The sequence below is a fragment of the Rhipicephalus sanguineus genome, chromosome 2, assembly GCF_013339695.2.
Source record: "Rhipicephalus sanguineus isolate Rsan-2018 chromosome 2, BIME_Rsan_1.4, whole genome shotgun sequence".
Lineage (NCBI taxonomy): Eukaryota > Metazoa > Arthropoda > Arachnida > Ixodida > Ixodidae > Rhipicephalus > Rhipicephalus sanguineus.
In genome coordinates, this window is record NC_051177.1 from 104,802,882 (window position 1) to 104,874,970 (window position 72,089).

Below are 72,089 nucleotides of genomic sequence, written 5' to 3' on the forward strand. Positions count from 1 at the left end.
AAGCTAGCGAAACTGCCTCCAGCGCTCCATGAGCGTGGCACGTAAGTCATGCTGTACATGACATGCGTGTCATGTTTTTCATGTTAACTCGAGTTTTTATGTTCGTCATACAGTCACGTCGCAAGATACTAATTTTGGTGTATATCAAACTAGCGAAACGGCCGCCAGCGCACCATGAGCGTAGCATGTTAATCATGCTGTACATGACATGCGTGTCATTATTTTCATGTTGTGACTTGTCATTTATGTTCGTCATACAGTCATGTTACGCCATACCAATTTTGGTGCACATTCGACGAACCAAGCGACCAGGAGAGCACAAAGTCGTAGGCGGCTAGATAGATAGATAGATAGATAGATAGATAGATAGATAGATAGATAGATAGATAGATAGATAGATAGATAGATAGATAGATAGATAGATAGATAGATAGATAGATAGATAGATAGATAGATAGATAGATAGATAGATAGATAGATAGATAGATAGATGGATACGCTCAAAGTCGCAGAAGTTCGCTAAGAAATGCTTCGCATTTAAAAACGCAGCCTTCTCAGTGTAGCCGTGTGTCTGTCAACTGTGATATCGACAATGTTTCAGCTAAGAAGAACGTACAGCCATCAGCACGCTTAACATGAACGCTCCGCAGCGCGGCCTGACACGGTTTCATTGGCGCCAGCGCCCCGTATATTTGGGTTCTGTTGACGAGATATTACCTATACATGCCGAGATACTATGCAAGCATACCGAGATATTATCTCGGCAACAGCGCCAGACAGTTCGCGGCTTGCGCCAGTCAAACCAGTCCAGACCACGCTACCAAGTGTTCGTGCCAAGCGTGCTGACGGCTGTACATGATCGTACTACACATCGTTCTGATGTAACGTATTTCGGCGTTCAGAATTGTACACTTACCAAATCGTTTCAGATACATTAAGCTGTATACTCTATCTCTATAGATGGATCGACTTTCAAACATTTTGACGACTTGTTTCTTTAAACGAATTTTACACTCACCTACCCTAACATCTTCGGGAAAATGTGCAGCGCGGCACGGACGAAGGACAAGAAACGCACAACACGAGCGTTGTCCTTCGTCCGTGCCGCGCTGCACATTTTCCCGAAGATGTTAGTACACCAACTCGCCCAGATCGCCGTATTAGTTGACCTACCCTAATTTTTCTGCAATAATAGCGCCCTGCTTCTTCTGCTCAGATTAAGCTATCAAATTTCTATAAAACTTCAATATTAGTTGCCAAAAACAGCAGAATTACTTTATGCGCAAAGATCCGGTGCATCCTTTGTTGAAAGATCCGTGCCTAGTTGAAATCGACAGAAAAGTAAGTTTCTCTCCATCGTCGTTTTTCACCCAACACTCAAGTGCGAACGATGCCACGTGTCTTGCTGAGCTATTTCACTCACTTTCTGCAACAGAGCGCTGTCTAGAAGCATTCCTGACCGAACCTGTTACAAAGGCCTTCCTCAACTAGGGTAAATGTGCAAGTGAATCCTGGAGAAGAAGGAAGTCAATACAGACCGGAAATGGAAACCGGAAGTTTGCTTCACAGACCTGAAGTCGAAGCTGGGCGCTAACTTCCAACAGGAAGCCGAAGCCAGCAGTGAATGTAAGACCAGAAGTCTGCACCCGGGATTCAGTTGGTCAACAGAAACTGGCGTTACAAAAGTTAGGTAAGACCCGGAAGCCACGTCATGGAAGTGGCAAGAGATATTAAAGGCAGAGAGAGAGGTTGAACATAAACGCAATATTGTCATAGTTAAATCTCAATATACGAATGTATTGGTACTGACGAAACAGTTAAATGCGATCTCTTCGGGAAGACAACCTTCTTAGAAGTAACCACGGTCAGAGAAGCACGAAGATTCACAAATAAATTTATCTTTCAGTTAAAATTAGCTGCTGTATGCATCCATCTCCAAAAAGAGTAGTACATTGAACCCTCAATTGAGTGAACTTCAAGGGACCCAAAGAAATAGGTCACTTAACGGAAAGTTCACTAAAATGAATATTCACTAGAATACGGAACAGCAATGGGCACAGCAGTGTCAAGTGAAAAATGCGAAACGCAATTTACTTTTTTTAAAATTCTGTAATCTTCATTTGCACTGGCGTCCTTAAAGCTCAACAGGGGACAGAGCTATCCAGGTTGTATGTTTCTGTGCACTGCCTCTGGCACAGTTTGCTGCTGTGACACGAAGTCTCGCAGCTTTCTGGCATATCCTACAGCCTCGGCTATACAGGATTTGAACATGCCTCAGCCATTACAACTTCGTCGCACTCTCCTTCTTTCGGTTCCGGACGAACGCTGGAAAACAATTTCCAAATCTGATAGCTCTACGGAGGTACTGAAGCGCACGTGGCTCGTTTCCATTTGCCGCACGGCCGCTTTGCATCGGCGGCGCTGCATACACAAGCGATGTTGCACCGCCGCCGTGGATGAGCGATTTGGGGGCGGCTCGCAGAGATACGCCAGTGATGCAGAGCGCAGAACTTCATTCAATTGATCCCTCAAAAATGAACCCGAGTCCGCAGATAAAGTTCGTTCAACATAAATATTTACTATTCAGAAATTCATTTAACTGAAATATTCTTGCAGTTAATGCATAGGAAAACCGCTGGGGATTTTCTAAAAGTTACTTATGCTGAAATATTCGTTAAACCGACGTTCGTACAAGTGAGACATCACTGTAATAACAGCTCGCATCGATAATTCAAACCTTGCTTCCTGGAAAGATGACAATACACAGTAGTGATCTAAAGAAACGCAGGAAACCTGCGTTTACTTGGCATATAATGTCGTTCTCGTCTGTTCTTGCTTATACCACGCATTATTCTATGGAGCGAACTAAGGAGATTATTCTTAGCAGCTACTCAATTTCTTTTCATGAGATATTAGCGTCCAGCTAACAATATTTACTCATCTTGAACTTGCAAGAACCTGTTGAGACGCTAAAGCATTACTATTCGGTTTTAGCTAGAGTATCTTCCTTTATTTAGCCATGTAACTACTCCTGACACACACACACACACACACACACACACACACACACACACACACACACACACACACACACACACACACAAAAGCGCGTATATTTAATTAACGTATAACGCTGACTAGCAGTATGCATGCTTTACGAAACTGCACCGCTGTCCTCGGCGTCTATCCATTCTATACTGGATGGGAAGCACTGGCGCAGCTGGCATCAGCATGTCGGCACACGTTGCACTGAACGAGTTGTTCTCTTCAACCACGCCTGCTCAGATTGGGAGGTTAAGCATTTCTCTTGTATGCATGACGGAAGTTGTTGCACGCACAAAACAATGTGCAATAGCCCATGTTGGTTCAACAATTTTGTGCATTAAATTTCGCCAAAATTAACTTGCTTTCGATTGTCACGACGGACGTTTGACTACTGCTATGTTTATTTTGTCATTTAACTTGTTCCTGTATATTAGAAGGTTGATTAGCCTGTAGCATTATATAACTGTGCCTTCCTATTTAAATACCCTGCATAACCGGCCCCACGTGCATTAGAGTTGCCACAACTGCAGTTTTTCGTGCTTTTTAACTGAGCATCCTATCTCGAGCAGCTATTAGACATAACATTTGCGCAGTAGTAGAAACGTATTATGAAATCATAAGAAGCAATGTATGATGTTTGCCACGCCAAAAAAGCGTTACTTCCTTCGTATTCTTGCTCATTTATAAGATAGACTTCTTGCTTGCGCTTTTCATAGTAAGTGTGTTGAATTTTTCACTTTGAAGCTAGCAAATGAATCCAATAGACAATTTTTCGTCCGCTTTCAGTCATTTCAATTTAATTTCATAATTACCACACTTGGACTGATTGGCATTGTCCTAATTGTACGTTGCGTTCATTTTCTTGCGTATAACAGAGAAACTAGCCTCCAAAAAAAGTCCCCCTTCTTTCGTTCGTTTATAAGCTAGGTATTTCAAGTTACGCAGCGGAAAGGAACGTGTTAGCTGTATAATGAAACATTTTATAAACGAATAACATACGAACATAAATCCCTGTCTAACACTCGCCAACATTTCGTTCGGTTTCTTGGATTCTCAAAATTACACCATCGCATTGTGTGTTCACCCTGGGCTGGTTAACACGTGATGACAGACCTCAGAATTCATGAGGTGCTCAGCGGAACAATTACCGGCTATGCAGGCCGCTAACCCTGCCTGGTTCAACATTACAACCACCACCAACATCATATATTTACTCTCTTGCTAAAGAGATGGTAAAAAAGTAAATTAAAGCGTGATAAAGTGAAGCAAAACGGCAAACATTTGTTAATTGGCATGTTTCGAATTACACGCGAGTTCATACGGTACGTCACACAGGTAGCTTGCATTGCCGACGGCACGTTGCTTGCTTCGCGTGTCGCTTTGCGAGACAAATGTGGCTCTGCCGAAAGGTCAGCTGTCCAGGGATTTGCGCCAGTCTCCGGTCTGTGTGGGCTCGCATCCCTGGCGGGGTCATTTACAACTGGGTTTACTACTGATCACGACATCCGCTGCCAGACTCCTCCCCCCCCCCCCCCCGCTCCGAGCGCGTCAGCGGTAGATGATGCTGAGGCTCTACCGGCTTTACGATACGAAAGTCATGTTTCACTCGGCGCCCATTTGTAGAGTAGGCTGGACGTGAAGCAGCAACATTTTTGTTTTGTAAGAGAACGCAACTTGCATGGCTCCACAATTAAAGTACGCAATAAACGAAGCCATGCGAATTCACGCACGTGCGATCAATCCACGACTGCTGGAAAAATGTCGTGCTCTCCGTATGTGACAAGCTATAATATGTATACGTAACTCGGATAGAAAGCAACACTGTATCAAAGATAAAGCGTGGAAGTGACGCGGGCCGGACGTGATGCATGAAATTAAATGCGCGCTTTCTCAGTCTGTGCATCACTTCGGAGTCTATGTAGTTCCTGGCGTGCCTCGTCTCGGTACATATGTACTTTAGAACGCTGCTTGCTCGAGTGCTCACTTTACTACGCCTCCGCAGTATATGCGTGGGCAAACCGCGTACTTTTGAAGGAAGTAAGCGCAAGATCTACTACGGGGCCATTATCATTTGCCTGAATAATCCGAGTTTCCAAGTATATCTGTTTTATGGAGTGCGTCAGAAACGACGCAGTTCTTATAGCCTTACTCCGACAAAAAAACAAAAAAAAACAAGAAAGATTGTACGAGGCTATTACTGCGGCGCCCATACGCATAATGGTTCAATTAAACTTTCCAATTTAGCCGCACAGACTGTGTAGGTTGTTGGTATGCTTCGGCATTTTACCGCGCACTTTGCGCACCGTTCCCAATGAGCCCGCATAACTATGGTCCCTAACTACTCTGCACACGTAGCAAGTAAACGCACACTTCGCTTCCCAGCCTTCAACTATTACTGCGAGCTTCTAGCAAACATTACTTTAATGTCTGCCGTGTTGTTCTTTAAATGCCAGACATGCTTTTAAAGCGTCTGAGTACTCTCGCTTCGTGCATTCTTTTTGGTCTTCCCGGAGTAATATAATCAACGTACGTGAGTTTCCTTTATAATGTCTACATTAACAGAGTGCAATTCGCAGCAACCTTTCATGTCATTACAATAAAAATCTAAAAAGCAATCGATGCCATTTTAACTACGGTGCACTGTGTGCTTGATTTAGTCACATTTATTGTGACGTCTAGTGAACTACGTTAATAATGTAACTGTTTGCTTGTGTGCAAACATTGCTGACATCGTGAGCGGCGCACAAAAAAAGTTGTGGCACTTAAAAATAAGATGTAAACTTGGCCAACGTCAGTGGGCGAGAACTAACATATTCTAAAATTAGAAGTTACGCCGTATTATATACGAGACAGCATGCAGTGACCCTATAGTCACCGCATGCCTACAATCACTGTATGCAAACAAAGCATTGTGATCACAGAGAAGGGTTATATATAAAAGAAATAAACTTTTATTGAAATCAGCAATTTGGTTGGCTGGGCCTAGGCCTCCCACGTGGGGACGTCGAGGTCTTGCCTCTCCGTCGTCTCGCGAGCCTGCTGGGTCGCCCAAAGCTGCTCGTCGATGTGGGAGCTGCGCAGGGCAGCGTGCCATCTCGACGAGAGGGTCTCCGTGTTAATGGAAGGGTCTTGATGTTTACATTCCCACAGCATATGCAAGAGTGAGGCGACCTGGGTCTTGCAGATCTTACACGTGTGGCTAATAAAAATGTCTGGGTTTATCTTGTGGTAACGATGCAGTGACGGGTACATGTTTGTCTGTAACAGGCGGAGGGTGGTTGCCTGAGCTCTGTTTAGCTTGTGGTGAGTGGTGGGTTATATAAATAAAAAAAAAGATTAAAAAAGATACATCGGCTACTCGAAAGAACATTAACATTTTCGCTGAGAATGAACCGGTAGTTCTCGCAGTTCTGTCTAGCGCAAGTTTCTCTAAAAGTCGATGACGTCTTATTCGATCTACAAATGCATTCCCTTGATAGTGCGGCTCGAATCGTTACATCGCTTTCGTGTACATACATTCTAGCTTTGCGAAGTGTTTAGAAAACTGACGTCCAGCAATAAAATGCCCTCCTTCCTCCTGAGAAACTACCGATTTTGTTCATCATTATCCTGCTAGAGTTCTCATCTCCTGGCACATTCTTGAAAGTGATTGTGCTAAAACTAGTATGAATTCGAACGCATGCATCGCTGCCGGGATTCGAACCGGGACATTTACATTAAACGTTTAACGCGCTATCCTCACCAAAAATGCGACAGATTTGAGTTGCAACTCTATGACTGCCGCATAAAATCATTGAAGTGACAAATGGAATGCATTCTACTAGATGATTCGTAGTAACGTAATGTCATTGTTCTATGCGCCCTCACAACGGACAGAAAATAAACGATATAATTTTTACACAGCCGCTTACACCTTCGTCACATTTGGAATGTACTGCTAGTGAATCATTCAAGTTTTGTAGCTTAACCGAGAAGATGCCGTAGTAGCGTGTCCGCAAATACTTTCCACCGCATTTTTGCCCGCGAAGTCGTTGGGGGTCGGCGTGTCCCTGTGGCGCAGTGGATAGCGCGTTGGACTTCTAATCCAAAGGTCCCGGGTTCGAACCCCGGCAGGGATGCTTGCGTTCGTGGACGTAAGTTTTCACGACAACAATTTTTTATGAATGCTTAAAGCGGCATATTGCAGCTTAGTTGCGTCAGGGATATATATAAACGGAATTGTAAATATTTATGAAATTCTAAACCCACCTCATCCGCGAAATGTGCAACTGCTCTCTTTTTGAAAATAATTTTAGTTATTGATTTCATGATAAACTGTAATGGTTGATTAGAATTTGTAATTATTGTTTACTTTGAGAATTATTACGATCGAAAACGGCCTACACAAACTACCAGTGTGTTTCTCAGCATAATGTGTAAATGTTCGTGAAATATATGCGGGAGTTCTTATCAATTTTGAAGGAGGTATTAAAATTACGCGTAACGTAGCACGCAGTTATGGGTTCTGTCATGGCTGGTTTTATGAAACCGTTACTTAAAGTTGTAAGTCGTACATTTCATTCCTGGTGTATGCGCACTAGCAAGTGTAACATGCATATCAGCTTTTTTTTTTTTTATGGGGGGGGGGGGGGGGGTGACGCAGGCGCCGATATATCGAAGACAAAGCAAAAATCCGAAAAACAAAATAACGCACTCCTGAGCCCGTTCTCTGATAATAGGAGGTAACCAATCGCAAATTAATTACGTCGCAATGTTGAACAGGATCCAGAACAGGATCCGCGTTGGACTTCTAATCCAAAGGTCCCGGGCTCGAACCCCGGTAGGGATGCTGCGCACTTATTTTCTTATAAGTAGTGCATGCGATCAAATACAGCAGTAGCAATGCGCCAATGAACTTTCCTACGAATTTGAACCACTGGAGGCGAAGGACATCAGGTGTTTTATTTATGCCCCCATCAAGGGAACGTGTAAAGCTTCAGCACATCTAAAGTCAGAGTTATAAGAAACCTACCTGAATTCAAACTAGCTTGGATGATCATCAAATGAATTCATACCACCTACCGGATACAGATTTTTTGTAATATATGTAGCAACACGCCGCATTTTATTTTGTTAGAACAATTTCAGTAAACAATTGAACCCTCTAATTAGGAACTAATTATAGGCTGTGTCTATACGGTACTTGCAGTGTTCTTTTGTTATATGCAGTCTAAGCTATTCGAGTATCACTCAGCGCACTGCACATACATTGTTTGTGGCCACGTTGCACATCGCGCTGTGCTGCGTTACAATTGTTGACCACATTTTACCCAATTTATTTCACTACGCCATGAAACACAAACGCAATGTATTACCGAACCCCATACAGAGGAATACCTATCACAAATGTATAGATCACAAATGTATTCATTATTGGGAATGTTGGCATCTAAGCCAATGGTATTGTTATATTTTTACCTCTGTTTATTATGTCCTTGATATGTAATATACATTATAAAGTACTAAAAATAGGAACTGAAAACCATGTGCTACGAATACACTACCTCCTTTTTATGCAGTAAGTTCAGTCGGTTTGTATTGCCACCATAGCAAACTAATGCAATGGTGGGACTAAACTTCAAAAAATTTTTCTTGACTAAAAAAAAAACTACTTCGATCAAACTTTCTGTGGACAAAGTCGTTATGACGCTCAATCGTATGCATTTTTCTGCTTATTTTTTCTTGGACCACCTTAGGGTGCTACAGACGTCTGAACATAGGCCAATGTAGCGTTTTTTCCAAGTTCAGGATTTTATTTTAGGGCCTGTGCGCCGAGCAGAGGCAAAACAAAAACTTTAGGAGATAGTACGTTTTATGGAGAGTTCTATAAAAATTCTATAAAAGTTCTATAGTTGGAACACCATAACGTTGCTGGTGTTTCTGAGGCAATGTAAGTGACATTGCAGCTACCGAAAACCTGCAAGACATCTAAGCCACTGAACGGGACCCGCATTGGTTATACGTATTAGGCGTGTTTCCGATGGCTTCCGATGCCCTTACTAATACCAATACCTGTAAAATTTTATTACCTCACTCGTTATTGATGACTTTTTGGCCTCACTATGTATGATATAATCTCCAGAGTACTTCCTTTCATGAGATGTTCTGCGTTTCGCTATAGCCTTTAGGAAACTGACGCAAGCCAATATCCTGCATTATTCGCTTTTCTTCTGAATACTTATCGCTACTGCAACTCTTGTAAGCTTGCTAACGTGTTCATTTTCTGATGCATTCACAAAAATAATGGCGGCATTAAGAACTACAACCTGTAAAATACGACAGTTTTGGACTAGATTCGGCTGATAAACGGCAAGCGCACTGATATTCGAGTACACCGATTTCAAGTGCTGGAATTGTCAAAATTACTGATTTATTTGCGAACTTTTAACGTTGTACTCGGCTATATACAACCACACGCGTGAAATAATTTTAACGTATTTCCTGTGTTTCGGTGGCAGTGCATTTCATTACTCTACATGACCCTCTACATTATTCTACATGGATGCTATGTGTACATAAAAATAGAATTGGGAGGCAATAGATTAACTAACAGTCTAAGAAAAGTACATAACTGAATGGTCCTATATTATATCGTCAAAGAATCTGGGTATGCAGATTCTTTCACGATATAGTAACAGTGATTTAATTATAGAGGGGATAAATTCGAAAACGTATCCTACGAACTGAGTGCGGCCCTCGATTTAAATAGTTGACCGAGATAAGACACCCCTTGTCATTCCCTGCGTATCACAAGATGCCTTGACATAGGTTGCAGTGTAGGCACGTTCATTTCATTTATTGCACCGAAAGAGCACCGAAAGTAGAATGCACACATCTAACAAAGACGCATGGGAAGAAGGCAAACAAGTGCCGACTCGCAACTCAAATCACTACCAACTCCCCCAGTTTCCTGTACTTAAAAAAAGTGTGTTTAGCACGAGATTTCCTGCCGGTATTCAAACCCGGGACCTTTGAATTAGAAGTCCAACGCGCTATCCACTGCGCCACAGGGAGACGCTAACGCACCAATGCTTCCCAGGGAAAAATGCGACGGAAAGTAATTGCGGAGACGGGACCACGAGTTCTCGGTTACGCGACAAGAGCTGAATAATTCAGCAGTAGTACATCCAGCAGTGGTATAGCAGTAGTACATTCGAAACGTGACGAAGGTGTAGCAGTAAGCATACAATGTATGCCATCAAATTTTCTGTCGTTTGTGAGAGCGCTGACAACAATAACATTGCTACTACGAAGCATCCTGTAAAACAGATTCATCTGTGACCAATTATTTCCGGCGGCCGTCACGGAGTTACAACTTGAATGTGTCTCATATTTGGTGAGGATTCTCGCTGCGCCAGCGTATTCCTGTGGCGCAGTGGATAGCGCGTTGGACTTCTAATCCAAAGGTCCCGGGTTCGAACCCCGACGGGGATGTTTTTGTTTCATGCTATTCCTTTTTTAATATGCACAACCATTTAAATACACAAAAAGCGCAGTATGCAATTGCTCTAAAATATTGCTTGACTTTTTCACCGGAAGCACTGACTGACGCTAGGTATTTTCCTCATGTGTCCGGCAAAGCACCAGTAAATCAAGCAAGTGAGCAAGGGAACGCTAACCGAAACTGCGTGCTGTAAAGATTCATTATAACCAATGCTTGCCCGACACTTGCAAAATCCGAGATTAATCGTTTCTATAGAAAACACTTATAACATTTAGTTCTCCATCATATACGAAAACATAACCATTTACCTATTTCGGTTATAACGTAAATGTATAGGCAGTCGCACAAACAAGAGAAATGTTCAACAAAAAATAGAGATATCGATATAATCAGCCATCTTCAAACCATGCAGTTCCCTGAGCTAAAGAAGCATTTGTTCGACGGAGTTTACCGCTGCTTGCAGCCCTGTCACGGAGTGCCTCTGCAGCCTAGTTCTTGCTCTGCCTTTCGTTCAACTGCAGATGGCCACGCTGGGTTAGTGGCTAAGGCATATCGCTAATAAACACTAGGTCATGTACTGTCTCTGCGGTTGCCACGTTTTGATGGGGGCTAAATGCAATAACATTAGTGTAATTACGTTAAGGTGCAAGTTAATGAAATCGATGTGGTGGAAGTTAACCCGAACGCTACCAGTGCCATTTTCTGTGCGTTGCTTTGCGACGGTAAATCCTGAATATGACACCACTTTTATTTACCCCACATCTGCAAAACGGTCTACGCTACTCTTATTGTAACTGCGTAAAAAACACATAATTTGAACATCGGTACGCTGTACAATGTTGTTACTGTGTGTTATTAAGAAAAAATATTGAAGGTAAAATTGACGAGAAAATGTAAGGCTTTTCTGGCAGTTTTCCTTATTTGTGAAGTGCTGGTCCGACTACTTTTCGTTGCACTTTAGACAGGCAGTGCCGAGGCGTGAGCGTGTCCCTGTGGCGCAGTGGAAAGCGCGTTGGACTTCTAATCCAAAGGTCCCGGGTTCGAATCCCGGCAGGGATGGTTTTGTTTCATGCTATTCCTTTTTTTAATATGCACAACCATTTAAATACACAAAAAGCGCAGTATGCAATTACTCTAAAATATTTGCTTGACTTTTTCACCGGAAGCACTGACAAACGCTAGTTATTTTCCTCATGTGTCCGGCAAAGCACCAGTCAATCAAGCAAGTGAGCAAGGGAACGCTAACCGAAACTACGTGCTGTAAAGATTCACTATAACCAATGCTTTCCCGACACTTGCAAAATCCGAGATTAATCGTTTCTATAGAAAACACTTATAACATTTAGTTCTCCATCATATACGAAAACATAACCATTTACCTATTTCGGTTATAAGGTAAATGTATAGGCAGTCGCACAAACAAGAGAAATATTCAACAAAAAATAGAGATATTGCGATAATCAGCCATCTTCAAACCATGCAGTTCCCTGAGCTAAAGAAGCCTTTGTTCGACGGAGTTTACCGCTGCTTGCAGCCCTGTCACGGGGGTGCCTCTGCAGCCTAGTTCTTGCTCTGCCTTTCGTTCAACTGCAGGTGGCCACGCTGGGTTAGTGGCTAAGGCATCCCGCTAATAAACACTAGGTCATGTATTGTCTCTGCGGTTGCCACGTTTCGATGGGGGCTAAATGCAATAACATTAGTGTAATAACGTTAAGGTTCAAGTTAATGAAATCGAAGTGGTGGAAGTTAACCCCAACGCTACCAGTGCCATTTTCTGTGCGTTGGTATGCGACGTTAAATCCTGAATATGACACCACTTTTATTTACCCCACATCTGCGAAACGGTCTACGTTACTCTTATTGCAACAGCGTAAAAAACACATAATTTGAACATCAGTACGCTGTACAATGTTGTTACTGTGTGTTTTTAAGAAAAAATATTGAAGGTAAAATTGACGAGAATATGTAAGGCTTTTCTGGCAGTTCTCCTTATTTGTAAAGTGCTGGTCCGACTACTTTTCGTTGCACTTTGGACAGGCAGTGCCGAGGCGTGAGCGTGTCCCTGTGGCGCAGTGGAAAGCGCGTTGGACTTCTAATCCAAAGGTCCCGGGTTCGAATCCCGGCAGGGATGCTAGGCAGCTTTTTTTGTAAACTGCTCGCGCACAGTACAGTAGAAGTGCGCATGCGCTCGTACTCTCTCTCTGATATAATGGAAACACGAGGAATGAGCAAGAGCAGATATGTTTTGTTCGTGCCCACCATGTGGCATTTTTCGAGCTACAGGCCTACCAAAGCAAAAATTACCACATAGCCTAACTGAATACGAGAGGAAGGTAGCATACAAGCTCTGAATTCAATGATGCTCTAATTTATCGATAATAGTTGATGAACATTATAGATATGCGACTTAAACTTGTATAGCGAAGCGCAGACATCATTTTTTAATGAAACCGAACACATTGGCATTCAATTCAGCGGCTGATATTCCATAGTGCGTTTGTGGTAATTGATCTCTCTACGTGTTATATGCGCAATCCAAGAGCGATAAGACAAAACCAGAAAACCCTTCCTCTGATTTTCTGTAGCTCCATAATGGATCTTTTTTTATGCTAGAAGAATGAATAAAATGTTTGAAAACATCCATCTAACAATGTACCCCAATTAGTGTACATGTAGTGTTATTTCAACGAAGTTTAAAAGTTTTGTAATGTGTCAACACATTCAGTGTGGATATCTCCCATCAAAGACCGCGTATGTGTACTTTCTGAGAAACTTGACCCTTTGTAGGACAGTGGTGCAAATGTGTACCGCTTTTCTTACTGCGCTTTAAAGACGCATAACAAAATACACGGTCCAAATTGCTACCGCTCTTACTGGTGGTACCATCTACAGAGGTATTGAAGAATGCTATCTGGAGTTTTTACTTCGCTACGCCATGGGGCGCAGACAGCAAACTTGATTTTACGCGTGCATTGATTACTGCTCGCTGTCAGCTGCAGTGGCCCAAATTAGTGCCCTGAAAACATTGCTTAAATATGCCTGTGAAGTGTCATATTTTATCCGTTTACTAGACAAAACCTAGTGACCCACTTGCAACACAGACGGATGTTTTTGCTGCCCTTATTATTGAGTTTTCTTTTTCAACTAGTCATTCTTGGCCTTGATTTTGACTGGTTGTGTTACCTGTAAAAGGACAACTATCGCATCGGTACAGTTCTACATATGCAGTATATATTTTTTATTTTCATTGTAACGCATGATTTATTTGCAAAAGCGGCGTCAATCGCAGTCAAATCATTTAGTTACTGTATACATAAATTCGCAAAATCCCGTTGGCTGATGTACCTGTCACAGGCCACCTTCGCGTGTGCTAGGCATAAATGCACAGTAGCTATCTGAGCAGCAAATACCAAGTTGCGACATGCATTGAACGCTTAAAACAATTCTAAAAGTAAGCAGCCCCATTAAAGTTCTAAATAATGTTCCTGTTTTTTTTTGCATTTGATACCTCTTGAGGACAGCGGTGCACATGTGTACCACATTTCATGCCCTGCTATAAGGACATTGCCACTTTTTTCTCAGAATCTATTCTGCCGAGCTTTTTGAGCATAGTGTCAAGCATTTTCTTAAGTCATCTTAAATGTTGTTCTGCAGATTTTAAGAAACAATTTTTCAATTTGAAGGTAGTATCTCACAAATGATTAACCCACTGCTGAAAGATCGCGGTTGCGCGTGAAGTTCCTGTGCCGGAAATGCTCTCGGAGTAAGTGATGAGACATTTTTTTTTTTATGGGACAAAGTCTGAAGCAGTGCCGCCCCGTTGAGCTGTCGCTCACTGGCAAAATGGCGGAGGAAACATCAGCCGAATGAACATATAAACTCTGCTCCGTGCACACACAGGGGAACGCTCACAGACTTTCACAAGGTTTCTGGAAAGCGCAATGACATTCTTCAAGAGGCGCAGTGACGCACTACAGTTGCGTTCAGACATTCCAATCGGAACTAAATCAGCTCCCGTTAATATGACGTCCGCCCACAAGCGACGAAGCAAACGTTGGCTCACTGCGCAATCGTCCTTACCGCTGGCGAAGCACGCAAGTATTAGTCCCGTAGACCCATGTGGCATGTCGTGGGTCCTTGAGGCTTTTGTAAGACAAAGCTTGTGTCTTAGCGCACATCCGGTTGGTCTCTTCCTTGCTTCTTTTGAATGCGGCAATATTGATTACCTCGGGATTTCCCGTGTATCTTCGCGTGGTTCCTTGCGCAACAAGATTCAGTGGGACACACTTAAGATTGCCCAAGGGTAATCTTTCAGGGCGAGTGGAATGACTTCGCTGTCTAAGGTAAATACTTCCACGAACATTCAAATTAAAGATAAAAGAGAATAAAAGGAGCCTTCGAAACAGGGAACGCTGGCGTGGGCATCACTACAGCAAAATACGACATTGCGCCACCTAGTCACTCCCGAGAGGACTGAAGCCAACGCCAAAGCGACTTAGTGCCGTAGAGAAATCACCTGACGACGTGAGTGCACATATCGGCTCGTTAACTGTGAACGTGCAGCTAAACTGGTCAAAATGACGAAGAACATCTCGAGACGATAACATATACCACGGCGAATAAGCAGCGCTTGCTGATTTCTAGATTTTCAGTTCAGAAAAATTTGCGCACTTATAAAATGTTCTGTTTGATAATCTTCTTGTGATTTCATGAACTAGCTTTAGTGGGCCCCTAAACAACATCTGAAAATACAAAGCACGAGCGCGTTTTTCTCTTCTAGGCACAATTCATGACGCGAGCAGTCTTGTTCAGGTGACGTCATGAGGAACTAAGCTCTCGATTGGTCCTCATACGAAGGCGTATTTCCCCTGCTTTGTCATGCAGTCGTATACGTGCCCGTTCTGCCTTGTCTCGCATGACTGTCGTGCGCGATCACCGGATTTCATTCCGTTTTGTGCGTTTTCGACAGCGCAGGACGAAAAAAAAATCACGCCATCTGACGCTGCAGGGGACCATGATGCGATGCGAAGCAGCGTTTCGGCATGTCGAGCCCACGTTTCAGAGGGGGAGTGGAGAGGGGGAAGGGAGAAGGGTCTCTGGAGAGGGTGAAAGGGAGAGGGGGAGTGGAGAGGGGCGTAAGATGAGGTGTGTGGAGAGGGTTTGCGCATGCGCAGTAAGGGTGGTCACGCCGCACAACACCGGTTTGAACTCCGCCATAAGATGCTTCGCATTTAATAACGGCGTGTACTCGAAAAGCGCTAAATCCCGATAGGCTGAATGCTCTGTGCTGCCATTTTACACGTGTTTTGTGAAGAAATAAGTGGCGAGGAGGACATAGCGCCTGTAAAAAGGGTAGAGAAGGCGAGTAAGAAACCATCCTCTCGTTTTTGAACTCGGTGTTGTTTAGAGACCCTTTCACTCTCGCCCTTGCTCACGCTGTGTAAAATCATGCATTGATTTTAGAGATTTGGAGAGCACAAATACCAGTTGGGGTGCCCATATTTTAATTCATTCTTATTTCTTCCAGAGACACCAGGGCAAAAGACAGACGAACTTAGAATACATGTCTATATGAGAACGTCAGTAACGGGCCGTCGTCTCGACCTGAGTGTATGGATAGGTATAAAGTATTGTGAAGTAGTTTGTGTTCTTGTAAATCTTAAAGCAGTCGTTTTTCTAACACTAAGGTCGCGTAAATCCTTTGACAAGTCGTTGGCGATAAACTTTTTTGTTTTGTGCGTGCAGTACACCCTGAGTTTTCTTTGCGCGCTTTATATTTGGAGAACTTTCAGTTCAAAACAAAAATGTTCTAGCTGCGACGGCCAAGACTGACGCTAACTAGACGAGAGATTGTGCTCGGAATAAAGCGACAGCACTGAGAAGCAAGGTTGGGATTTAAAAACGCTTTCATAGGGTAATTAGGGTAATCTTGTCTACGTAAAAAGAAACGGCAGATAATCCTACAAGAAACTAAGCTGGTTTGTGACGATACACTTGGAACGGTAAAGCGAGTGCAGTGGCGACATAGTAAACGTTCTGGTTTAGGAGAGAGGGAAGACATTATGTTTTAGTGAAGTCAAACAACTAACAGGAACCATGATACAGTAACAACATACGAAGAGAAAAGAGGGCAGACGTTAGTGGTTGGGTAAGCACTGACCAAACAAGGATATCCTGAGAGCTTCGTTGCAGCAGAGGACGGTAAATGAGGGGCTCAAGAATGATTTCTATCCGGGACCAAAACCCCCCAAAAAAAACGTATTCGCACGCATTCAGTTCGGAGTTTGTAGAAGCTCCTAGTAATGGAAGCGTGCACTAAAGGAACCACCGAGGTAGAATGTACAACGAGCAAAAAGCTTCCCTCTTAACGAATGTGTTTACGTTTTTCTCGGGCTAGGTCATCGTGAAGATCTTTGGTCTGAGCCTGCTCATTCTGAGGGATTAACCGAGTAAAAACAGCCATTGATTGCTGTATGATCACCGTCTTCAAATAAATATGGCCTGTGCAGGATCAAATGAGTCGAATTGAGATAACACGGATTTTAGATGTTGTAGAGTAATCACTGTGTAGAACGATTTCGCCAAAAATGATTTGCCAGTAAGCATTCTTCCCCAACGTCAAATCCGGCACACAATCTAAGCAGAGTGTGCTTGTTGTCGATATATCTTTCGTTGGGCTGACTTATTGATTATTCATGCGTATAGTGAGCGACTAAAACTTAAATCTCTAAAAATCTTAATATTCTGACCGGACTGCGTTTTATACGCAAGTGCTTTGATATTTTGTAGCATGCATCGCAGTTCTCATCACTTGGAAACAATCTTAGAGTTTTCGAAGGTTGTGGTCGCAAATGGTGTGTAACGCCTACAAACTTGGTTGTTCAACAAATACTCGGTCTTGGTGTACCATATGACAGAATGGCAGACATGCCTGTACAGCCGATAGCGTTAAACTTGTTGAAAAGCGATTCTAAGGCTTTGTGCCAACTGTGCGCAGAAAAGCCTTTCTGGCTTCTTGGACATTGGGGACAGCACCCCCTCCCCTCCTCACTGCGGAGAACGTATTTCTCACCCACACCTTCCGTCCCCTTCTGGACCGGGCGCTTCGATGTCATGGTTTCATCATATCATGGTTTTGGCACGTTAAACCCCAGGTATTATTAATACCGAGACACATTAAAAATACAACAGAAAGAGAAGGGACGGAAGCTGAACCTAATGACATTCGGCGTTTTGCAAACTACAGCGTGTCGAAAGTGGTCTTCTAGCTTAAAAGCCGAATTGTTTGATCGACTAGCCTCGTAATTGTAAGCAATAAAACTTCAGCACTTCAAGCAAAATACCGAATTTTTTATCATCTAAATAAAACAAGTGGGGACACGGAAACCCGCACCTTCCGCCGTCCAATTCACCCCCTCCTTCGTCCCTTTTAACGCTTTAGGTTTCAACTTTAGGTTTAAACCTTACGTTTCAAGGGACCGGGCTCCGAGCTACTACTTGCGTCGCTCAGCTGCAGAGCAGGTCATGTGTAGCCCAACCGGGGTCCAGACCTACGATCGATTCCATGAGCTAAGCAAGCACTGCCACATCCCCACCGGTGGTTGGTCCGTACAGATACATCCTGTCAAGATGAGGTCGCAATGAGGTGCAACGTATACACGAGTGCATCAATAATATCGCTCCTCTCCTCAACCTGGACTAGAACCTGCCACCTACCAGAACAATGACCCGAGTATGTTGTCTGTACGACTGTCTCTCATCAGTGGTCATCGCTCTGGTGATCATAGAAGGTCTACCGAGGCATATGTACCTTAGATCTTGAAATGTTACTATTTCGGCAACGCCGCAAGCTCCCTTTCATGCCCCCCACTAGACTCAAGTTAATCTTTGCTCTTCTTTCCCTTTCTTATGTAACTATCGTTTACCTATTGTATAAGGTTTAACCAGGACCCGGAAAGTTTCAAGTTCTAGAAACCGCCGCAGAGAGCGAAAAAATCAACCGTGGCGCGTTCTGGCTTCAAACAACGGGAGTGGCTCGACTAACCTCTGCGTTAGGATCGCATGGGCACCGCCATTCGCTCTATTGCACTTCCATGTAGGGGCGCCCTCGTCAGGGCCAAATTTCAATTCAAAATATTCTTCAAATAATTGAATACTACTCCTTTGTACAATGCTACGCCTAAATATAACAAAGTGCTGTTTATACCAAGTGTTCTTGCCTTGCAATGTACCGCGTCATCAATCTTTTGTGATAGTTTTTGCTCCAACTGACTCGTTGTCGTCGTAGATGTCTGCAGCCTATCGACATCATTATCTTCATTTCAAAATATACGGCGGCTAACGGCAGTTAACAGTTCGCGCTGCATTCGGAAGGGTCTCTATCCGCTGCCGGCTGACACACTCACTTTCGTTTTGTTTGTTTTGACTCTGTAAAATGCTTTCGCGAAGCACATTCAGATGACTTCGGGGGAATGAAGGTACCGTTGAAGCTTTCACCAGATGAACACTCGTTTCAAACCCGAGACCGGTGAGTAAAAACCCACTGCTTCATTTTTTTTACCAATAACTTTGTGTGGGTGTCACACGGAGGCGACGCAATGCAATATTAATTTTTTTTAACGTGTCATACTCTGTCGCCGAGAAAACATGGGTTCCTGGCGGAGATCGTCTAGGGACCCCGGACTAGGGTTCCATTCCACATGCTTGGTTTATATATATATTTTTAATAACATGTTTCTCTCTCTGGCGGCGTGGCTTCACGTGGGAGCGAGTTGCTGAGTCAATAGAAGTGCACTCCGGAAGTTTATCGTTTGGCGATACAAACCAGGCCGCTGCAATAAAAGAAGGGAAACGCATCACTAACGCCTCGCATGTATCTTCGTAACTAGCCAGTATATCAGTGCAAAAAACATACGGCTTACACTTTGGCGCAGTCGCACTTTAGAAATAAGCAATTAGATTAGAGGTATTATTTCTCCACGTTGTCAGTGTAGGTTATTTTTCCTACACATTTAATGCAACAATAGTTTCACATAATTATGAGTGTACTTTCACTTTAATGTGATAAAGTACCGTCACTATAATGAGAAGTATTCTTTTTTTTATTTTTTTTTCTGCTATAGCCTCCTGGCCTGACAAGGAAACATCGATATGCAATGGGTGAAGCATATGAACATCTGCTACAACAGGTCATCTTAAACCGCTTGCAATGCTGTATTTGTGAATGGTTCACCAGGCGTCTCATGGACGGGTGCTTATAATCGTCCACAAGCACTTGCTGTCTACTGTGTCATGCAATCTGCACTGAAATAGCGTTGAAATTGAACACTAAAACAATATCTGGGGTTTGACGTCCCAAAACCACGACCTGATTATGAGGGATGCCGTAGCGGAGGGCTCAGGAAATTTCAACCCCCTGGGGTTCTTTAACGTGCACCTAAATCTAAGTACACGGGCCTGAAATATTTTAGCCTCAATCGAAAATGCAGCTGCCGCGGCAGGGATTCGATCTCGCGACCTGTGGGTGAGCCGTCGAGCGCCATAACGACTATACCACTCTGGCGGGGAAGATTGAACATTAGCTCCGTGTATTAGTCAACGACGCAGGTTTGCGGCTTAGCTCAACGAGACTGCTTAGCTCAACGACGCAGGTTTTATTCCCAGCCACGGTGGTCACATTTCAATGAAGGTGAAATGCAAGGACACTCGTGTCCTTAGATTTCCGTCTGAAGTTCAGGGAAAGACTGAAGCTTGAAGAGACGAATCATTTGTGAGGTGTCGCTGGAGCAAATGTTTCAACAAGCAGTATTGTCTTCTTCAAGGCTACAACTGCGTTTGGTTTAACCTCAGGCAGTTAGAATCGATCTAAAGTTGCGCACTACTGTATGACTCAAACTCACATCATGGTTTCGGAAATTATGCGAAATTATAAATTACACTACAGAACGAACATCACGGCCATGAGGGGAATTAACAGGCTTTCCGACATTTAGTTGTGCCTTGTGAGACAGTTTACAAACTTCGCTCAAAACTGTTTTGCCTTCAAGGGACACTAAAGGCAAATATTAAGCCGACGTTGATTGTTGAAATAGCGGTCTAGAAACCTCGTAGTGCTAATTTCGTGCCAAGGAAGTGCTCATTTTAAAATAATATCACGTTTAAGTAGTCCGCATCGCGTTAGCGCAATTCAAATCATCCGCCTGAAAGCGGTCTTTCTGACGTCACTGTTGCTGTGCCCAACGTTGCTCACCTTTACTGTGCGGCGGCGTGCACTGGCAGCGTGCACCATGCGGGCATCCGGCAACGCCACATGCATGCGACAGTTTGTCGAACTTTCTGTCAGAGCGTGTTTCACGTGCACGCAAAAAAACATACGGCAGTACGCGATACCGAAACAACCGCTGCTACGCAACCGTGTGAGCGAAGCCGGGAGCCGGGCGAAGTGCAGTTCGGCGAAAACGGAACCTTTGAACCACGCGTGCCCTTCCCCATGGCAACGCCAAAGATGTTCTTTTTTTCCATGAATCAAACAGAAACGAACAAGCAGCATCTTATTACACTTCTTGATGCACGGAAGGTTCTTTTTTTATTGCAGCTAGTTTGATTACTAGTCATTACTTGTAGACAGACGCTCTCACGTCATCGGGCTTATTTCCAAAATGTCCCACTCGCGGCGCACGTCGTGTTATACATTTAGCTCAATTTCTCGGTAAGTAGGGCACTGCGGTTGATAATATTGCCGTCTTAGACGTTGTCATATATTGAGCTTTCACTCTGACATAAACTGTTATTTTCCTTTAGTGCCCCTTTAACTGTGTTTAGATGATAGAAGTTTACATAAAAAAAGATGGCTGATCCCTCTGTCATAGGAATCGGTATACCACGAAAGTGAAACGTGTCGCCACAGAAGTAGTTGATTTTTTATGTTACGTTGGTATATGAGAGCTTGTATAATGTCTACTGTTATTTGGCAGATACAGCACCGCTTAATGGGGACGCACCCACGTTGACACCTATTGGCACAACTCCGTACCGACGACTAACGCCAATGATCGTGATTTAACCCCTGCGGTAGCTAAAGTTAATATATACGTGGACACCGCATGCATATGGCGAGTCCCACGCAAATATAGCATCAACAAGCACATAATAAACACAGATACTCGATATGCACTCCTTCACAGAGCCGCGAAACGTGAAGAGAAACGCTACGCGCGTCGTGTCTTCCCTCTAGATTGGCCGTTAATTCTCGCAGGGCGAGCGGGCAACGCGGCGCGACAGCCAGGCGAGTATCTGAGAGCTATTTTTCGATATAGATGGATGCTATGAGCGAGGCGTGGGGTGTGTTAAAGCAATGACGAAATTACATTTCTATTGGAAACGCCGAATGGGATGGTCGTAGCGACGGCTGATTTCTTTTTAAATGCGAATGTCGGGCTATGTAAGGCATCCGGCGTTGTCCGCGCGCCTCTCCGCTCTCACTCCCTCTCCCATAGCAACAGCTGCAGGCGCGCGCGCTTATCCTCGCCCCTAGCAACTGGAGTAGGTGGTGCGGGCGGAGTAGCGGAGAGTGAGTGGAGAGGAGGAGCGCGCTCTGGCGTGTGAGGGCGCCCACGGAAGCTCGGCCAGCGCAAATTTTTTTTCTAGGTGGCATTGGCTCGGCGGAGCTCCCGCGTGTGTGGAGAGGGTAGGTGCAGTGCTTCGCCGCTCCTTCTCTCGCCGCTCGCTCTCTCTCCTCCCTGCGCCACCGCCTCAATGCAGCGCGTTTGAAACGCGTTTGTAGCGTTTGTGCTGCCTTGGCACAGCCTAAAAACAGCGCGTTCTAAAAGCGTTTGTGCTGCATTGAAGGCGGTGGCAACATCCCTGAAGTGATTACGAACGCACGTAGGAAGCGTTCTTTGAAAGAGGCGCACAAAAGGGAGACACTTGAGCGCGTCGATGTGTCCAGCTTTACGCAATTAAAGTTACTACGCCGTGTACTCTCGGCGCAAGAAATGCATTCGCATTTCCTCACGATTCCCTTCGGGGAGGTGGGGCATTTTTTTAGGGGCGAAGCCCCTTAAGGCGGCACCCGTTCGTCCCTCGTAGTCGTAGTCGTAGTGCGTAACCAGTCTTACGCTTTGACCTCCAAGGTGGTGCCGGTGGGAGATTTTTCCTGTGCGTTGTTGAACAATGAAAAATTCGCAGCGGTAGCTAAATGCCGACTTCTTCTGTCTCTCATTCCCATTAGCAGCCATTCTTTACCTCCAAGGTAGTGCCTGGTGAGATTTCTCCTGTGCGTGATTAAACAATAAAAATTTTGTTCAAAACGCCGTTGATTGATGAAATAAACCAACGAAAGACGCCAGATGTTTTGTAAAAGCAAAACGGAAGAACGCCAGATGTTTCTAAAGCAAAACGAAAAGACGCCAGCTGCTTAACGAAAGACGCCAGATGTTTTCTAAAGCAATGGTTTTCTAAACAATGAAAATTCACAGCGTACATGTAAAATTAAAGTGAGCTGCAAGTCGTCATAACTCATCGAACCTTTAGTATAAACGCGCCCGATCTCACGTCGGTGATGATGTACTGGGCAGAATTCACGGAAGATTCGCGGTTTACCGATGAACCTCCGCAGCTTCGCCCACTCATCATCATTCACTCCGTGGATATGCTGTGATTTTTTGTTTGCTCAAATGGACATAACCGAAAACAAATTTGCATTCATTCCTAGCCTTAGATTTTATGCTACAAGGGATGTTCAAATGAAAACGTACGAAACGACACTGTGGGTATAAATGAAGACTTTTTTCAAGCCTGGTGGCACACATGTCACCGCCCCGTTATGAAGGGGACGCTCATATCATCCATCCATTCATCCAAGAGCACTGTGAGCGGAAAGTGTGAAATATAAAAGACGTGTTGATGTAACCGCCGTAATGTGTTTGGCGGTAGCTCAGTGGGCTAAGCGCCCGCGAGCCATCGCCGCGGACCGAGAGGTCATGGGTTCGACTCCTGTCAGGGCAACTACTTCTAATAGTTCTTTTTCTTTGCCATCTGATGGCGTACATTTTGCTGACGTACTTCCGTGAGGGAAATACGTCATGAAAGTCTTGGTGGACCCCGGTATAAAACACTTTCGTGTTAAAATACGCCAAAGCTTTACAAGGTTGTGCTCAATTACTTTAGCCTTTGCACATATGTTCAATGGGCTCCTTCAAGTTATTTACAGCTAATAAACGAATTGTAAATATTACGAGCACTTCTTGCAGCACAGCTTCACCAAGCATGTTTAAGTTGTCGTGATGACTGAGATTGTATTCACTGGATGTGGTTGTGTTTTATTTTTCATGTAACAAAGAAATGTCTCAAAATTGTTTCAGCACGCCTACTTCTGCTGCATGATTAAATTAACATGTCACAGTTATAGCGCCTACCACTACAAAGTGAAATTCTGTGCCCTACTGTCACGAAGGAGAAACCCAAGCAATCAAAGAGGTAGTTAAAACATACATGAACTTGACTTATCCACAGCCACTTTGCAAGATTTTACGTATATCAAGCTGGTATATATATATATATATATATATATATATATATATATATATATATATATATATATAGACATTACGTTTATTTATCCAGCATTGGCACAGGTTCACATCATGCCTCACCAGTTGATTTCATGAGCGCTTGCTTCCAATAGAGTGCTCAAGTTCTATCGACATGTCTATGTGATACAGAGATTGTGCTCATGGCTGAGAAGTTGTTTAGTGTTCTATGCGCGCACCAACAAATATGTACAATGCGTGCGAAAAGCTTAATTTCTCAGAATTGTGCTTCTTGAATGTCTAAGCACTCACGTTATATATCTCTTTCTTTAGCATTCGTCTTCGCTGCATACTCAGCAGTCCGATTACTACTTGCGCCAAGAAATTCTAGCAGTAGAAACTATATAACTGAACTATAACGAGGAACAAAACAAGCCTGAAATAATTTCTTTCACCTATCAACTAAATACATAATATCTATGGTCGAGAAAGATGCAAAACTGTACGCATCCGCGATTTTTTACGTAACAAGTTTAGCCAAACTACATTGCTGTCACTGCGCTAACTATCTGTTGGCGTGCGCACGTTTTGTTTCTATGCCACACCATGCGCTCACTTTAATATCAACTAAACCTGGCAATGCCGCATAACTAACGGCAGCATAATACCCTTCTCCTAAAGCTGCGCTGTTCAACTCGGACGCCGCAACACAAAGTGAGCAACGTTTGTTCTGCGCATATTCATCAGCTTTCAGACTCACTACACACGTACGGGTTGAAGGCTTTCGATGTGCACCACGAGTGAATTGTTTTGCTTGGACCTCACTGTATACATTGCTTGCAAGCTTGGGCAGTAATAATAAACGATGCAAACCTTATTTGATTGACGTTTTTGCCAGTCGAGGCCAATTAGGTTACCTTATGATAACTACTACACAAGCGAACCGCGATTTAGCAACGACAAGAAACAAGATACCACGACAGTGAGAAGCGCATTTGCGTGACCAGTGCGAGCCAGCCGCAAACATGCGTTTGTCTTATGATGATGATGATAGTACTTGCAGCGCCATCTCGCCTCGCTCTTTTGCAGTTCGGTGGGCCACCGCTACTCTTATTGCCGTACTACGTACAGCCAAAGGTACAGTTTCCGTTCCCTAAAGCGGTATAGATGTTCTCTGGTTTAACTAACCGCTGTCTTTCTATGGTATACTTCAGTTTTGTGTGTGTGTGTGTGTGTGTGTGTGTGTGTGTGTGTGTGTGTGTGTGTGTGTGTGTGTGTGTGTGTGTGTGTGTGTGTGTGTTTGTGTGCGTGCGTGCGTGCGTGCGTGCGTGCGTGCGTGCCTAAGCTGATTTCTGGTGAATAAATGAAAAAGTGTACTATAACGAGACAGGAGTGTGCTTGTTGCCGATATATTGTCCGTTGGGCTGACTTAGCGATTCTTCACGCGTATCCGCCTCGTGCGCTGCTGCTTTGAGTTGTACTGGTGGCGCCACCAACGGCGAACGGTGGCGAAAGGTGGATACGCGCAGCTCATAGAAGCCGTGGGCAAAGCGCCCGTTACTCGCCGTTTTTCTATTTATTTTTCATTCTGGTTTGATATTTGTACTGTCGACGCTGCTCCACTAGACAACCATGCCTTTTGTTACGTCGATTGTTCTATATTATTTGTTTTAAAATGACTGGCCCGTTTTCTTATGCGTGCGCGCGATGCACTGCGTACGTTTCTTACGTGCATGTGCCCAAGTTGTTTGCGTCATCTGTTAACACAGATGAAATAAAAACTGTTCCAGTACAAAACAGCATTCTTATTTTATTGAACACCCCAAACAGTACAACAACAATGACTATTACTGCTGTATGCCTGCTTAAGAAACGCACAAAAGAGACGTGTTTTTATCTTCGGCCAACACTTGTAGCACTCAACTAGGCCAAGAAAACCGAAATCTAACTTGCTGAACGTTTTAACAGCCGTCACACAGCTGCATAATGATGGGTGAAAGTACTTTAGCAAATGACCAACAAACATTCACACAGCGTTCTTTTTTGGTCACAGACCGTGCTAACATATGAGAAAGTTCTAACTGCATTGCAATCACATATTTCGGAATATCTAATCACTTTCACCAATGAAGCCACAATCCTCTGACACATGCGCTTTAAATTGAGCATGAAATTACTCAGACGTATATAGGAAATGCGCACGCGTGGCATTACTCAGATTTATATAGGAAATGCGCACGCGTGTAATGTATCTTGCATGCTAGATTCTCCTTTGGTACGTGCAACTCAACATAAAATGCGATTCTAGAAGTAATGTTCGTGGAGTAGCGAGCATATAGAAGGGCAACTACTTACAGCTTCACTTACCTTTTACGATAACAACACACTTGTGCACACAGGCGTACCAGGTTGACGTGCGAGGCCAAGCGCAGTATTTTAAGTGTAGCACAATCGCACGCGTACAGTACTCTAGAATATTCTGGCACAATGTCGTCAAGCTTGCGGTCACTTCAGCGGTTCCCACGATGTAGCACCAGTTGATGTCCTCGCGTCATGAAACTGCTACGACGCCGAGAACCACACACACAGCTGACTTGGAAAAATGCGGTCTTGCAGGAGGTTATCTTGTCCAGCAACCAACAGACAAAAGTCCACAACTGAGGCGTCTGAAACATTGCCGTTGATGAGATGGCAGCTGAACGAAATCAGGGCTCATGATCCGACGTGTGGCCACCGCCTTACACAATATTAACGTTGCAACGTCCAAGGAAGACGCGATGAAAGCGACGAGCCCAGCCGCCCTTGTCGGGTGCGCTGTCGACTACACAGTGCACAGCGCGCGCTCTCACGGCCACCGAAAGAAATAAAAGTAAGTGGAGAGAGGGGTAACCTTGGAGCATGGCATATCGGTGGAAGCAAGAGGAGATGTTGCGTCATCGGTGTGGCATATTGTCGAGAGATGGCGCAGCGTTTGTTTTGGCGCAACGGAATCGCAAACTTCATTAAATTGCATGGGATCCTATGGGGGGATGGGAGAGGGTGCAACCGCCTGAGCCGAGCGGTGGCGCCACCATACCGATGCACCAGGCAGATAGTGAGCGACTAAAACTTAAATCTCTAAAAGTCATAATATCCTGACCGGACTACGTTTTATACGCAAGTGCTTTCATATTGTGTAGCTCGCGTCGCAGTTATCATCACTTGGTAACGATCCTAGCGTATTCGAAGGTTGTTGTCGCAAAAAAATTACACCATCTCCCACTAAAGGGAACCATGTGTGGATGCGAAGCAGCGGGGAGATAGTTCGCTTGAGCTGGAGATGATGTAATTTATTTTTTAGGAGCTCGCACGCCAGGTCTTAAGCTGGGGCGAAGTCCCGCGCCGTAAGCTGCATCCATCCATTCAAAGCGTCGTGGAACGCGTAGAGGAACGCTACGCGTGTCGTGTCTTCCCTCTAGCCTGGCCGTTAATTCTCATAGAGCCAGCAGGGAACGCGCTTGACAGGCCCGCGAGAGGGGGGAGCGTAGGAGAGTAGAGAGAGGGGGAGGGGACGCGCATGCGCTGACGCTCATCGCGGCTTTGCGCAGTAGAGAATGATGCGCGCGAGAGGGGGGGGGGGGAGCGTAGGAGGGCGCTCATCGCGGTGTTGCACATGAGAGAATGAGGCGCGCGAGAGGAGGGAGCGTAGGAGAGGAGGAATGTGGAGAGGGTTTGTGTATGCGCAGTAAGGGTTGTCACGCCGCACATCACCACCACCACCGGATTGAACTCCGCCATAAGCTCGGTCTTGGTGTGCCATATGACAGAACTGCAGACATACTTGTACAACCGATAGCGGTTGTACAAGTATGTCTGGGGAACCCCCCCCCCCTTCCTCAATACGCAGAACGTATTTATGACTCACACCTGCCGTACCCTTCTTAACCGGGTGCTTCGACTTGCAGGTGCGGCGGCAGCGACGCAGTGATGCCCGCAAATGACTCTTCCTGATATTTCAAGTGTCTGAGAATGCGGTTTTGCGCGAGATTACGATCATCATTTCAGTGCTTCTACCGGGGTGTTTTTCGTGACACCTGTGAGTTGGGAATAGTGGTCGACTGGTGTGCACTCGTCAAAACTTGACAGCTTCGACAAGGGACAAGCCTCTCCTTTCCCTTCACTCGTGGCGGATATGGAGAGAGGGTTAAGTATTCGCCCTCGTGGAGGCGGTGACTGGGGGCGTTTGAGGCACGCAACCTTCAAACGGTCGTTTGTACAGTGATTGGACGCTTCTAATTAGGCATTTCCTCGACTATAGGGACACCAATTGTACGTAACGAGACGCCGAGCTCCCGCTGGACACACTTTTCTGTCGTCTTACAACATGTATATAAATTTCTGTTGAAGGGTCCTAAAACAATTTTTATGGGGCCTATTTTTTTAGCGCAACAGAAAGCTTACAGGTGAAAGTGCCTAATCAAGGAATAGTAAAGTGGAAAACGCCAAGAAACATATGCAATCAGAATTTTTCTATCTGCGGCGAATATGAAGTCGTAAACACTTGGGGACAACCCATGCTGCAAATAGTGAGCGCGAGAGCGGTTTGTGTACGAGCGCGGCGGTTCGCTGCGCATGCGTGCATTCCGCGCGCATGCGCCGCGGCTCGACATGTACCACTGGCTACCGCGAAGGCAGCGCCGCATGTCACCGTGCAATTCATTTTACCATGCAAGTGGCACGAAATAGAGCGGGGATAGATGATAATATACATACTCTAATTTTCAGGACTAATTATGGCGCGTATAACGGCGTCAGACTTCGTGGCTATTTCCAGCAAAGTGACTGACTCCATAATCCCGCCTCAAGGCAATTCCACTAGGCTGCGGGACATACCGGTTTTTGTTACTTTTAAACGCGATTTAAAAATATGAATCATGCTTACGACAAGTAAAGGATGCTGGAATTTCTTAGTTTATTTCACGGTGTTTTCATTTCTACGAGGATCTAATCACACTTTCTGACCCGTTGTCGGTCCCTTTAATTTTCTTCATCGCGAGTCGCTCTCTGCCTCGGCTCCCTGCTCAGGACGTCCATGGGCCTGCGGTTCGACATTTCCGCTCAGCACAACGGTACCCGCTGGTCGGCTCTTGCAGTAGGCCAGTCGCAATAGCTACAAGCAGTAGCAGTTCTAACTAAAAAGGGTAATGTTGAATCTTTATGGTGTCATGGTAGTCGAATATTACTCACAATAACGAGACGCATGGTCTGCCGCGGTGGTACAGTAGACATGGTGGTCGGCTTCAGACCTTCCGATCTGAAGGCGAGCACCGTCGCGAGTTCGATTCCTTTCATGGCAGTTGCATTTCACTGGAGGCAAAACGAAAGAGGCCACTGTACTGTTCGAAGTACACTGGCTTCTTGTGTTCCCGTTAGCGAACACCAGATGGTCTTAAATAAAACAGAAAGAGTAGGGACAAAAGCTTAACCTAATGACATTCAGCGGTTTGCAAACTACAGCGTGTCGAAAGTGGTTTTCTAGCTTAAAAGCGGAATTCTTTTATCGACTAGCCTGGCAATTTTAAGCAATAAAATTTAGGCGCTTCAGGGGAAATACCAAATTTTTCGTTATCATCTAAGTAAAACAAGTGAGGACACGGAAACCCGCACCTTCCGCCGTCCAAATTACCCCCTCCTTCGTCCCTTTTAACACTTTAGGTTTGAACCTTAGGTTTCAAGGGACCGGGCTCCGAGCTACAACTTACATCGCTCAGCTGCACAGCAGGTCATTGTGGCCCAGCCGGGGCCTAGACCTGCGATCGATTCCATGAGCTAAGCAAGCACTGCCACATCCCCACCGGCGGCTGGTCAGTAGTACCGCGGCCGCTCGGTGAAAAAGACACGGTGCGGCCTGCCGCGTCGCGGCGCAGGCAATGGGCGAGAGCGGGCAAGCGGAGTTGACAGTTGTCGCCGCATTTCGCTAGGAGGACGCCAGTAGTAGGGGAGGGCTCCACGCGACGCGCGGGCGGGAAGGAGCGCGCGTTCAGCGGGTAGGTCGAGGTAGTGGTTGTTCTTCTCCACATTAATCGCTCGCACTGAGTCTCACTCAAGACACTTTGCGCATGTGTGATATTTTATACGTTAGGCAAAATGCCGCGTAACTGTTGTGTCCCGTTGTGTTCCACGAATGCATCGAAGGACCCGCAAATACGCTACCACGAGTTTCCCAGTAACTCATGGCAGCATGGCTGCGAAACATTTCCCGTGAAGGACCCGGCGTTAAGGAAAAAGTATGGCAGCCTAATGACAGGTCCCTGGTGTGCGCCTTGCATTTTACGGAGCAGGACTACAAGAAGACCGAGAAGTTGCGGATACTTTTGCCAACGGCTGTGCCGACAGTGTTCCCCGGTTATACAAGCTACATGAGCACGCCTGCTCCGAGGAAGAAGCGGCCACGCTCCGAAATGGAAGCCGATAATGCGCAATCGCGTGCCGAGTGCTCGGGCAATGCAGCTTCAAAATAGCCGTTTTGTCACTAGCCAAAACGGCTCGTCAAGTGACAGCACTGAAGCCACAACACCCAACAACTTTGAACTAGGGAATGAAACGTGTGTGGAAATGGCATCATTTTCAGATGCATTATGTCGAACTATATTCGACCTTGTTAAATTGACAGAAGCAGCTAAAAAAACGCGCTGCTTCCAAGCGAAGATCGCTCGCATGAAAGGAGCACTGCAGGCCCTTCAAGAAAAAGTGGATGAGGCTGAGGAGCGCGCGCAGGTTTATGAAAATAACACGGACATTGCCTGTTTTATGAAGGTGCTCAATGGTGCTGCGCAAGGTTACAAGACTGCCGAGTTCGTTAGAAACCAAGTCCGAAGTTTCTCGACGAAGAAGCCCCACTACAATGACGTCATTCTAAGGGAATGTGTAATTTGGAAGGCATGCTTCAACAAAAGTTATGAGCATGCAAAGTCCAGAAATATCTTTCAGCTCCCTTGTTGCTCAACGCTCCACAAATATGTAGGCCATTTAACAGGTGGAATCGGCGTCACTTCGTTGATAAAGGAGCGGCTGTGCATCGAATGCAAGGGTCTCACTGTAGAGCAAGAAGCGTTCTGCGCCCTGATCATTGACGAGATGGCCATGCAGCAGAGGGTCATATACGACCGACAAGTCTACAAACGTTTTGGTTTCGTTGACCGTGGTGAAGAAGAGCACTCAACAGCGGTACCCCAAGTGGCAAACCGATTACTATGTTTTGTAATAAGAGGCTTGTCAACATCATATATTATTCCTGTCGGATATTTTTTCACGAGATGCCTAAAAGGTGACCAGCTGTTCTCTATGACCATGGAAGTGATGAAAGTGCACTTGCGGGGCGGACGACCACGCCATGGAAGTCTGCAAAGTTTTCATCAGAAAGCTCTTATGAATGCTTCTTGCCAACTGGACAGGAAATGTTAATATGTCTGTTGAGCGTTTCGTACGCTTGGCGCAAAAATATCTGGCCAGGAAAATGCTGCGCCTGAGATTTCAATAACACAGTGATCCTTTTTTCACGCACGTGCAATAAAGCAATTATGACTCCCCTGATGTTCACAATGCTTTTGTTTCTAAGGTGTCAGCAACAGTCATTACGGAAATACAACCGCACCTCTCAGTGAGCGACTCTCCTGTGGATAAAATAACTGTAGCACAAACATACAGTATCGAGGGTGTACAGCGCAACGGCAACAAAAGAGAGAAAACATGACGCGAAAAATCGCAACTCACACGAGCAACCACTTCAGATAAAACTAGCACTTGCTCTATTTAGGTTGAAGCATCGCCGGCGCACATTCGGTAGAACGATTACCAATATATTTAACGCTATAGCAAGTTTATTGTAACCCTTTAAAAACTAACAAGTGCATAGCAGCTGTGCTGTCAAGCCGCGATCCGCCGCAATAATTCCGGCGCTTTCGCTTTCGGTCTCCCCAGAGGCTCCCCCACTGGTGGCACCGCGGCGGCAGCCAGGAGCACTAGGCGCGCGGCGCAGTATCCGCTCCACGCGGCAGGCCGCACCGTGCGTTTTTCATCGAGCGGCCGTGGTAGTACATATATTGTACATGCTCGCAAGCTGCGGTCGCAATGAGATGCAACGTATACAAGAGTGCATCACCAATTTTCCTCCTCTCCACAACCTGTACTACAATATGCCACCTACCCGAACAATGAAATGGTCTCTCACCAGTGGTCGTACCTCTGGTGATCAAAGAAGGTCTATTGAGGCATATTTACCTTAGATCTTGAAATGCTTCTATTTCGGCAACGCCGCAAGTTCCCTTTCATGCCCCCCCCCCCCACTCGACTCAAGTTAATCATTGCTTTCTTTTTCCCTTTTCTTATGCAACTATCGCCTACCTATTGTATAAGGTTTAACTATCTATGGTAAACTTCAATTTCTGCTTAATAAATGAAAAAGTGTTACTGAAGAATCAGAAACGCTTTTGAGTCGTATGCAATCCAAGAACAAGATGCGAAAAATTCGATGAAGGCTCCACACTCGCGGCACCCTAACTTTCACCACGCACGGTGCATACGCTAAGCACGTTATTTACAGCAGGCTTTTTAAAAGTCGCTGAAAATTCATAGGCAGGGAATTTTTCAAGCAGGCAAAAAACCTTCAAGCGTTACTTTAAATGAAAACATGTACACGATAGATTAATGAGACCCCCGGCTGCCATCACAACAAGCTGTCTTTTTAATGGTCCAGAGGGTGGAGCACGTGATAATGAATGTTTAATTCATTCCGTTCAAGATTTTGGCTCTTGTACACCGTTAAAAAAAGTAAAGCTACACAAAATCTTGAGTTTCAGTGGCGAAGCTTTAACAGTTTTATCCTGAAAGCACCACTCAATCACCACGTTCCATCTGTTTTCTTGTCATGTCCCAGAACTTCCTCGTAAATACACTATAGAAATGTGTGCGCATAGTCTAGGATTATATGACATTTTCTGCATCTTTATTTATCTTCGAGTTGTCACTTATGTGGCCAAGAGCCGTGTTTGTCTGCGTGCGTATTTGTTTCTTGCTTTAACTGCACATATAAATATAAGCATGGCACACTTCTCCCCCCCCCCCCCCAAATCACCCTCGTAATAATGGCCTAAGAGCGTTTGAAATGAATAAATAAATAAATAAATAAATAAATAAATAAATAAATAAATAAATAAATGAACAAATAAATCGTAAACCAATGCTTGAATGAGGCACTAAACCACGCTTGTAGAACCTCCTGTATTTCTTGGCGGTCGTTTGAAGTTGTAGTGCGAAAGGGATAAGTTAGTAGAGCATCTAGTGTATTTAGAAGAAAAGCAACAGCTGTAAGCAACAGTCCCTTCCAGTTAAAACGACAGTAATCTTTTAGTATACAGCTGAACCAAGGTTTGTCTTTATTGCTGACGCTTTTCTGGTTAGACAACTGAAAGGTACGTGCACACGGTTTTACAGTTCCAAATGTTCATGTGTGAAACAATAAGTAGATTGAATCGCGCACAGGCATGATTCCATCCAGCGATGATAAAGAATAGCACAGGAAGTAAGAGACTGCTTTTTTTGTTAGTTTCAAGGGTAAAAAAATATTGTTGATAAGCATTCTTAAGATTTGATAAAACGACTAGAACACAATTGTCTTCAGCAATCTGCGAATCTAAAGGGATTATTCCCTAAAGTATGATCACCAATTTCAAGAACTCTATATTTCCTCGATAATGAAATTTTACATTTGACTTCCCGCGCTTTTTATATGTTTTATTTATTTATTTATTTATTTATTTATTTATTATTTATTTATTTATTTATTTATTTATTTATTTATTTATTTATCTTTGTCGTTGAAACGAATGGTTTGAACTTCGTGGACATTACCACAAAACTATTCCGCAACAAACAACGAAACAATGTTGAAATGTACACGTTTAACAGCTGCGACGTCCTGCGTGCCACTGGCATTTATTTTATTCCTCGTGTTTTCGCATCCCAGCCCCTGGCGTTATATCAAGGAACTTAAGTTTGGCCACTCAATAGCTCGCACCAACATTTGCACCGCAAGAAGTGCTTACGACGATGTGTTTTACTGATTTTTGTATATATACACTGAAAAGTCTTGCTGGTTGAGATAGGGCAGCCAGGCGACAGTTATTTCACGGTGTTCCTACGCTTTAGACGTTCTGTTGTTGTTTTTTGTATCGAAGCAGCCATTTCTGGCACTATCGTGTCAAGACCAACTGCGTTCCTCTATGGAGGCCGGAGTCATTAAGACAAGAAAAAAAAATACTTCTCAGGAGCTCGTCAACCTCTTATCGTGTTCTAAGATTGCTCCATGCCCTCTTTACAACGAGACACACTGCAAAACTTTGAGCACGCCCATAAGACATAACCTAGAACAGGCGATCTTTGTACTTGTGTTTATGGATCGAAAAAGAGAAAATATATTTAAAAAAACACAGAATAAACACTTGAATGCCTTGTAGGGGTATATTTAGAGAGAAAGAACGTGACCCGCGAGAGTATACTGATACCACAGTGACAGTTTTTCTGAGAATGTTTTCAAGAGCTCGTTCACTTGAAGTCATGAACGGAAGAAGCAAGAAGCAAGCAGAGCGATGGTTTACAAAATTAGAAGTAACAATATCGGCGCTTAATTAAGTCTCGGGGTTGAAACCGTTTTCTCTTCTTTTCACCTGAATCAAGCTGATCGCTGGCATGCACAACGGCATGAGTAACACGATAACGTCGGCAGGGTAGTATTCAATTTTGACTTCGATACTCGTAGGCGTTTTCAATTAAGCGTACATTATATAAACCTAGTGCTGCCGCCTAACTTAATAGTGCATCTGGCGACTGTTCATATGAATTGTTTTTACTCAGAAACAGTATCCTGCTCACGAATGTTTCTTTAGGAATGATAAAAGAAAAGTTTCCATGCGCTTCTCGTATTCTCAAGAAAATAACCAAGATATGATGTTTGTTTTATTATTTCTAGCCGATATCTGGCTTTGGTTATTCGGTGTTAACACAGTACAGACACAATTTAAAGGGTACCTCAAACGGCCCCATTTTTTTTGTCATAATATAGGCGTTAAACTACAGCATTATCGAATCAATCGCGCCAAAATTTACGCGATGTACCTTGTATCTACGGCCAATAAAATATTACCATCTTCCCTGAGATCGTTCTTCCTCCTCAACTGCACCGATCGGTTTCATCCACTGCATATCGGTGGTCGGAAATAAGCTCCGCCTCCTCGCGATCATGCGCCGCGGCGTGGGAGATCACGAATGCCACGCTCTATGTTCATCTGATTGAGCATTACGCTGGTAGAAGCCGGAGAAAAGCCCCTGGCCGGTCTGGGCCACTGATATTTCCTCCTCCGCTAACTTGAAGGCGCTAAAATATTTTTGAGCGAACAATTAACTAAATCTTTCTCACAACGATCACCGGAAAGCGTAAGTACGGGAATTCTGGTGGTACAGTGTTTCACTGTAATGTAGCGGCGACAAGCTACAGATCATGGCATCGATTGGATGCAGAGAGCCCGATCCTTACAAGCGCAGCAACTCTGGTCGCCGATTGCCTTGCACAGACACACGATGCCGAAGCTTGACATGTTAGAAATCATCACGGATACAGCCGACAACGCAGAAAGGGATATTTATAGTGTTAGAAAAAAGGAACAGCATGGTCAACGCTGATGATGAGGTAGCTCACGTAAACAGGGAACATCCCGTAAGACAAGCAGACAACACTGGATGTCACAAGGCAGTGCCCATTTAAGGCTTCTTTAAGCTCAACGGGTTGCGAAGTGCTTCGAGAATGACGAACAATATTTCTCCACAATAAACCCGCCCTGGTCTTCTAGTGGTAAGGATGCTCGACTGCTGACCCGCACGACGCGGAATCGAATCCCGTCGCGGCGGCCGCATTTTCGATGGAGGCGAAAATGCTAGAGGCCTGTGTACTTAGATTTAAGTGCATGTTAAAGAACCCCAGGTGGTCAAAATTTCCGGAGCCCTCCACTACGGCGTCTCTCATAGTCAGACCGTGGTTTCGGGGCATCAAACCCCAACAATTTTATTATTTATGCACAATAAAGATTGACAAATCACCCATGGCGTCGGCCAGTTCTACCGGTGCCCCGAGTGATGTCGTTCAGCCTTGCGACGGCTTAACGGCATAGGCACCTGAAAACTCGATGTGGTGGCGATGCAGGTAGGGCACAGTTTACAAAATCTATTAATTCAATGAGAACATTATAAACAAACCTCTTTTCTTCTCCTAACTAATCAACATGGTGCATTGACTGCAGTTTAAAGATTTATGTAGACTTAACCTGTCTTCTGAACCTTTTGTTCCCAAAAACTCGCAAAGAATGGAGCTATCTGCCCGCCTTCATTATCACCATTGAAGGATCCACCATTTACAAGAACGCGTTACATGATACTCTGTACACAGCTCAAGTTAACCCATGCATTTTCTTTTGTTGTGCAACTATCGCATACCTACTGTATGAGATTTAGTGAACCGCTGTTTATCTATGCGGTACTTCAGTGTTATCATAGAAACTTTATCCACTCGTTTTATTAATAACTGAACGGCGCCGAGAGAAAATAAACCAGTTATGAGGATATGAAATCTGAAGCGCTGCGCATGTATATAACCTTACAATAAATTGCATACTCTTGCGCAGTCATTCAAACAAAACAAATAGATGCTCAGGGGAAGACTGAGGCTTGAGGTGATGAAAAATTTTGAAATGGTTCATATCGCTTACCGCATAGCACTTATATTTGTCTTTCAATGATCCGGAGGACTTGAGCTCAGGACTCAGTGTGTTTCTACATGATCTGACAAAGCCCTTTCAATGTCCAACTAAGGTCTTCAAAATCGAAAACTGCCCCCTTTAGAACAAATAAGGTTATTTCAGGAGAACCTGTGAGATTTCAAAATCAAGTTTGATGCACCATTTAAGTGTTACGGGCCCGATTGCACCGAAGAGAAAGAACAAAAAAGTTGCATTAGAGTCGTGCTGTGTGGTTACATGCTCTAGCCAGTTACATGCTCAAGACGAACGGGGCTTCAGAAAAGACTGTTGCCAGAGTCTAGTTGAGCGCACTTTAGTCGCTTCATTCAAAGCAGCACACGTGGTGTTCAAGGGACGTATGCTTGAAACTTAGACAAAAGCCTTGTGCGACTAAGTTTCCGGGCATCAAGCATCACTTGCAACGTATTCACACAGCGGGATCAGTCACCGTGGCATTGCAGAGATAAGAGACCATTTTCAGGTGCACATCTCTTCGCCAATGAAAGTAACTGAGCCCACGTGTTCGTCCATTAAGCGGTCATCACCGGTCCTTCCTCTTCCGGTCTCCGGGACGGAAATGTGTACGCCAGGAAGTGCTCGGTGTTAACTGCGTTTTGCCCGAGCTTGTGTGATTCTAGAAGCGGAAGAAGAGCGCCGTTCCCGTATGCCGGTGAGCTCTTGACGTGGTGTTTTCTTGCGTTCTTTGTGGTTGGGAGATCTGATTTGTTCACCGTTCTATTTTCGGGGCTGTTCTGTAGACGTATCACAAAGCAAATGTAGCAGTGTGTTCTTATCTTAAAGCATTTTTCTGTAGTCCTACTTCAAATGAGCGCTGTCTATAGATTGTTATTACTAAGTAAGGAAGGGTCCATCATATGCAGACCTGTCATACTGCCTCTTCTACTGGCCAACGGCTCAGGAATCTAGCTCTTATCCTCCCCCTTTCCTTTTCATCACCACCTGGCTCGACTGGATCGGCGCCGAAGGGGAAGAAGAACAGCGTCGACTGATTGCGCAGGTGGTCGAAATGCTCGGCCTATGAATTTCGCTGAATACAAGTCTATACATACATACATACATACATACATACATACATACATACATACATACATACATACATACATACATACATACATACATACATACATACATACATACATACATACGTACGTACGTACGTACATACATACATACATACATACATACATACACACATACATACATACATACATACATACATACATACATACATACACACATACATACATACATACATACATACAAAACGCGAGAAGCCATGCATTCGCGAAAAAACTCCTTCAGATCAGATTCTCAGCATAAAACGCTAATGGGGTGTTACACTGCATAAGCCGGCCGTGATGTCTTTGTGTAATCGAATTTATTAGCATCAACACAGGGTGCCTTCCACTACATAGTTGTTACATCTACATTAACTGTCCAAAGCGAATGCTGTCGTACTTTCAAAATAATTTCTCCCTCATGTAGTTGAATAAATATTAAAACTTGCGAATTTAAAGTTGCCCTGTAACCATTTTCCAAGTAACCATCGTATGGCCTCACTATCAGAGTTTATTTTCTCACGAACCCACTGTTCCCAATTTTTTTTTTCGAATCCGCAGGGTACAAGCGGAGTTATAGGGATAATTAACGTGCACTTAAATATAAGTTCATGAGTTCTCTTACATTTCGCCTCATTGGAAATGCGGCCGCCATGGCCGTGAATAGAAACCAGCGTTCTCGCGAGCTTAGATGCGAGGCACCTTCCAAATCACCACCGCGAGCAGTCTTCGGTATTGGCACAGTTTTGTAAATTTCACTAACTCCACGGCCTGCCCTTATTACTCGTCAAGGTGTTTACCAAGAAGACGAGCGAACAATTGGAAACGAAAAAACCAGTGATATTTCGGCACCGTTTGTCTTTTGACTGTGAGATTATGTACAGGACAGAACCAGCAACGGGTAGCTTGGCGGAACTTTCAAGACGCAGATACATGTACGCCACATTTCTATATGGGTGCTGTCCGACATGTGAGCTCTCCGGTGTTCAAAAGCTTGGGTAAACCAGCAGCAATAGTAACAAAGAGCACTCGTTCGCAAAGTTCGCGAGGGTTTCTTTCAAAGCCAGTGACATGACTGCGCTACAGGGCTCGACACTTTCGAAACAGGGAGGGATTTGAGGTGCCCCTTTGACGTACGGCGAAAGCTTTCTTCGCAAGTGCGAGCAACGCAGTTGCCGTAACTCAGCTCGCGACAGTGGCCACTTCCAGTATAAGCCGGAACAATGCATCCTAATCATCGAAGGTCTCCGGGTCGTGTTTGCCTGTCCCAGAAACGCTCCATTATCCGCAGCACGAGACTGCCGACACGAGCGCGTAAACGCATTCTCGTGTACTGGCGGTTCGATCGAAGTAAGCACGTTGTGCGTGTGTATGGCTTATAGATCCAAAAGATTCCCAACTCACAGAAGTTGAGCTTTCCCCGTTTTAGTTGACCTCATGCTCAACTAAGAAAAGAGACAAGAAAATAGACTGGGTAGGAATGCCATTTAGCAAAATTTTTTTCACCATATTCTTCTGGCAAGGAGGCATACAACGACATATAAACGAAGAGTTTCATAGAAGCGGTGATTTTCTGGTTGACCCATGGGTCGATCACATTACACCCGCTTTCACGAAGCGTTTCCAGGCGTCAGATAAGTAGACGCGATGTGCTTGCAAAATGACGACGGCAGTTTATTTGCGCCCCTGCAGTACGACCTGCCTCCATTGAAAACGTAGTGATGGGGAAGTACTGGCGCAGCAGGACGAGTTACCTCGGCCTACATAGACGGTAATTGTTCTAGTTGAGCGGCTCATACGTGGATATAAAGGTTGCGTTACCCGGCCCATGTGAGCCCCGTGTCTTGAACTGAGACAATCGGCCGACGCAGAGATATCGGTCTTCTTAAATAGAGCAACCGTTGTCGCGTGCTAATATTTTCGTGGGTCGTACTCCATATTAGCTGGCGTTGCTTCTCATTTGCTAAAACTTGCTATATAGTTGATATGTACGCACCAGCTTTCATTGCTGCTAAGTTACCACCTTCACTGAAAAGCACCATGCCATAACCCCATGACCAATAGTATCATGCTTGCGGTAAGCTTGCTTACATAGCGTGTCTTCAAGAAGCTCTTTGACGGCGGGTTACGCACGTACCTTTGTCTACAAAAGTGAAACATGGCTCCAGAGCCAAACTACCTTTCAGCAATAAATTGGCCCCTTATCGTTACCTTCGTATATCGCACACATCAGGGATACTCAATGACAAGTAGAAAACCAGCATAGAATATTTACCCCGTAAACAATGCACGCTCATCACGCTTTTGCATTGTAAAACGGTAGGCTGCTGTGCAATGGGCATCTTGTCTACGAGCAATATGAAATGACCCGCATACACGCAAGATGCACTGTAGCAGAACACATACCGAAGAAACCGTTTTAACTGCCTTCTATGTTTTTGTAGAATCACCCCATCAACTGTTTGGAAACAGCCCTCAGCGCAATTAAAAGAAAATGGAATAAAGTCTTTACGAAATTATTGCAGTGAAATTTTTGCGAGTAGGCATCTAAAACACATAATTATAACGAACATTAACAGGTTGCGTTATGGCTCCGGCGCTTACATATATCTATTCCTTAAATATAGAGCAACAGCCTGCACTCTTTTGACCGGTGTTAAATGACGGATGACTATGCAATGTCGTGCATGGGCCCCGAACCGCACAATAAACTGAAAACCACCGAAGGCTGCTTGTGAGGCTTAGAACTAAAAGATTTACAGTCGATGTTCGCTCCCTTGGCGTTGTACTCCCACTCTCTACAAGCTACGGGTGCATAAAGCAGACTGAGCAATTGAGGAACAAGTTCCAATGACGATCATAATTTGGCTACGCCGCCGCGAACAGCGCAGTCAGTAGTCAGTTTGTCGAGTGAATCAGCATGAGCATGTCATGGTGGGTCATGGCTCCCCAAACATGACGTCAATGTGCTTTGCCTTATGATGGCGCTTAGGGCCACGCTAAGCCTTAATAACATTCGCAAGCGCCCGCACTTACTCTAGTTGCATAACGTTTTCCAAAGTGCTTTTTTTTTCTTGTCGCCAAGCTTTCTGTTGCTAATACGCCTCGGTAGCCTAGCGGTTATGGTGCTCGACTGCTGACACGAAGGTCGCGGGGTCGAATGGCCACGGCCACACTTTTTCACTTCACTTCACTTCACTTTTATGTCATTTTATTTCCGGTCGCACTTCGATGGAGGCAAGATGCTACACTGCAAACGCAAACTAGCCGAATTGGGCGTTTTAAGGGCTACAATCCTTCTTAATACTACCTTCATCTGGACAGTACTACCTCAGGGTGTAATGAGGTGGGTGTAATAAAGTTCTGCGTCCTCAATTTTACTTCGTTAAGAAATTATGTGGAAGAAAGGAGGTAAATTCACTATATGACGCCATTCGTCGAATGGAGTTCCAAGAACAAAAAACTCCCATCTCATTTCCTCTGGCATGTTTTCTCTATTTTTTCCGAAGCTTTCCATAATGCCTTCAGTGCTGGCGGGCATGTATGCAGCTGTGCGGGGGAAAGAAGTAAAAGAAAGAGGCGGCATGCTTCAGCGCACTAAAAATCCCTTGCACAGATAGCCCAGAGAAAGAGATACGCGCGACCCACCGAACGGCTGGAGAGGAAACGAGGAAACCCTTTGGCCTTGGCGGGGGGGGCTGCAGCCTGCTGCCGCCCGCCCCCGCCAGGTTAAAAGCAAGCCAGACGAGGCGCTACCGAAGTGAAATGGGATAAAGCTTCGCGCCGCATGCACGCGCGAAGAAAAAAAAAACATAGAAAAAAAAGAAAGAAAAGCGAGGAGGGAGTCGTTCCCGCGGCGGCGCGATCGTCGTAGCTAGGCCGGCTACGCCAGCTAGGCCTTGTGAACGCCACTTCTCAAGCGATCAGCTGTGTCGGTCGTGTGTGCGCGTTTTGTGCCTGCAGCCTCACTGTGTTCTCGCTGCTGGATGTGATATGCGTGGTTTGACGACAGTGCGACATGCTGCGCTGCGAGTGCGATAATCGCGACGGCCTGTCGACTCAAGCGAGCGTGCCGCTGTGCATTACCAAGCAGATGATGGGCACCCTGCGTGCTCGGCACAGTCAGGAACAAAAATGGTAAGTAATACTGATGTTCTCTCTCTTTGCGAGCCCTTATCGTCGCTTATGCACCTGTAGATGGCCTTCTGCATATTGCGTCGCTTGAAAAGTGCAATGAAAAGCAAAAAAAAAGGAGAAGTAAAATCGGCATGTCAAGCTTGCGAAATGCCCGCCAGCGCACCATGAGCGTGGCATGTAACCCATGCCGTACATTACACGCATGTCATTCATTGTTTCCATGTTACCAGCTGACATTTATGTACGTCATACAGTCACGTCACGCTATACCAATCTTGGTATGATATCAAGTTAGAGAACCGGACGTGAGTGCACCAGGCTCCATGCCGTAAATGACATACATGTCGTTATTTTCATGTTACTCTATGTCATTTATGTTCGTCGCACAATCACGTCACGCTATATCAATTTAGGTGTATGTCAAGCTAGCGAACCGGCCGCGAGCGCACCATGAGCGTGGCGTGTGTACATGACATGCATGTCATTATTTTCATGTTGCCAGCTGTCATTTATGTTGGACGTACAGTCACACTGCACAATAACAATTTTTGTGTATATGAAGCAGGCGAAACGGTCACTAGCGCCCCCGAGACCATGTTGTCAAAATAACGCCATACATGACAAGCGTGTCATGATTTGCACGTTAGAAACTGTCGTTTATGTGCGTCATACACTCTTGTGACGCCATACCTATTTTGGTAAATATCAAGTTAACGAAACAGTCGCAAGAGAACCAAGGGAGTGACGTGTAAATCATGTGGTTAATGAAATGCATCATTCATGTTCTTCATGCAGTAGTGTCATGCCACACCCATTTTGGCATACATCCCATTAACGAAACAACCACACGAGCTATGAGTCGTAGGCGGCTATATATATATATGTAGATAGATCCGTTCAAAGTCGTAGAAGTGTTTAACAAATGCTTCGCATTTAAGTCGTTAAACTCAGATAGCAATGATGTGTGATGCATGTTTTGGAACTTCTGTGAATATCACTCATGCTTCATACGACCAGTCAATCGACCCAGGAGTGCGCCCTGATAAAGTTGTTTGCACGATATAATTTTCTTGCCTGCGATAAAGCATGAGTGAGGCATGATGCTTTCAGGGAATATACTTTGGAGCAAAAGGCCACGGTTATCACATTGTCACATGAAGGAATGTGCATAAAGGACAACTTTGTTTTCGATTTATTCTTTTCTGCAACTTCATTTGTTTGTTTTAATCCTTCATCACCGTGTCAATTTGGGCACATTGACATGTGACAAGACCGTGCGCTCTCATTTTGCAGCATCTACCTTGGATGCAGTCAGCTACCCTGGACATCTTTCTCCCGCCATGCAACTGTGAGAACCCACCGAAGCACAGATTGTCAGGAAGTGAAAAGACTTTTCGGCAACAATTTTGCATTGCGCACTCTGCCCGTCTCCTGAAATAGCATATTAAGGTACATAAGCACTGTACCTTCATACATATGCATCAAGGAACAGTGAAATAGCATATCAAGGTACATTAACATCATTAGCTTGGATTCATTTAGCTAGAACGAATAAATCATGTTAAAGCTATACAATGACGGCCATATCATGTGACAGACATCTGCTAAGTGCAGTGTGTATTGTGAAGCACATGCGTTTTATGGTATTGAATGAATGGATAAATGTTTATTCCAGCAAAATACAGAAAATGGGCCTCAAGTGAAAAGCGACAATGGTAGCTTGAGAAGTGCACAAGGCCCAGTAGAGCAGAAAGAGAGACAGAGCAGCAGAAACGTGTGCACGTTCAAAGGCAAAACATATACGCATACAAAAAGAAGCAGGAAAGACAAAGCAGAAGAAACGTGCACATTCAAAGGCAAACACCTACGCCATCTGCAAAGTGACAAAATCAAAAAGGGTAAACATTTACGCTAGTGAAAACAATGAAAATCAGAAAACAGTGAAAACAGAAAAGAAGGAACGGCCATTCAACGGCATGGAAGGAATGCAACTTCATTGGTCACGTATCAACAGTGGAATTTGCCAAGGTTGCATGTGCATATTCTTAGCCATTAGGAGGAGGAGGAGGTAAAACTTTATTTGACCAAGGGATTTGGGCACGTACGTCCCAGGGTCCCCGCACGACCCCACTGCGCTATGCGTTCATGAGTTCATGCAGTTCCATGACGTGGGCGGCCCGGTCAGTGGCGATCTTCTGCTTAGCCGGGTCCGTCGAGCGCAGAAGGGTCTCCCATTCCTCCCATGTGGTCAGTGGCTCCGGGCCCCGCGGGGGAGGGTCCGCCGGGCATTCCATGAGAATGTGGGTGAGGGTAGCGTGGGGATGAGTGCATTGAGCACAGGACGGGGCGTACGCTCCCGGGTAAATGCGAGAAAAGAAGTAGGGGGAGGGAAGGGTGCGGGTCTGAAGGCGGCGCCATAATATTTGGTGAAAATTTTTCAGGGATCGGTGGGGTGGGGGGTATAGCTGGCGTTCGGCGCGGTATGACTGGGTAATCTCGTTGAACGAATGCATGCGCTCCCTAGAAGAGCCCGACTCCGATTCCGCCGCCGCCCGGTTGATGAAACCTCGGCCGTGGTCATTGGCAGCTTCGTTGCCGGGATTCCCAGAGTGCGCAGGCACCCAGATCAGCTCCACATGGCGGGCCGGGTTTTTGGTGGGCGAGCTGAGAATTTGGAAAGCGGTCTCGTGGACTCGTCCTCGCGCGAAATTTAGGATCGCGGTTTTCGAGTCGGAAAGAACGTACCGGGCGTCAGTCTGTGTGAGGGCAAGCGCGATCGCCGCTTCTTCCGAGGATTCCGGTGTGGACGTAGGAGGAAGGTGGAGAGTTGCGATGGGTCGGAGTGTGCGATCAACGACTGCAACTGCCGCGTCGTCGCCCGTGCAAGCTGCATCCACCCATACGGCGTCCTCTTCAGAACCGTAGTACTTGTGGGGAGCTTTTGCACGTGCCTTGCGGCGGGCCGAATGGTAGGTAACGTGGGTGTTTCTTGGGAGAGGTTTTACTATGATCTGTGTGTGTATGGGTCGGGGGATTGGTAGAAGTGTGGGGTCGGCTGCTGGTATGTGAATATTGAGGGTGTCAAGGATGTAGCGTCCGGTTAAGATGTGCAAGGCTAATTTATTCGCATTGACATAAGTCAGCTGTTGAGTCTGTTGAACCAGATTGTTGAATCATCTTGTTTATTCCCTCTCGTTAATTTGCTGTTTTGCATTATGTTGCCATAGTTTTCAAGGTCAATACATAGTATAATGACTTGACACAATTTGACAAGGTGAAAGCAGTGTTATTGTGCCTAGGCCTTAGTTTATCCTCATTAGAAGTGCGCTGTTTATTTTTGCCATGGTTCAGTGCCAAGTTGCCCAATATTCACTCCTAAACAATGTAGGTGCGGTTAATCAAGACCTTGCTAACATTCACAACCCTTTTAAAGTGTACTTATAATGATAACTTTACTGACATCAAAAACTACCCACATAATGGTAAACATGGCAAGGGTACACTTCTGGTGGTGTTTCGCATTTTTTTTACGTCCGTTTGTTTATCGCCCTGTGCACACGAAGTGAAACGCTCACAAGGAAATACTTAGCAGCATCTCAATTTTGTATTTATTTCGTGTTTTGACAAAATGTCTGCAATAAGGATAGTCAAGTGCGAATCTTCGGTAAGACATTCATTTTTATGTATACAGAAATCTTAGTGGACTTCTTTTTTGTGTAATTTTCAGGAATACACTTCTGGCAAAGCAGCAAGTGTTGCTTGCCCACCAGTCTGTGTTCAATGCAAGTGTATTGTGGGCATGAGTGTCGGCAGGATTTTGTCTTGGGGGTGCAAGGCGGCGTAACGTGTCGGTCTGGTGAGCAGGAGAGCATTGGTGTAGCTTGGGTGGGGTCAAGTGCTGGTGTGTCTTGATGGCGGCAGGTGCCCTTTATGCAAACCCCTGTCGACACCCATGATTGTGGGAACACCCTGATGTGCCTCACTTTACACTATGTCGAACAGCTCGTACATCTTACCACATTTAGGCCAACACTGGTATTGATGCAGAGTGTTATGCGCAATACTGCGTGCAACCTTTCTGATATCGTGTGCATTTGAAAATTTCGCATTGTTTAAAAAGACGCTGAGTGGACCCAGTGTTATTCAGCAAACATAAGTCTTAACAGGGGCAGTTGGGCGAGTTGGTGCATATTCATAGTTAAAGAGGGTGCAAAAAAAATCACAGCACAGAGAAATGAAGGGGACAGGATGACGTGCTACTAGCAACTGAAGTTTAATGGAAACCACAGAAAGATGTAAACACACAGTACGAAAAAATTACAAGACTAAACAATCACACATCCATAGAGGAATGAAGGGGGCAGACAGGACAATGTGTTACCAGTAACTGAAGTGTAATCAAAACCACAGAAAGATATACGCACATGACTAAAAAAGCCAAGCACATGTTCAACTTCAGTTGTTAGTAGTGCGTCGTTCCGTCCCCTTTGTTGCTATGTGTTCTGATTTCGTTTTCACGTTTTCCTTACCTATGAACTGAACTCCTGACTGTTTCACAGTCTCTAAATATGTGTGGTCAATTTTTATTCATCCTCATGGCATATCAAGTCCTAGGATCCAATCTGCAAAGCGACCAGTCACTATTTACAGGAATTTTTTAATTTAGTGCCTGTGATTGCCTAATTGCAAGTTGACGTTGCAGCCATAGTGCTTGGATTATTTTCATTGTGGTAATTATGCGTAAGCCATCAAGTGAGGAATTAAGGATGAACTTTTGAGTTACAGATGGCACTAGCTGGCATAAAAACATTGAAGCATGGCTGTACTTGTTATGCATATGAGAAGTATTGGTACGTTGCAGTCGTGTGATTATGCCGACAAGTTCCCAAGCACACTTCCAGAAATTTACGATGGCTTCAAGGTATCTGTGAGTAAATATGTACAGCAACATATGAAGGCAACCTTGTAATTTTGTGGGCATTGCTGAATGCTTTTATGCACCTTGGTAAGTGGACCTACAGTCAACACCACAGGTCTATTTTGGGCTTTTTTGTAGGAAACTCAAATCCAAAATCATGTGCGACATGTTTTGATGCCATAGGGCAAACTAATGCAATGAAAAACTGTACAACTGCCTGTCTACACGGTTTCATATTTCCCAAAAGTGATGCTAGCCTTATTGTACTAAATAGTTGCCTTCGTGTGTAGGCTGACACCAAGTTCCTTGGGTAGCTTATTTTTTTGGATTATACTTACATACTGGCATGGTGAAGTGCACACGTTAGTGCGCATCATGATGAGATTTTACACCCTACTTTCGTATTGCTTTACTGCTGTGAATTATGTATAGTGCTTAGGCTGTACTGTATACGTTGTTCCACGTGTTCAGTTTTGGGAGTAGGTTCTGTGCACGACGATGGAAATATATACCTATATCCTTACATTGACACGAGAATTGCTGCTGTTTTGATTCCAATAAAATGTTGCAACCACTGGTTCTTGTATCAATTGAAGTATGACTACTTGTCGTGCATGCAAATTGAAGAAATGAATTTGTGCTTGCGAAACAAATTGCTGAAACACTGCCTGCTCAATGTAACTGCTTGTGTTTATTACCAAACACATTGAACAGATGATTCACAGATTATGACACATTGTAGAAGATAGGCAACAGAAAGACAGAAAGTCATCACTGTGTTCTAACGTAGATTGGGTGATCTTTTATCAATAGTAGCATTATTGAAGGTTGCTGTTGTATAAATAAAGTTTAACGTAGTGTGCAGGTGGACGAGGGAGTGCACATATGATAGTTTTTCCAGTTTTCTGCATATTTGCTACAGTCCTCGTGTTTCTGTGTTACGATTGTGAAATTCTGAATTGCAAACAAGCCAACCTCTCTGCTGCTGTGGTGAAGTCATTCAACAGAACCATATTTTCTCAAGAACAGCTGTTCCATTGAGGAAGAGGGTATATGCTTTTTTTTTAATGGGTACTGCATCATCTGTCTGAGGGGAGGGCCAAGTGCACATGGACGTTCACAAGAGAGAAGTGCAAGTACATTAACTTTTTTGTTTTGTGGGAGACCTGTCACTGGTAAACTGGGGAAGTTGTCCTTGACATTGGGGCACGCGTTAGGCATTCGCTTTAACGCGGTGGCGTGGTGCTTAACAATAAAAGCTAATTAGTAAGAAATGTAGGTAGTATACGAGTATGAAAGCAAATAAATACTGAATATGCGTTATAGAGAATCACTGAATGCCGTGCTAAAGCGTGCATTGCGAATAAGCGCTAATTGCGGAAATAGATAAGCGTTCAGCTGCTCAGAAGGCGCTGCTGCCCCTAGCTGCGTGCAGCTCGCGGCTGTACGCGCGCATTCAACGCACTTTATGTAGGCGCGTTACAATGTCCTTGTAACTCTGGAATTTTCTGCGTGTGTAATTTTCATATGCGAACGCAGGCGGTCCGCGCTAAAGGGTGCATTGCGAAGAAGCGCTAATTGCGGAAACAGATTTTTGTTCAGCTGCTCAGAGCGCGCTGCTGCCCCTGCGTGCAGCTCGCGGCAGTACGCGCGCATTAAATGCACTTAAAATGTAGGCGCGTTACAATGTTCTTCCAAGTCGGGCATCTGCGTGTGTAACTTTCATATGAGAACGCAGGCGGTCTTCGAACCGCTCATAACACGCTGCCGCATCTGGACGCGCGCAGTTCGCGGCTGCAGAAATAACGAAAATTGCTCCACAGCATACGCTCATGGAATGCACATACGTTCGCTCATCTGAAGATACCTTTGTCACGCTGGTATTCACGAATTTAGCGCGAGCGAAGAGGGCACACGTTTATAATTTTTCTAGCGGCACGATACGGTGAACCGGATAATTCGGAGATGCGGGTGTTTACGTCGATCGGCTCGGCCTGCATGACGCCCCACAAATTATGTATTGACCTTCCGCAAGAGCAAACACACGCCGATGGTACAAGAAGAGAAGTTCGAAGTTGTGCCGACGGGTTACCAGCCGCTTTGTACATGCATTGGTACATATATAAGCCCACGAAAAAACCATGCTTGCAAGTGGTGGCGCTGTGGTGTAATGGTTATAGTGCTTGCTTTAAGTGCGTGTGGTCGCGAGTTCGATTCCTGTGTCGTGCGTACTTGTATGCAAATGTCATGGTTGTGCATAAATACTTTGATGTCCATTTTCTATTATGTCCTAGGGATGAATAGTAGCGGAAATTGGCCGGTAAACGTAATATAGTGCCTAAAATATACTTTTTTTTTTCATTTCGCGACCGCTCTAGGGCCTCGTATAAAAGGAGGCTTTAACAGCTCTCAAAAGAAGCAGAAAAACTCTCAATGCGCTCTGTTCAAGCCCCCAAAATGGCTTAGATAAAAACACCAACTTTACCTCCAAAAGGAGGCTTTAAAAGCTCTCAAAAGAACCAGAAAAACTTCCAATGCGCTCCGTTCAAGCCCTCAAAATGAGTTCAATAAAAACACAAATTTACCTCCTTAGTTCCGTGTAATCACTCCCTCCTTTTGAACCTCCTTTTGAACCTCCTTTCGAAGGGGTTTTGCGTAGTACCTTTAGGATGCACGCTGCGCAACGAGCCCAAAACTCCCTAAAAGGCTCAAACCCGTTTGCAGTGTAGAGGCCCGTGTGCTTAGATTTAGGCACACATTAAAGAACCTCAGCTGGCTGTAATTCCCGCAGCCCTCCATAACGCCGTTTTTCATGACCGTTTCGTTGTTTTACGACGTACAACCCTACAAATTATTATTATTATTATTATTATTATTATTATTATTATTATTATTATTATTATTATTATTATTATTATTATTATTATTATTATTATTATTATTATATTATTATTATTATTATTATTATTATTATTATTATTATTAAAACTCTATTTTGCTCCTCATTTCATTCTCCTGTCTATATTCCTAAATTCATTACGAGAGCCCTAACTCATCACGAGTTGTGGATCCCCCGAGAATGTTAAAAAGAGCGAAATGATTGATTGTCACTAATTAAACGCCCTTGCAATTTTGATTGTAATAAAACGCATTGAAAAATGTTAGACAGCGTGCACGAAAAGTTAAAACACACACGGAAAATAAAACGCCTGTTATCGAAGCCTGTCAGCACATATTAAAAGCGCTTCGTGACTCGCTGGCAAGAATTTTAATTACGTCCCTTACTCAAGAGCAAGGCTCTTAAAAACGGGCCTTCATATGCATATTGAACACGTGCTAAGTTCTTTCTCGTTATGTAGTTTTATTTCATTTTCTCGCGCGAAAACGAGTCGAAGAGAATGTGCGACATGTTTTTTTTTTCTCCCACATTCTGATCGTTGTCCTTAATTCAGTGGCGCCTCACATTAGCGTGCCCAGCTCATTCCAGGAAACGTCTGAAGGTTTGGAATAAAGTAAGTAAAATTCAGTTACTATGTTTGCGCGAAATGTTTGTCGCGAAGCACGACTCCTTCTGTTACTTGTCGAACAGACGGTCTCCGAAGGCAACTTGTAAACTTGGAAATGGGATCCAGCTTGTATTTGCGGCGCGTACTTGGTCAATGTAAAAAATGCAAGCGTATTACGCTTCGCCAAAGAAGTGCTCGGGTTTCAGAACTTGGCATGACTTAATGAAACATTGTAAACAACTCTTTCGTTTATGCATGTGTCTATGTCGCTGTATGCGCCGTTCGCGTGCTTGTGTGATCTCCATAGCCAACATCCGGCCCCTGCTGTAGCATGCCGGGAAGTGAACCACGCTAACATCTGCAGCAAATCGTTACAACTTGTGGATATATGCTTCGCTCAATCGCAAAGCGCGACTGCGTGGTGCTAAACAATTTCGTTGGTTAAATTGCGGAAAATATGTCATAGGCTCCCGACAGCCTATTTTATTCCGGCAGCAGTTATAACGACCCTACACGCGAAAAGTTTGCCGTCGGTGTCGGCGCCAACGTAGTGGTCCGTACAAAACCTATGCGCGATAAGATCTCACACGCCGCTCGCGGTATCCTGTAGAAGCGCAGGAGGTGCGTGTTCAATGGTGCGTCTTCATGCGTGCCCCCAGGCAGGGTTGTAGAGTGGCGAGCGCGAGCGCGGCAGAGGGCGGCGGGAGCAGACGTTGGGGGTAGGGGGCCGTTGTCTGGAGAAAAAGCGCGGCTCACCCTCTATACCCTAAGAAAATAAAAAGATTACCTGTTACTCTTTTGCATCAGTCCTGACAATTACCACATAATAAAGAATCTTTAAAGAAACACGGAGGCTCTCTCTTGGAGAGTCACACCTCCTACGACTCCAAAAAAAGCGCTTGCGGCCTGAATGTCCAACGAGACGGAATGCACAACGAGACTGAATGTCCAATAGTGTACATTTCAGTCCTCGTTGGGACATTTCGTCTCGTTGGACATTCCTCTCGGTGGACATTCAGGTCCTCGTGGACATTTCGTTCCTCGTTGGACATCCGTCTCGGTGTGGACTTCGTCTCGTTTGACATACAGTCTCGTTTGGCATTCCGTCCCTCGGTTGAATCATCTCGTTGTACATTTCTTCTCGTGGACATCCGTCTCGGTTTGGACATTCAGTCTCGTTGGACTACAGTCTCGTTGGACATTCCGTCTCTGGGTTTACATCCGTCTCGTTGGAAATTTCGTCTCGTTTGACATTCCGTCTCGTGTTGGACATTCAGTCTCGTTGGACATTCCGTCTCGTTGGACATATCAGTCTCGTTGGACATTCAGTCTCGGTTGGACAATTCAGTCTCGTGGACATTCCAGTCTTCGGTTGGACATACAGTCTTCGGTTGGGACATTCAGTCTCGTTGGACATTACAGTCTCGTTGGACATTCCGTCTCGGTGGACATACAGTCCTCGTGGACATAAGTCTCGGTTGGACATTACAGTCTCGGTTTGGACATTACCGTCTCGTTGGACATGGTGGACCATCCGTCTCGGTGGACATTACAGGTCTCGGTTGGACATTACAGTCCTCGTTGACATTCCGTCCTCGGTTGGGACATACAGTCTCGTTGGGACATACAGTCTCGTTGGACATTCAGTCTCGTTGGACCATTCCGTCTCGGTTGGACATACAGTCTCGGTGGACATTCAGTCTCGGTTGGGACATTTCAGTCTCGTTGGACATTCCGTCCGTTGGACATTCAGTCTCGTTGGACATACAGTCCTCGTTGGACATTCCGTCTCGGTTGGACATTCAGTCTCGTTGGACATTTCGTCTCGTTGGACATTCCGTCTCGGTTGGACATTCAGTCTCGTTGGACATACAGTCTCGTTGGACATTCCGTCTCGGTTGGACATTCAGTCTCGTTGGACATTTCGTCTCGTTGGACATTCCGTCTCGGTTGGACATTCAGTCTCGTTGGACATTCAGTCTCGTTGGACATTCCGTCTCGGTTGGACATTCAGTCTCGTTGGACATTTCGTCTCGTTGGACATTCCGTCTCGTTGGACATTCAGTCTCGTTGGACATTCCCGTCTCGGTTGGACATTCAGTCTCGTTGGACATACAGTCTCGTTGGACATTCCGTCTCGGTTGGACATTCAGTCTCGTTGGACATTTCGTCTCGTTGGACATTCCGTCTCGGTTGGACATTCAGTCTCGTTGGACATACAGTCTCGTTGGACATTCCGTCTCGGTTGGACATTCAGTCTCGTTGGACATTCGTCTCGGTTGGACATTCCGTCTCGTTGGACATTCAGTCTCGTTGGACATACGTCTCGTTGACATTCCGTCTCGTTGACATCAGCTCCGTTGGACATTCGTCTCGTTGGACATTCCGTCTCGGTTGGACATTCAGTCTCGTTGGACATTTCGTCTCGTTGGACTTCCGTCTCGTTGGACATTCAGTCTCGTTGGACATTCGTCTCGTTGGACATTCCGGTTCGTTGGACATATCAGTCTCGTTGGGACATTCAGCTCGGTTGGACATCCGTCGTTGGACATTTCGTCTCGTTGGACATTCCGTCTCGGTTTGGACATTCAGTCCTCGTTGGACATAGTCCTCGTTGGACATTCCGTCTCGGTGACATTCAGTCTCGTTGGACATTTCGTCTCGTTGGACCATCCGTCTCGGTTGGACATTCAGTCTCGTTGGACAGACAGTCTCGTTGGACATTCCGTCTCGGTTGGACATTCAGTCTCGTTGGACATTTCGTCTCGTTGGACATTCCGTCTCGGGTTGGACATTCAGTCTCGTTGGACATACAGCTCGTGGGACTTCCGTCTCGGTTTGGACATTCAGTCTCGTTGGACATTTCGTCTCGTTGGACATTCGTCTCGTTGATTCAGTCTCGTTGGACATTTGTCTCGTTGGACATTCCGTCTCGTTGGACATTCAGTCTCGTTGGACATACAGTCTCGTTGGACATTCCGTCTCGGTTGGACATTCAGTCTCGTTGGACATTTCGTCTCGTTGGACATTCCGTCTCGGTTGGACATTCAGTCTCGTTGGACATTTCGTCTCGTTGGACATTCCGTCTCGGTTGGACATTCAGTCTCGTTGGACATTTCGTCTCGTTGGACATTCCGTCTCGGTTGGACATTCAGTCTCGTTGGACATACAGTCTCGTTGGACATTCCGTCTCGGTTGGACATTCAGTCTGGACATTTCGTCTCGTTGGACATTCCGTCTCGGTTGGACATTCAGTCTCGTTGGACATACAGTCTCGTTGGACATTCCGTCTCGGTTGGACATCAGTCTCGTTGGACATTCGTCTCGTTGGACATTCCGTCTCGGTTGGACATTCGTGTGGACATTTCGTCTCGTTGGACATTCCGTCTCGGTTGGACATTCAGTCTCGTTGGACATTCAGTCTCGTTGGACATTCCGTCTCGGTTGGACATTCAGTCTCGTTGGACATTTCGTCTCGTTGGACATTCCGTCTCGGTTGGACATTCAGTCTCGTTGGACATTTCGTCTCGTTGGACATTCGTCTCGGTTGGACATTCAGTCTCGTTGGACTTTCGTCTCGTTGGACATTCCGTCTCGGTTGGACATTCAGTCTCGGGACATTCCGTCTCGGTGGACTTCAGTCTCGTTGGACATTCGTCTCGTTGGACATCCGCTAGACATTCAGTCTGTTGGATTTCAGTCTCGTTGGACATTCCGTCTCGGTTGGACATTCAGTCTCGTTGGACCATTCGTCTCGTTGGACATTCCGTCTCGGTTGGACATCCAGTCTCGTTGGACATTCGTCTCGTTGGAATTCGTCTGTTGGACATTCGTCTCGTTGGACCATTCGTCTCGTTGGACATTCCGTCTCGGTTGGACATTCAGTCTCGTTGGACATACAGTCTCGTTGGACATTCCGTCTCGGTTGGACATTCAGTCTCGTGGACATTCGTCTCGTTGGACATTCCGTCTCGGTTGGACATTCAGTCTCGTTGGACATTTCGTCTCGTTGGACATTCAGTCTCGTTGGACATTTCGTCTCGTTGGACATTCCGTCTCGGTTGGACATTCAGTCTCGTTGGACATACAGTCTCGTTGGACATTCCGTCTCGGTTGGACATTCAGTCTCGTTGGACATTTCGTCTCGTTGGACATTCCGTCTCGGTTGGACATTCAGTCTCGTTGGACATACAGTCTCGTTGGACATTCCGTCTCGGTTGGACATTCAGTCTCGTTGGACATTTCGTCTCGTTGGACATTCCGTCTCGGTTGGACATTCAGTCTCGTTGGACATTTCGTCTCGTTGGACATTCCGTCTCGGTTGGACATTCAGTCTCGTTGGACATTTCGTCTCGTTGGACATTCCGTCTCGGTTGGACATTCAGTCTCGTTGGACATTCCGTCTCGGTTGGACATTCAGTCTCGTTGGACATTTCGTCTCGTTGGACATTCCGTCTCGGTTGGACATTCAGTCTCGTTGGACATACAGTCTCGTTGGACATTCCGTCTCGGTTGGACATTCCGTCTCGTTGGACATTCCGTCCCGGTCACAAATTTCACTTTTCCGTTTTCGTTCCACACATCCCAATATTTGCTGTGAAAATTTTCCGAATGTGCCCTAATATTTGCGACGTGCGTGAAAATTCGTTTCGTCGTGATAGGACGTGCGCTGAGACTGCGTATTACGCACGGCAAGGATATATATATATATATATATTCTATATAATATATATTATAATATATATATAATATATAATATATATATATATATAGATATATATATATATATATATATATATATGTATTATATATTATATATAGATATATATATATTATATATGTATATAATATATGTATATATATATATATATATATATATATATATATATATATATTGAATAAGCTTTTCCAATGGGCCAAACGTACTTGGGAAGAGAAGAGACACAACTAAGCGGTTGTCTTAATTTTATTTGCCAACGGTTTCGACCGGAGGACCGGTCTATAGATATATATATATACATATATATATATATATATATATATATATATATATATATATATATATATATAGAGAGAGAGAGAGAGGAGAGAGAGAGAGAGAGAGAGAGAAAGCGCAAAGACACGAGGGAATAAAATAGGAAACAAGACGCAAAAAAAAATTCGGCAGATCCCACGTACCGTGGGAGTCGTTGTTATGCGAAGCATGCGGCGGGTAGGTGAATGTGGCGTAACTTTTTTTACTTAGCGACACGTACAAAATGACGCTACAGATTTGTATAAATTGTGTGCGCACACACACACACACACACACACACATATATATATATATGTATATATGTATATATATATATATATATGTATATATGTATATATATATATAATATATATATATAATAATATATATAATATATATATATATATATATATATATATATATATATATATATATATATATGGCAACGTTGGGTTTTACCAACACCAGAAGCGGTAAGCTGATATGTAGTGCTTATACGTGTCCCGAGAACGCACGAGCGTTTCACGAACCCGTGTGCATGTGTGCAAGAAGTTCTTGACAGTTCTTGAACAAGGGCATCATCACCGTGATCAGTGAGCACCAGCAGCTGGTCATGACTTGTTATAGGATCCGGTCGTGATCGGGGTGACGAGGGGTCCATGTGTAGTGAAGTATGTGGTATAGTAGAGTTGTTGGAATTCGTGGATGCCTCGGTCATTTCGTCGACAAATTGTCTGTCGACAGAGCCGGCGACATGTCGGAACCTGAAGCCACCCTTCGTGTTGGTGAGGGAGGCTGGTAGGCCTGGATAGTGCTACGTAGACCAACATCAGTGGATGGTGTTTGTCGTATTCGTAGACTACCTGGGCCTACGTAGCCTATTCTACAAGGCGGCTATCAAGCAATCTGGCATCATCCTCGGTCAGCATGAGGCCATCGCCCAGCCTCGTAAGAAATGAAGAGGACACTGCGTCGTTCTGGTGGAAGAAGTGCACTTTACCGTACGGTGATGTGGATATCATATGTAACTTCGTTAATGTATACCTCCGGGGTCAAGCAATACTTCAATATAGCTTCCTGAATCATAGGAATACAAACGTAATGTTTATTATACTGCTATAAAAGCGGAGCCAACACTGGAGCTACAGACGTTAATCTGATATGACGCCTGTATCATAGAAGTACACATCGTAGGAGTATCTTGTAGTGTCTATGCTTTCTTGTAAAATTAGATAGCCAGCACCACAACCACAATTGACGTTGCACCGACACTACGCCTGCGTAGGCTGTTTTCCCAAACCAGTTTATAGACCTGGCGTGGCTCAGTGGTAGAATACCTGATTGCCACGCAGAATGCTTGGGTTCGATTCCTGCTGGGATCCTAATTTTCATTCTTTCCATTCTTTGAGTCAACGCTGCCGATATTGGTTTTCCTTAACGTTCTAGCATTTAAGTTACCAATGTCTGTTGTCGCCGTTCCAGGGAAGATATAAACTGTCAATCACCTGTGGCGCATACCCGTACACCGCGGCCCGTGGTAAACGGGTATGTGCCACACGTGTCTAGTGGAAAGGGTTTGACGACGTACGCGACAGGATTTTAACGTTATTCATGTCATGACCCGACAGTCATATTCGTCAAATCCTCTTACCCTACCATGCAAATTTTGGTCTAGACCAAGTTAAGGAGGCGATCATGAGAGCACCCAGACGTAGGCGGCTAGATAGATAGATAGATAGATAGATAGATAGATACGTAGATAGAAACGCTCAAAGTACCAGAGGTTCGCTAAGAAATGCTTTGCATTTAAAATATTTAAAGAGCTCCCTTTTGCACCCGTTTGCTCGTGTTCATATAACTTGATGCCTTTTCAACAAATCGAGTTGAAAGTTTGCGCTTTTCATGCTTTTGTTATGTGCGTCCTCCCTAAAAATACGTACCTGTAACTTTACCACACTTTAACAATTATGCAAAACCAAAAAGCCCGGTACCTCACCTTGTTGAGTAATCGATTAGCTTTCAGTTTTTTCTCGGTAATCCGTTAGTTTTTTTTTAAAAGGTAATTGTAATCGCTGACGCTCTTTCACTGTAATGCGTACAAGTCTGTTCCCGACCCAGTTTTTTTTTCACTTGAGCTTCACAGCACTAATATCGACATCATTGGAAGAGTAATAGAAAAGCTCGTGTTCAGGCCGGTTCTGAAAAGTCCTCAAATTATTTTAAACATCATAAAAACGGTTTTATTGTCGCCAACGATTACCTGTATGCAATGTGTTGTAATGAAAAATTATTCACGCGAAGCACTGCAAAACGCGAGCAAGATTGGCTACTTCGGCAATAAGCTCAGAAAAAATGAGCACTTCGCAGCGGATGGCCTGATGCTCTCTTGACTGGCCCGGTGCAGCGGAGGTGTAGGTCACCGCTCATTGCACGTCACTCTAATGTGGTGTGACGTCACTAAAACTTTCGTTACGCTTCCTACACAGTGACGTCGGTGTCAGACGCGCTAGCGATGGGTCTCGATCGCGAGAATGAGTATTTATACAGACTTTGGAAGTGAATTAAAATATATTCTAAACGTTTGCTGCGTGCAATACTTCGTGCTGAGCGTCCTTGTTTACAGAGAAAGCCTACAGCAGGCTTTTTATAGCCTCAAAATTTGGTGACACCACCTCTTTAACGGCCTAGTCTTTCCTATACCGGCCCGCGGTTCTCTAGCCGAAATGCCATGACATGTTTTCATCAAGGTAGTCAAAACTAAAACTAATATCCCACACTCAGCATGATTCATAATCATTTCGTGGTTCTGGCGCGTAAAACCAAAGAATTTAATTTTAAAGGAAAAGTTCCTCCCTAGCTTCTTCGACCCGCATTCTTTAAGAGGAAAGAATTGTTCTAGGGGCTCGCAGAAAGCCAACAATCAAGCCAAGGAAAGCATAGGTACGTTATTTGTGGATCTTTTTAACTGTGGTGTAATGAATATGACCTAAATTGAAAGGACTTAATGGGACGAAAAAGCACACTTTCTTTCGGTGGGTTTCAAACCCACAACTTTCGCATTACGCGTCTGATGCTCTAACAATTAAGCTACGATGGAGGGCGCTCCCTCGTCCACTTTGTTGGGTATTTACGCGAGCTTGATCCCTGGGAGTGTTAGCAAGCGCAAATCGCCGCCGTAATTATAAGGTTGCGGGTTCGGATCCCACCGATGGAAAGGGTGTTTTTTCGTCTGCTTGGATTCCTTTGCATATGGGTTATAATTATTACATCGAAGTTAAAAAAAGCAACAAATAATGTCCCCAATGTTTTATTTGGCTTAATTGGCTGTTGGTTTTCTAACAAATAACGGAGTCTTTCGAACAATTCTTCTTTCGCACTTTCATAGCAAGGGATTCGTCCTGCCTCGTGACGCTTTCTGGCAAAAATAGTGTTTCACACTCGCCGCCTTAGCTACGAGTGGCGCTGGTAACGCTCTCAGGGATTAAACGCAGATAGATACCGCACATGGATGGATGGATGCTATGAGCGTCCCCTTTAAAACGGGGCGGTGACATGTCTGCCACCAGGCTCGAAGAAAAAAAAAAAAAAAAAAAAGCTTCCTTGTTTCATGTTGGTCTAATACCTTATCTACATTGATTAAATCTATGTTATTATACACAGAGTGGACGAGAGAGCGCCCTCTCTCGTAATCTTTTACGGGGCTGTGATGTCCGATATATGACAAAGATAAACAGGAACAGCAAAGCATGCAAACAACCAAAGTAAAGCATTAAAGTAACATATTCAATATACATATGAAAACTAAAAATACAAAATAGAAATAAAACTAACAAAATTTGAAATTATGGTAAATGCAGGAAAGCGAATACGGAAACAAAAATACGACGCCCGACGCCACAGACAGTCAATATTTGGAAAACACACACAAAAAAATGCGATCTTCCGTTAGGCTATCTTAACCCAATGAATCAGAATTGTCTGAGAAATTTCAAACGAGGACACGTTTATCTCTTCTAAATTGGACATTCCGTCTCGTTGGACATTCAGTCTCGTTGGACATTCCGTCTCGTTGGACATTCCGTCTCGTTGTACATTCCGTCTCGGTTGGACATTCAGTCTCGTTGGACATTCAGTCTCGATGGACATTCCGTCTCGGTTGGACATTCCGTCTCGTTGGACATTCAGTCTCGCCGGCCACGTGACCCATTGGACATTCAGTCTCGTTGTACATTCCGTCTCGTTGGACATTCAGGCTCTGAATCCTAGACGATGGAGTAGCCTTTGCACCGACGGCGGCAAGGCGGCAAGGCTCCGCGGCCGCTTGCCGGCAGCGCTTTACGCGTGGAACGTACGATCGCGTCCTCATCAAGTGCGCTTTAAAGTAAGTTTCCTGTCGGGAAAAGCGTCGTCGTTATCACACTTGCTACAGATATCGCGTTTGCGACCTCGTCCGCAAATTGAAAAGTTTTGCGGCTTCATGACGCGAGCTTTCGCCTTTTCTGCCAGTGCGCGGACTTAAATGAGCTTGGCGGGCTTTTGTCGCCGTTGATCTCCCGGCCGCGAACACAAACTTCGTATCACGCGCGCTGTTCTGAAGTTAGTGCTTGAGTGCGATCTTTTCGACGTCCGATCTTCATGTTGTCTTGGATAAAGTTCCCACGACAACATGCTGAACGGCACGCTAGGCCTAATCAGCGTTGGTTGCTTTTCGGTAGCGGTCGCGGGCGATAAAAGTTGCGGTTTGGTGCGGAATCAACGAAACTTTTAAATGCGAAGCATTTCTTAGCGAACATTTGGCACTTTCAGAGTTTCTATCTACATATCTATCTATCTATCTATCTATCTAGCCGCCTACGTCTGGGTGCTCTCATGATCGCCTCCTTAACTTGGTGTAGACCAAAATTTGCATGGGAGGGTAAAAGGATTTGACGAATATGACTGCCCGGTCATGACATGAATAACGTTAAAATCCTGTCGCGTACGTCGTCAAACCCTTTCCACTAGACAAGTGTGGCACATACCCGTTTACCCCGGGCCGCGGTGTACGGGTATGCGCCACAGGTGATTGACAGTTTATATCTAGCCAGGAACGGCGAGAACAGACATTGATAACTTAAATGCTAGAGCGTTAAGGAAAGTTAACATCGGCAGCGTTGACTCAACGAATGAAAATAATGAAAATTAGGATCCCAGCGGGAATCGAACCCAAGCATTCTGCGTGGCAATCAGGTATTCTACCACTGAGCCACGCCAGGTCTATAAACTGGTTTCGATAAACAGCCTACGCAGGCGTAATAACGGTGCAACGTCAATTGTGGTTGTGGTGCTGGCTATCTAATTTTACAAGAAAGCAATAAACACTACATGATACTCCTACAATGTGTACTCCTACAATACAGGCGTGATATCAGATTAACGTCTGTAGTTCCAGTATTCGCTCCGCTTTTATAGCCGTCTAATAAACATTACGTTTGTATCGCTATTATTCAGCAAGCTATATTGAAGCATTGTTCGACCCCGGAGGAATACATTAACGAAAGTTACATATGATATCCACATCACCGCACCGTAAAGTGCACTTCGTCCACTAGAACGACGCAGTGTCCTCTTCATTTCTTACGAGGCTGGGCAATGACCGCATGCTGACCGAGGAAGGTGCCAGATTGATTGATAGCCGCTTTGTAGACTAGGCTACGTAGGCCACATACGCCCAGGTAGTCTACGAATACGACAAACACCATCCACTTATGTTGGTCTACGTAGCACTATCCAGGCCTACCAGCCTCGACGGCCTATACCTCACCAACGCGAAGGGTAGCTTCAGGTTCCGACATGTCGCCGGCTCTGTCGACAAACAATATGTCGACGAAATGACCGAGGCATCCACAAATTCCAACAGTTCCACTATACCACATACTTCACTACACATGGATCCCTCGTCACCACGATCGCGACCGGATCCTATAACAAGTGATGACCAGCTGCTGGTGCTCACTGATCACGGTGATGACGCCCTTGTTCAAGAACTGTCAAGAACTTCTTTCACACATGCACACGGGTTACTGAAACGTGCATGCGTTCTCGGAACACGTATAAGCACTACATATCAGCTTACCGCTTCTGATGTCAGTAATACCCACGTTGCCATTGGCAGCGTTGTCCAACCGTAAACAACTGGTATAACAACACATATGCGGCTCTTCAACATATATATATATATATATATATATATATATATATATATATATATATATATATATATATATATATATATATATATATATATATATATATATACATATATATATATGTGTGTGTGTGTGTGTGTGTGTGTGTGTTCGTAGAAAATTTATACAAATCTTCAGCGTCATTTTGTAACGTGTCGCTAAGTAAAAAAAAGTTACGCCAGTCACCTACCCGCCGCATGCTTCGCATAACATCGACTCCAACGGTACGTGGGATCTGCCAAATTTTTTGCGATGGCTGCACTTGAAGGGAAAAGAATCATATAGTTAATGAAAACGAGGGCAAGGTTGGCACATGCAACTCTCGAATTGTGGTTCCGGATTCGATTGCAATGTCTTGGACATCGCGTGCGCGCCCGTGAAATCGAACGATCGGTACCGCTCAGAACGTGAAATTTCGGTCGCGATTCGACATGGTTTCTGTGTAATGCGCATACCTCGAGGTGGCCTGAAACGTAGTCGGCGAATTTCCGCGATGGCACTTTGTTTTGTTTGCTTTTTTCCGCCGTGTTCATTTCGTTGGCAATGCAGGTCTTTGGCGGTTAATTTTTGAACATTCGGACATTTAAGTGGTTGTAAGCGCCCCAAATCGCATATGTCGATTATCGGACACGCGAGGCTACATGCTCAACACGTTTTGCGCAAGTGCAGCGTTTGTAGAAGGTTGTTTTGGTTATAGTGCGGTACCGCTTATAGTGCAGATATTCGCGACTCCGGCGACTTACGTTATAAGCGGTCTATACTGTACTCCTCTTTCCGAGACGAAGCCCCCTGGGCAAGTATCAATTACGTGCACTAAGAGTCACGGGCATGACTGTGCTTTAGGCGGGCGACGTGAGCAAGCTGTGTCTGCCTAGAGCGGTAGCCGTGAGATACAAGACGAGCGATCGAATACGTCACATCACTTAAGCGATCGACGATGACAAAAGGGCCGGTGTAACGAGCCAGAAACTTTTGGCACAAACCGCGCTTGCGAAGTGGTGTCCCCCTTTTAACACGAAAGTGTTTGATGCCGGGGTCCACCAAGATTTTCATGACGTATTTCCGTCACGGAATTACGTCAGCAAAAGGAACGTCATCAAATGGCAAATTCAAAAAACTGTAAGAAAATCTTCCGTTGACAGCAGTCGAACCCATGACCTCTAGGTCCGCGACGACGGTTGGCGGGCGTTTAGGATACTGAGCTACCGCCAAAAACGTAACGCAGGCTATATGAACGCGCCTTTTATATTTTACACTTTCCTCTCACAGCGCTCTTGCATGGATGGATGAATGGATGGATGGATGCTATGAACGAACCTTTTTATAACGGGGTTTTGACATCTGTGCCACGAGGCTCGAAAAACATAACAAAAAATGATGGCTGATCCCTCCGTCATGAGAATTGGTATAACACGAAAGTCAAACGTGTCGTCACGGAAGTAGTTTATTGTTTATAGTGCATTGGTATGTGAGAGCTAGTACAATGTCTAGTGTTTTTTGGTAGATATAGCACCGCTTGATGTGGACGTATCACACTCACGTTGACGCCTTGTGACACATCTCTGTACCGACGACTAACGCCTATGATCACGATTTTACCCCTGCGGCAGCTGAAGTTTTACCATATACGTGAACAACGCATATGGGGAATCCCGCGCAAAGATGGTATCAACAAGCAGATAATAAACACTGATACTCGATATGCGCTCCTTCAAAGCGTCATGAAATAGGAAGAGAAACGCTACGCGCGTCGTGTCTCCCCCATAGCCGTGCCGTTACTTCTCACAAAGCGAGCGGGGAACGCGGTTCGACAGCCAGGCGAGCGTCGGAGAGCTATTTTTCGATATACATGGATGCTATGAGCGATGCTTCGGCTAAAGCCGCCACCTCACGGTGTGTTGAAGCGTTGAAGAAATTAAATTTCCATTAGAAACGCACCGAATGAGATGGTTGTAGCGACGGCGCATTTTTTTTTTTTTTTCGAGCCTGCGCGGTACAGATGTCACCACCCCCTTATAAAGGGAACGCTCATAGCATCCATCCATACATCCACCCAAGAGCACTGTGATATGAAAGTGTGAAAGATAAAAGGCGCGTTCATGTATCTTCCGTAATGTGTTTAGCGGTACCTCAGTGGGCTAAACGCCGGCCAGCCTTAGTCTCTGACCAAGAAGTCATGGGTCCGACTCCCGTAAACGGAACATTTTTTTTTATAGTTTTTTTTTCTTTGCCATCTGATGTCGTTCATTTTGCTGAAGTACTTGCGTGATGGAAGTACGCCATGAAAGTCTTGGCGGACCCCGGCATCAAACATTTTCGTGTTCAAAAATCACGCCATATCCACGGAATGAATGATGATAAGTGGGCGAAGCTCGAGAGGGTGAGATCATCGGTAAACCGTAACTCTCCCGTGAATGTTAGCCCATTACATCATTAGAAAGACGTAAGACTCGTATATTACACAAAATCAACTTTTATTTTGTTCTGTTCGTTTGTTGTTTCGTTTCTTCGTTTGGTCTTTTAACTTCGTCGTTGTCATGGCGGCTGGATTGCGAGGTCCCTTCATTATGACAGCTTTATGGTCCGTGAAATGAAGCGAGAGAGGTTCTTGTACTGGCTGCAGTGGGAAGTTTACAAGCACTAAGTCTATGCACGTCCCTCAGATCGTGGTAGGTTGCATATGGATACATCTGAGTGCGTATTTGGAAACCATGTGCTGCACAATCCAGTCATTCAAGCAGTGCTGGACAGTATCGAAGATAGTGTATCGCGATACGTCTCGTAAGACGAGTATCTGTATCTGTATTTCCGATACATTCAATAATGTATCGTGTATCTTAAGATACAAGATACTTCTATCGCAACACAGCCGTGCGAAACAATAATCGCTGGCCAAACTCCGCCTCTCAAGCTGCTACTGGTGCCAATAAGCGATCTGAATAAGTCTAAGGGCAGTGACATTATTTTATTTTTACGCCAGAGTCGTCCAGCGAGGGTGGAAGATCAGGAAGACAAGCACGCGGACGTCTACGCCCAGTCCACGTACCTTTTGTTTTCTCGATTTCGTTTCTTTTTAGTTGCGCCAATGCCGCTATACTTGCTCTTTGCCACTATCCTGCGCCGCTTACTCCACTGCGTGCGGGAATCCCGGCCGCGGCGGCTGCATTTTCGATGGAGGCGAAAATGTTTGAGGCTCGTGTACTTAGATTTAGGTGCACGTTAAGGAACCCCAGGTGGTCGAAATTTCCGGAGCCCTCCACTACGGCGTTTCTCATAATCATATCTTGGTTTTGGGACGTTACACCCAGATATTATTATTATTATTATTATTATCCACTGCGTGCGGCGTCTATCGCGTAAATTCTGACATTACATTGTCGTTAATGTAGATTCTCTTCTGTCTCGCTCCGTAACGAAATGTGATGCGTCCAAGAATGGGGTTGCTTTGCGTCGCGTGGTTTTTACATATCAGTGATTTGAAGGATCTCGTGGATGTAAGTCTGACTTGCATGCAATGAATTAACGTATATGCAAATAAGATTATAACAACTTTAACACCACATGTACTGACGCTAGATCTAATAGAGCAAGCGTTTACCTAACAGCAAATATCTTGGCGTACCGTTTTTTTTTTCACTTTACATTTATTCAGAGAATTTATGAAATCGTAATTTGATTATTAGCACAAGTGCTTTCTTAGCTGTTCCGAAGTGCTTTCTTAGCTGTTCCGAAAACGCGTTCCGAAAAAAAGATTGCTGCTTTATTCTTCTGTCTGCTTTATTTCTACTACTGTTCACATATTTACACGTTGCCAAAGCGATTTTGAAAACAAATATATTAATATGTGGGCGTACCTTGAGTATACAGTACAAAATATTCTGCTTACCGTTAAGAAAATAGCGAAATTGAGTTTCCATTATTATAATGAAAATAATTAGGAGCCATCTTAAAGATGTTAGGAAGGGAATTCAAGAAACGTTGTTTTACTGAATGCTGCGTTTTACTCATGAGCGTCCCAACGAGCCGTTTCAGGCAATTTTCCATAGGCACTGAATTTTCTGTTGTCTCAACCAGGCCCTTATCCAGGAGGGGGGGGTCCACCCCCCCCCCCCCACTCCACACCGGTATTTGCGCCATCATGCGAAGGCTTCATATTGACGTTACCAACAGCAACGACTCCCAACAATTGCAAAAATGATAAGAAATAAGCGCTGTCAGCAAAGTGTGTGAACAGTTGTCCTGTAAGCTAAAACAAGCCCCAATACGTTGTTTTGGAAGGAAACTAATGTACTTTGAGCAAGAAGGGCAAAACTTTTGAGATACTAACAGACATTTCATGCAAATGAAACTAAATAGGTCACAGTTCAGAAACTTTCAAGGAGACATCTTCGTGTATAGGCGTTTGCTGCTACATTGTATGAATCTATAATAACAAATTTGAGAATGTATCTAAGTATCTTAAGATACAATTGCCAAGTATCGTATCGGACACAATTATTGCGGCAGTATTTTGTACCTGTATCTCCAATACTTCTTGCCTGAGTATCTTGTATCGTATCGCGATACAATTTCAAAGTATCTTTGCCCAGCCCTGATTTAATGAGGTCCACGTTGAAGTCCCCAACCAGCACAAACGGACGGTTCTTGTACTTGTTGTCGTAGTCACGTAACGCAGCGTCTATAAACGACTTGACGTCCCCGATAGATAGGTTGGGTGCGAGGTACACGGTCATGACGGCGACTAGCAGACGGCGACTGAATCGGTGGACCGGTGTTTCGACGCGTGGTGGCGATTCCGGGCTCGATTGTCGGCTCCGCGATGGAGTGCCAAGCATGAAGCTTGCCCCGCACCTCCACCAGTGTAACGACGTGGGATCGACGAGGACATGGAGCACGACAAACAAACAAGCTTTATCGATCAGAAAAAGAACTGCAACGTCTTCTTCGTCCCTGCGCTGGGCCAAGAACACTCGTGCTGCTTCGTGTCCATCACCACTGGCACATACGCGCGGCATAGGCGGTCACGTACGAGCTAGGAGGGACAGACCCGCGGCTTTAGGAGCTTCGCCCCTAAAAAAAACCTTGCTCTGAACGTCCCATTCGGCACGTTTCCAAAAGAAGTGCAATTTCGTGTAATACACCATGAGGTGGTGGCTTCAGCCTAAGCCTCGCACATACCGTCCATCCATATCGAAAACTGTTGTTCTTTGATGAGCGTGGAAATGGGCCGAGAAGATCCACTCCAGCCATTTCGAAAGGCGATGAGGGTGTTGTCACAGGGTGAAGGAGACCGACCGGAGCAGTATTTTGTGGCTTGAATCACTGGCAGTTATCACAACTGGCCACATACCTTTCTGCATTGCGTCGCATACTAGTCCAGTATGATCGACACAGTATGCGGTAGAACGTTTTGGCGAAACCCATGTGCCCAGCAGATGCGTCATCATGCATAGCGTGAAGTACGTGTGTTCTCAAATTCTTAGGGACCACTAAAAGAAGGCGCGCAACATCAGCTGCATAATTCTTTTTTTAGAGCAAGCCATCTTGGATAACAAAGCTATTTTTATCTATCGGCTGAATAGCTGAATCGAATAGAGAATCCAAGCTGCGGTCATTGCGATGTTCCTTCCGGAAAGTGGCGAGGTCAGGAAAAGCAGTATCGTCGATGGCAGCTAGAAAGTCATCAAAATTGTCAGCGTCACATGCAGTTGTTGGTAGAGGGAGCCTCGAGAGACAGTCCGCGTCCGCATGATGGCGGCCACACTTGTAATGCATTCCAAAGTCAAATTCTTGCAAACGTAGCGGTCATCGCGCGAGGCAGCCAGACGGGTCACGGAGACCAACCAACCAACATAGTGCATGGTGGTCAGTAATGATCGAAAAGTGCCGCCCGTAGAGATATGGGCGGAACTTATGGACAGCGAAAACCACAGCGGGGCACTCTTGTTCTGTGGTGGTGTAATTCTTCTCGACCTTGTTCAATGAACGACTGGCGTAGGCAACGGCATGCTCCGCGCCATCGAAGCGCTGGATGAGAACAGCGCCGTGACGTATTCCACTCGCGTCGGTGTGCACTTCTGTTGCGGCAGAAGGGTCAAAATGGCGCATATACACTGAGAGTCGGCTCAGTATTGGTGCGCGAACGCTTATGCCGTTAAGGACCTGTGAACAGCCCGTTATGTGCAGTTTGTGGCTCCTGTGAAACACTTCAGCATCTTATATAACACTGTCCTGGATTTGTTACGCAGCGGGCTTTGCTGATTAAGGAATATAAATTCTTCGGATTTAAGTGCGACACTATTGACGATTACCTCTTTCTGAGAGGCTGTGTGTCTCGACGCGACCAGGCCCATCGAGGTCTCCTGACATTTATGGGCCAAACAGATCTGGCCACACGTTTATAAGTATTTTGTATCGTTTTTTCTTCGTGTGTGTGTTTGCCTATTTTTGTCCAAGTCTTCAACAACTTTTTCTTTAATTCCGTATATTCTTTCTTCTTTCTCTCCTCCTAACTTGCTTTCCTCTGTGTGTTCCCTCCTCCCGAAAGAGTAGGCAGGCGTTGTGCCCCTCTAGGTGACTGTTGCCAGCTTGCTCTCTCCCTCTTTTCTCTGGGTCCTTTTGTATGTATCTATGTATGTAAATCAAATAAATAAATATATGTAAATAAATTCTTAGATTTCCCTGTGCTTAAATTGCAAAATTGCATTTAATCAAACGTGAAGCTTCTTCTCAATGATGTAACGCAGTGCAAGGGCACAACCATGAACACATAGCGAAAACTGTTACAGGCTGCAGTGAAGCTTGTCTATCTTCATTTGCTAGTGTCTGTGCTGCTGCGGCTCTGTTATGGCAAGCTTATAAAACCTGTACACGCTACACACTGTTGCAAGCACAGTCGGCTTCGTATCATTTCGATATTGCCGGGCGAATATTTGGGAAAACTGCGAAACTTCCCAAAGATTTCTAGCGAGAGCACCTACATGTCACTGACATGCAGCACTTCAAAATAACCTGAGATTGTCGCGGTTTTTGGAGAAGCGCGCTAACATGCTTAAACCGGCACCGCATTAATATTAGCCGCATGTTAAAGCTATGGCTCAGCGTCTCATTACCTGGAGTGAAAGGCTTAGAGAAGTTTGCGAACGCCGGAATGGACGGTGAGACGAACATTGCGGAATTTATTGCTGCAATGTGTTAGCGCAGCCTCTCTTAGCGCACTATGTAACGCGCACCAGTGGACTCAAAACAGGCAGTAATATATAACTCTTCGAAAAAAAATACTTGCAGAGAGCCAGTTTCATGCAGGAGCGTATTATAGCACGGTTGAAGGAAATCTATATATTTATGTATAGATTTAAGCATCTATACATCTAAGCATCTATACGCTTTTAAGCATCTAAGCATCTATAAGCATTTAAGCATCTATACATCTAAGCGCTGTTCTCAGCGCTAGGTTTGCGACGAAGGTCGCTTCGCTCGTTGCAGCGGCTGCGTTTCCTTACGCGGCGTATTCTTCAGTTCCGCCGGGCCTGTTGCTTTAGTAAATAACTATTTGCCTTATACTACAGATACTATTCAAAATTGTTGCTTTCGCATCATTGCTTCGCACTTGATGCGAAACTGCGGCTTCTTTCTCCTCTGTTTGCCAACAAAAAGGTAAGTGGTCTCGTTTAATGGTTCAACAGAACACCTCATGTCTATATACATAGTATAATATTGACATGTACAGGTGGAAGTGGTGGTATCTTTATAGCTCTCAAAAAAGAAAGGAAGAAAAGAGAAACATGGGACCAGTACGAAGACTGGTTGCACATTTCGAACGAGGTCGGCGGGGATCTCTTGGGACATGTACAGGTTTGTGATCGGAACGCTCCCGTTTCCGACTGCAGGCCGGCCTGCGCTACATTGCTTCGACCAGTCGTGCCTACTAGGTACATGATAAAATATTCCACAATTCTTCGATTCCCACAAAACACAGGCCTAGTACCCTTAAGGGCAAGTCAAAATAAAAAAAAACTGAGATAACGCTTGGGCTTCGCCTTCAATATGAGAACGCGATGGCATAATCCGGCCCCATGCGAATCGCCATCTCAACTGCTAGCCTGGCTTCGGTTCTCGGTGCATGCCTGAACCGTGCAGCAAGGAAACGAACTACTGCAATGCCTAGAATGCCTAAAGCAAGTACATTTAACTGCCCACTGCGCCATAATTCTTTCCTTTACGAATCGGCGAAGGGCCCACTACGCGTCCGTGAGGAAACACGCGAACCTAAGCAACTATTCACTTTGTTGATGCCATTGTTGCTGATGATGAATAAATATGTATTTGCACTTTGTAGTGGGCGGGCCTCAAAACACACGCTTGTTGCGCAGTTGAAATGTTTTGGCGCCTGGCTCACTTTTACGCTTCTGCCCTACAATATTACATGCGTTAAGGAGACTCCTTCGACCACATGACATTCATATAGTGTTTTTTTTTTCCGAAGCTGTTTCAAGAAATAGCGTATCTCTCTGGTAAACTCTTGCTTTCCACTCAGACGGTCTGGGTTCGATTTTCACTCCAACGCAAAAATTTTGATTATTTATCTTATTTCCACCTTTCTCGATTATTCATATAGTATTTTTCTCCTAAGCAGTTTAAACAAGCATTATGGCTCTGCGGTAAGATACTGGAAGATGACCGATTTGCCACAGTCAGCTTTCCGGCAGTACAACCTTGTAATGCCGCAAAGCTTGTACTGTGCATTACGGTATTGCGGTTCATTTTGCGGTGAAGCCCACCAGCGGAGGAAATCATAAGTGCACCTACATTGCGGGATGATTAGTACGTCATGTCTTTTTAAATTTTAAAATTAGCGCCACGCAGTCTCAAGTCACGGTATGAGCACCGAAACGTCTAGTAAATGCTCCAGTGCATAGCTAAGGTTTCTTTGCAATTCTTCCACCTGCCACGCAAACGCTTAGCATCAACCCACTTGAATAGAGAACAGACAAGGAAGCCCAAATTTCTACGCCACTTCTTGGAATAGTGTCGCAGATGATGACTAGACACCACTGAATCAGTTGGCCGAAGCATCATCGCATAGTGAACGTGCTACACGAATGCGACACGCCGCTACGGATATCTATTGAACACATGAAAAATATTCTACAGTACGATTCTTCCATTCACACGCAACACAGGCCTCACAGCACACGTATAACAAACTAAGTATCACTAAAGTGCAAGTAACAATAAAAAAGTGTATAAGGAGCAATATAAAGCTTCGACATGTTGCTGATTCTCAACGACATTTGTATATGGCAGATATTTCGACAGAAATGACTGTGATAATATCAGTGGGCCTTTGTTGCGAATAGCACCAGTAAGGTTGAATATCCCCCTGCTATGTTTCGGGATGTAATGCAGAAGCCTGTATAACAAATTCGAAACATAGACCACTTAATGCGCCAAAGTAGACCGTTGACAACATTAGCGGTATGACCAATCGCACTGCCCTGGCGAGAACCGTACATTGCAAGATATGCGCATGTCATCATATGTGCATTCTGACGATATTTACCAACTCTGGCCACAAGCACCCACCGGCGATGATTATGTGCAAACGCCACCGCCTCCCACGCTACATGAACAAGTGCGTCTTGCTTACTTGTTCATGGCCTGGTGAATATAGACATAGATATACCTCCTTTTAAAGCGTCATTCGTTGGGTAAGTTTCAGGTATAGAAAGTTTTTGTATCATACACGACTGACGCACTTCTCGGTGCTAAAGGTCGACAATCTGACTCGTACGTGACTGCAGTCAGACTTATAAGACTCCCGGGAGTCTGACACTGAGAAAGTAAGGTTGACTAAAAAGCCCGAGTGAGTCCGCTAGAGTATACTTCGCACGAGTGCGATTGAGCAGCAGATGTGCTGGATTTCAATGATACTTAGTCTGTGTCAGCCCAGTCGAGCGAAATTCTGGTCGTTTGTAACCTGGCCTCCGCGATTACATTCGGCAACGCGCCGTTGTAAGAGCCAATCTCGAAGGCCACAGTTGTAACCTGTGTAAGGACGATCCTGTTGTGTGCGAGTCTGAGTGTTGACTTAGCAGAAATATATTTCTTAAGTGAATCTAGGTGAGCTTCGTTTATTTTGCAGACAGACGCGTGCTTCTGATGCATACACCGGACGAGCACTGTACTTAAGAACAATTAGACAACGCCGAGGGGGTCATTTCATGCTTAGATTTGGCAATGATTTGGCCACACCTGATTTGTCAAACTGACGACGTGTCCCTCTTACGAAATGGTTGCACTAGCGGTATAAATGATCAACACTTCC

At 44.9% G+C, this 72,089-nt stretch overlaps 5 non-coding genes across 5 annotated transcripts; 4 read left to right on the top strand and 1 right to left on the bottom strand.

The window, feature by feature from the left end:
* Positions 1-7,090: 7,090 nt before the first annotated feature.
* Positions 7,091-7,163, top strand: Trnar-ucu (transfer RNA arginine (anticodon UCU)). The gene has a single exon. It is a non-coding gene; the product is annotated as a tRNA-Arg (tRNA).
* A 2,862-nt stretch (positions 7,164-10,025) lies between these two features.
* On the bottom strand, positions 10,026-10,099 carry Trnar-ucu (transfer RNA arginine (anticodon UCU)). The gene has a single exon. It is a non-coding gene; the product is annotated as a tRNA-Arg (tRNA).
* Positions 10,100-10,445: 346 nt separating this feature from the next.
* On the top strand, positions 10,446-10,518 carry Trnar-ucu (transfer RNA arginine (anticodon UCU)). Its single transcript has one exon. It is a non-coding gene; the product is annotated as a tRNA-Arg (tRNA).
* Positions 10,519-11,514: 996 nt separating this feature from the next.
* Positions 11,515-11,587, top strand: Trnar-ucu (transfer RNA arginine (anticodon UCU)). Its single transcript has one exon. It is a non-coding gene; the product is annotated as a tRNA-Arg (tRNA).
* A 999-nt stretch (positions 11,588-12,586) lies between these two features.
* On the top strand, positions 12,587-12,659 carry Trnar-ucu (transfer RNA arginine (anticodon UCU)). The gene has a single exon. It is a non-coding gene; the product is annotated as a tRNA-Arg (tRNA).
* Positions 12,660-72,089: the final 59,430 nt, after the last annotated feature.